The 72,089-nt window shown below is 37.4% G+C and overlaps 2 protein-coding genes across 2 annotated transcripts; both read left to right on the top strand.

Annotated features, from left to right (window-relative positions):
• The first annotated feature begins 43,884 nt into the window (after positions 1-43,884).
• On the top strand, positions 43,885-44,391 carry LOC150078606 (uncharacterized). The gene has a single exon (XM_090384031.1). The coding sequence runs from the start codon at positions 43,885-43,887 to the stop codon at positions 44,389-44,391; it is 507 nt and encodes a 168-aa protein (XP_090240157.1).
• Positions 44,392-59,228: 14,837 nt separating this feature from the next.
• Positions 59,229-60,119, top strand: LOC150078605 (uncharacterized). The gene has a single exon (XM_090384021.1). It carries the CDS (start codon positions 59,229-59,231, stop codon positions 60,117-60,119), a length of 891 nt encoding a protein of 296 aa, XP_090240147.1.
• Positions 60,120-72,089: the final 11,970 nt, after the last annotated feature.

Raw genomic sequence — 72,089 nt, 5'->3', positions numbered from 1 at the left:
CTCTAATAGTAAACACTCAGAGCGGCTCTTGAATATTGATCTCTTTGCTGGAATACCGGTTACTGTGACACCCCATAGATCACTGAACACCTCTAAAGGAGTGATCTCTGACTGGGATTTAATAGATGTGTCCGAAGAGGAGATGCTTGAAGAACTTAAAGAAGAAGGCGTCATACAGGTCAAGAGAATTTCCACCAGAAAAGGAAGGAGTTCTGACTCCTACACGCAATCTCATTCTGACCTTTAATACACCACATCGCCCAGCATCCATTAAGGCTGGATATCTGGTCTGCAATGTTAGACCTTATATTCCAAACCCACTGCGGTGTTTCCGATGTCAGAAGTATGGACATTCCCAGACAGCTTGCCGGGGAACTCCTGCTTGTGCAAAGTGCGGGTCAGTTGAGCACAACTGCGAAGCCTGTACTGCACCCCAACCGATATGCCCAAACTGCAAAAAAGATCATCCCGCTTACGCTAGAACATGCGATCGCTGGAAAACTGAGAAACTTATTCAGATTTATAAAACCAATCATAATGTGTCCTATCAAGAAGCAAAGTGAAACATCTCACAACCAACTCTCGCAAACAGATCTACGTATGCTCAAATCACCAAAAAATTCCAATCAACCGCATCGCAAACTGAACTAACAGTACCCCCAAAAGAGTCTTTCTCGAACTACGTAAAAACACTGTACAATGCAACTCAATCTCAGGCAGTCATTACGCCAGTTTCTATACCAATCAAAGAAAAACAAATCATAACTTCTGGTCACCAACAGGAAATGGATACTAAGGAAACACCCCCAAATGACCCGGTCCTACACATTTTTGTAGAAGAAGATATGGAAACAGAAAGGCCCTACTTTCGAAAGAAAGATAAAAACAAGAGTGAAAAACAGAGAACCTCAGCACCAAGAAAACGCTCGGAAAGTCTTACTAGAGATAAACAATGAACACAATAATTCAATGGAATTGTCGTGGTTTCCGTGCCAATATTAATGACCTGTACGACCTTATCTCTAAATACACACCAATATGTCTCTGCCTCCAAGAGACGTATTTCAAACCTCAAGACACACCAAAACTGTCTTATTACAATATCTTTAGAAAAGATAGAACTGATCAAAATACTGCACATGGTGGTGTAGCTGTTATAACAAACCGATATGTTCCTGTCAAACAGGTCTTACTGAACTCTCCCCTCGAGGCAATAGCGGTCCGTGTAGCTGCTGACATCCATATTACAATCTGCTCCTTATATATTCCACCAAGCTTTCCCATCCAACAAAGTGATCTAAACAACCTCATAGCTCAACTCCCCACACCTTTCCTCATTCTGGGCGACTTAAATGGTCATCACACACTATGGGGTAACAACAATATCGACCAAAGAGGAAAACTAATTGAAAAATGTTTAGATGATAACAACCTCCTCCTTCTAAATGACGGGTCACCTACTTATGTTCACCTTCCTCCCGGAACATATACTGCAATAGACTTGTCTATCTGTTCAGCAACTTTGTATCCTACTCTAAAATGGACGGCAAACAATGATCCACTGCATAGTGATCATTTTCCCATTACAATTGAATTACTGAATAAGCCCTCTTATCATCTTACTAGAATTCCTCGGTGGCTAATTGATAAAGCAGATTGGGTGATGTATAAAAAATTAGCTAAACTGGACCCTGAAATTATACAAAAATCCCCAACCAAGGAAGTAGTTGAGTATGTCACAAAAACTATATTACATGCAGCAGGACAAGCTATACCAAAATTCTCCCCAAACTTACCTGAACACCCAAAAATCTGGTGGAGTGAAGAATGCCGTGCAGCAAAAAGAGACCAAAATAAAGCTTGGAATACTTTTAGGCGCTATCCAACCACAGCTAATCTCATTCAGTTTAAACACGTTAGAGCAAGAGCCAGGTATGTTAGACGCAGTAAAAAAAAGGTCGCTTGGATTCGCTTCACTTCAACCATCAATCAAGCAACTCCCACACATAAAATTTGGAAAACAATCAGGAAAATGAGTCGTAAATATCAAACGACACCTCAGCCTATCATGGAATGGAGAGGGCAGAACATTTCTGACCCCACCCAAATTGCCAATATACTAGGAGAAACTTTTGCAAAAACATCAGCAACAGAAAGTTACATACCAGCCTTCAGAAGATTCAAAGCAAATTCAGAAAAAGAAAAGTTAAACTTTTCTTCAAAAGCAGAAGAAGAATATAACTTGCCATTCACTATCCACGAACTACATAGAGCCTTGTCAACATCTAGGCGTAGCGCTGTAGGACCAAATAATATCCATTATTCGATGATACAGGAACTAAGTGCTGAATCACTGCAGTCACTTCTTGATCTGTTCAATAGGCTCTTCCGGGAAGACACATTCCCTAAACAATGGCACCACGCTACGGTCCTTGCCTTTCTTAAACCAGGAAAAGACCCGACAAACACTACTAGCTATAGACCCATTGCCTTGACCAGTTACCTTTGCAAAATTCTGGAAAAGATGGTGAACCGTCGACTGATATGGTACCTGGAAAATTTCAATCTCTTACATTCTGCACAATTCGGCATTCGACAAAACAGATCAACACTAGATATACTAGTAAGACTAGAGAATTCCATTCGGAATGCATTCCTTAGATCGGAACACCATGTAATGGTTTGCTTTGACATCAGCAAGGCCTATGATTCCACGTGGAAGTATGGAATACTCCGCGAATTACATCGCCATGGACTTCGGGGCCATCTCCCGATTTTCATACGCAACTTCCTAGTCAAGATAACTTTCCAGGTTCGATTTAAAACTTCACTGTCTGAACTATTTTTTCAAGAAGAAGGAGTTCCCCAGAGCTCTGTACTCAGTGCTACACTCTTTATAATTGCGATAAACACCATCGCTGAACAACTTCCAAACACTATCGATAAGGCACTGTTCGTAGATGACCTTAGTATTTCTTGCCATGCGAAAAACATGAATACCATCGAGAGACATTACAAGGGGCAATAAATAAGATCAGTACATGGGCACAAACCAATGGTTTTCAGCTTTGTTCTCAAAAAACGTTGTGCATCCATTTTTGCCGACAACGTAGATTGCACCCACACCCGGAACTACAACTGAACGGACAACCAATAGCAGTTCAACCCAGCATAAGACCCACTAACGCTTAGTTCACTCTTGGGCAATAAAACAGATGTCTCAAAGATTTTTACCTTTCTCAAAGCGATCAATGTATATCACCTCCTTTAGTTGGTCAACAATCAGTTTCCTGACTCTCGATCCATAAAGAAATAGCATAAATACTAACCTATGTATGGCGCATTATGGCCATAGACGCCCATGCTCCAAAAAAATCCCCAAACAAATAAACCCGACAACAGCGAGAAACCCATTCATTTGTGTGGTCATCACCATTGCGCAGAACTGGATAAAGAAGTCTGTAGATAATGTAAAAATGAACAAAGATTGTTCTTTGTTTTTTTTTTTCAGAATTAAAAAAACATTTGACAATTTAGTCAGATACTAATTTATTTAAGATATCATAGTAAAGTGTTACATTTCAAAGAATAATCTATTTGACAGACTCAATTTTTACGTTTAAAATTATTCATTTCTAGATCTTTGCTCTTCATTTCTAGATCTTTGCTCCAGAGAAATACATCTTTCATCTTAAAATCAATTTATTCAGATTGGTTTTTTGAAACTTCATCTATAAAAAAAAATTTACAATATTAGGTTTTAATAATACTTGTATTTTAAAAAATACATATTCACTTGAAATTTGTTCTTCGTTCATTACAAACTGAATGACATTTGAATGAAAAAAATCATTAAACAGTGGGTCTTCAAGATTTAATTTCATGTATTTTTGCGAAATATCCATATTTTACCTAATATTTGTTTTTCGTTGGGTTTTGAAGGTCTGTCTATGACACTATGTTGTCAATCGATGTGGAATTAATCAACTTCGAGAATTCAAAATAAGGAATAAAAAAGTAGTAATGTATTTTTATGTAATATCCATATTTTACCTGAAATTTGTTCTTTGTTCATTATAAACTGTTTTTCATTCTGGTAAACATCACCCGAAGTACCTGGTATTGATATGTGCGACATATCAAATGGGTTGCAGTTATCTAAAATAAAAAACGTTAAAATAAAAAAAACGTTTAGATTAATGAACAAAATTTCTCTTTGAAGTAATGGTTTTTCTTTTAAAGTAATGCATTTGAGAATAAATGTATTTTTTACGAACTATCCATATTTTACCTGAAATTTGTTTTTCGTTCATCATGTGCAGCAACTCATCCAACAGGTAAATCTGGTTTAGAGAATTACAATAATTTGGATCTGGGTAGCAAATATCTAAAATAAAAACGTTTAGCTTAATGAGCAAACTTTTTTCGAAGTAATGAATTTGAGAAAAATTTGAAATAATGAACAATATTAAAATGATGATTTTTCTTGTAATTTTTTCAAGATTTCATTTCATGTATTTTTGTGAAATATTCATATTTTACCTGAAATTTGTTTTTCGTTCATTACAAACTTTTCTTCATTCTGATAAATACCATAAGATGAAGTATATGATATAAACTGTTCTGGTAAACACCACCCGAAGTACATGGTATTGATATGTCGCACATATCGAACGGGTTAGAGTTTGGATTTTTTCGATTGCAGTTATCTAAAGTAAAAAACGTTAGGAATAATTAAAAATAAAGAATAAAAAAATTATAAACATTTTTACCTGGAATTCTAATCTGGTTATTATATTGTGAAAAACTGTCCATTTTGGCAATATCTAACAGAGAAGCATTAGAATTAAATAAAAATAAAAACGTTTTTGAAGTAATAAGCAAAGTTTTTCTTTTTAAGTAATGAATTTGAGAATTCAAAATAAGGAACAGTAATGTATTTTTACGTAATATCCATATTTTACCTGAAATTTGTTCTTCGTTCATTATAAACTGTTTTTCATTCTGGTAAACATCACCCGAAGTACCTGGTATTGATATATCGCACATATCAGACGGGTTGCAGTTATCTAAAATTTTTAAAAAAATGTTAAAATAAAAAAACGTTTAGATTAATGAACAAAATTTCTCTTTGAAGTAATGATTTTTGAGAATAATATGTAATGTAATTTTACGAACTATCCATATTTTACCTGAAATTTGTTCTTCGTTCATCATGTGCAGCAACTCATCCAACAGTGGGTAGATCTGGTTTAGAGGATTACAATAATTTGGATCTGGGTAGCAAATATCTAAAATAAAAAACGTTTAGCTTAATGAGCAAAATTTTTTTTCAAAGTAATGAATTTGAGAACAATTTGAAAAAAAAATGATTTTTCTTGTAATTTTTTCGATTTAATTTCATGTATTTTTGTGAATTTCCATATTTTACATGAAATTTGTTTTTCGTTCATTACAAACTTTTCTTCATTCTGATAAATACCGTAAGATGAAGTACATGATAATAACATGTGCGACTTTTTAAACTGTGATTCTGGATTGTTATCATCTAAAATAAAAATAAAGAATTTGAATATAATTCAAAATAAGGAATAAAAAAAGTATATGTAATATCCGTATTTTACCCATATTTTACCTGAAATTTGTTCTTCGTTCATTATAAACTGTTTTTCATTCTGGTAAACACCACCCGAAGTACATGGTATTGATATGTCGCACATATCGAACGGGTTAGAGTTTCGATTTCGATTGCAGTTATCTACAATAAAAAACGTTAGGAATAATTAAAAATAAAGAATGAAAAATTTATAAACATTTTTACCTGAAATTCTAATCTGGTTATTATATTGTGAAAAACTGTCCATTTCGGCAATATCTAACAGAGAAGCATTAGAATTAAATAAAAATAAAAACGTTTTTGAAGTAATAAGCAAAGTTTTTCTTTTTAAGTAATGAATTTGAGAATTCAAAATAAGGAACAGTAATGTATTTTTACGTAATATCCATATTTTACCTGAAATTTGTTCTTTGTTCATTATAAACTGTTTTTCGTTCTGGTAAACACCACCCGAAGTACATGGTATTGATATGTCGCACATATCGAACGGGTTAGAGTTTGGATTTCGATTGCAGTTATCTAAAATAAAAATAAAGAATAAAAAAATTTATAAACATTTTTACCTGGAATTCTGATCTGGTTATTATATTGTGAAAAACTGTCATTTCGACAATATCTAATAGAGAAGCATTAGAATTAAGAGGTAATAAGCAAAGTTTTTCTTTTTAAGTAATGAATTTGAGAATAATAAGGAATTGAGAATAATAAGGAACAGTAATGTATTTTTACGTAATATTCATATTTTACCTGAAATTTGTTCTTGGTTCATTATAAACTTTTTCATTCTGGTAAACACCACCACTATAAGACGCAGTATAAAATGATAAGGGGGAGAAATCGAACGGGTTAGAGTTTGGATCTCGATTGCAGTTATCTAAAATAAAAAACGTTAAAATAAAAAAAAACGTTTAGATTATGAACAAAATTTCTCTTTGAAGTAACGAATTTGGGAATAATTCAAAATGAAGAATAAAAAAATTACCTGGAATTCTGATGTGGTTATTATATTGTAAAAAATTGTCCATATGATTTTTCTGATAATAGTCTATGAGATATTTGCTATTATCTAAAATAAAAAAAATAGATTAGAATAATGAGCAAAAATTTTTTCCCTTAAATATAATGAAGTTTAAAAAAGTGTTTAAAAAATAAATTAAAAAAAATTTATTACCTGGAATTTGTATAAATTGATACTTTTTAATCTGAACGTTTAACGATGACAATTTTTTTAGATATATACATTGATTCAAAGATTTCATAAATCTCTCTTTTGTTTTGGTGAAATAATATGGTCGTTCGGGTTCATAACGGTTCTTTATTAGATCCCATTCCCAATACAGCAAAAATGAAAATAAAATATATCATATAAGTAGTTGAATGGTTGATCTCAATTCAAATTTAATTGAAAAAAAATGATGAGAATCTTAATAACTTACTATGAATACATCACAATAACTTTCATTCCAAGTGACATCTTTTTGGTGACAGCATTGAAGGGTAAAAATCAAATTTTTCCAATCTTCCATTATTAACATTTTAGGATAGGTTCTGCGAACGAGAGCGGCAATAAGGAAGTGGACAAAGATTGGTATCTTCATATCTATAATAATAAAAAAATAAATAATAAAAACAGATTTAAGTCGTTCGAAGCAATTCCACTCTTTGTCTGTATAAATGTTAAACACTCATTGTCTGTATAAATGTTAAACACTCATTGTCTGTATAAATGTTAAATATGGATGTTAAACGTGTAATCGCAAAAATTTTTCCTTTAAAAATATAATGTAAAAATATAATGAATTTTAGAATAATTCAAAATAATGAATAAAAAAATTTTACCTGGAATTTCGATCTGGTAATTAGAAGAAAAAGAGATGGTTTTGACAATATTTGGAGAAACGTTCGTATTTTTCCGATTCATGAGATACTTGCAATTGTCTAAAATAAAAAAATATAGAATTCTATAATTAGATGGGCAAAATTACCTTAACAAATAATGATTTTTTAAAAAAATATTTGGAAATAATTGTTCTTAATACCCAAATATATAAAAAAAAACAGTTACCTGGAATTCGTATTAATTGAAACATTTTAATGTGAGTTTCGTCTGATGGTAATCTTTTCACATAAATAGAGTTGTACAAAGTTTTTATAAATCTTCGTTTTGATTTGCGGAAATAGTCTGGTTCTTCGGGTCGATAATAATTATTTTTTATTAGATCCCATCCCTAATACAGCAAAAATAAAAACAAAAATATAACTTAAATTAAATTAGATTATAAATTAGATTAACAATCGGTCGGTTATAATTTCATGATGAGAATGTTAACTTACTATGAATACGTCATAATAGCGGTTATCCCAATTTTTGATCTTTTTTTTGTGGTCATAAAGGCTGAAAATCAAATTGGGCCAATCATCCATTTTTAATGTAGAATAAGTTCTCTGACAGAGAGATGCCAATAGAAACTGGACAAATATCTGTAACGGCATATCTATAATATAAGAAAAAACAATTTTTATATATAATTTTCAGAATTATGAATCAAAACGTCTTGTCCGAAATTATAAAAAGAAATATTTAAGAAATATTAATTTTATTTAAAGAAATTCGTATTGTAGGTGGAGCACTTTCTGATGGTATCATAAGGACCACAAGACGTTTGAGAATCTGTAATTTTTGGGATTGTTTGCCGAATAGATTATTCTTTGAAATTATTTGTTGAATTCTTTGAAATGTTATATTTGATTTGAACAAAAGAAAAAATGATTTGAATAAATTTTTTATTATATCATAGATATTACAATTAAGAGGTCAATAGTACATTTCCATAGAAGTCACCTTTAATTAAACAAATAACAGAGAAAAACACGACGACTCTAACCACAAATCAAACCTGAGTCTGTCACATGTACGTGAAAGTCGAAATATCTTGTGAGATGCTTCCTTTTCACTGCACATCAAGCATCATCTTGATGTGCAGTAAAAAAAATGATGCATGCCACGAAAGAATTATCGGGACAAATTTCAAGTTGGATGTCACAGCTCTCAGATTTGGTTCCCAGTTCGAATCGCCGTGTTTCTTCCAGTTTTTATGTTTTTCAGATGCACTCATTCATATTTTCATCATAGTTCTTGCAAATTTCACATTTCCATCGTACACGATGTCGAGAACCTAATCGTTAAAAGTTTCTGTTTTTCCAAAAAAGATATCCACGCTGTAAAGTTTTTTCTTTGGATGAAATAAGAATCTGAAAGAAGAAAAAGGCAAAATTAATTTGCAAAATATAAATGGAAGAGAAAAATATAGGTAAAGAAAAAATATTTTGTATTAATAGATAATTCAAACTTGATAAAATACGATGTTTTGATTGACTAAGTAGGCTTCCAGGATGAACCTGACAATTCAGGTTATACGGCCGAAATATGCATGACACTTCATGTCTTAATTTCAAGAATTGAATCAAAGTTTCTGTTGATTACCTTTAATTAATAAACAAATAAAACATAAAAACACATGACTCTGAGCCTGTCACATGTATGTGAAAGTCGAATTATCTTGTGAGATTCTTCATTTTCACTGCATATCAAGTATGATCTGATGCATGCCACAAAAGAATATCGGTACAAATTTCAAGTCAGATGTCATAGCTCTCAGATTTGATTTCCAGTTTGAATCACCATGTTTCTTCCTGTTTATGTTTTTAGATGCATTCATTTATATTTCATCTTTTACTAATATCAAAAACAAAGTCCTTGCAAAGTTCACATTTCATTATACACGAGAAGTCAAGAACCGAATCGTCAAAGTTTCTGTTCTTCCAAAAAAAGATATCCATGCTGAAGTTTTTTCCTTCAGATGAAATAAGAATCTGAAAGAAGAAAAAGGCAAAATTAATTTGCAAAATATAAATGAAAAGAAAAATCAAAATATTAGAAAGAAAAATAAGTTTCAAAATGTACAATATCTAAAGGTAAAGAAAAAATATTTTGTATTAATAGATAATTCAAACTTACTTGATATTTTTTGAAAGAGGAAATTTGGTCCTATTGACTAAATAGGCTTCCGAACGAACCTGATGATTCGGGTCATATAGTCGAAATTAAAATGCATGGCACGAAATTCATATTTTCTTAATATCAAGAATTGAATCATCAAAGTTGCAGAATATCGGTCAAAAAATTTACACATTTCGTTGTTTACAACGTCGAGAATCGAATTGTCAAAGTTCCTGTTCTTCCAAAAAAGATCCAAAATTACTTTGCTGTGAAGTTTTTTCCTTCGGATGAAATAAACGATCTGAAAGAAAAGAAAGGAAAAATTAATTTGCAAAATAAATATGGAAAAGAAAAATCAAAATGTAAAGTGTCTAAAGGTAAAGAAAAAATATTTTGTATTAGTAGATAATATTCAAACTTACTTGATAAAATTCGACGACATTTTGAAGAGGAAATTTAGTCCTATTGGCTAAGTAGGCTTCCAGAATGTACCTGACGATTTGTGGTCATACGGCCAAAATAAAAATGTATGGCACAAATCATTCGGAAGTATTCCTCTTTAAACATTCCATGATAGAATAACAAGAAAATACATAGAGGTAGTTAAATGTAGTAAGCCATTTGAGGAAAGAGAATTTAGAAAAATAGAATGAAGTATAGAGCTGTGCAAAATCAGATTTAACTAAGCAAAAAAAAAATGTGCAAACAAAATATTCAGAGTGTGAAATATAGGTGATGAATAAGTAAAGTTACAAAAGCAAAGAAAAGATCATGATTATGGGCTGAAGGAAACCCTGAAAAAAAAAGAGGATTAGAAATATAAATTTCTAAAATTCTTCTCTAAAATACTTCTAAAATATAAATTTTCTAAAATAAATACTTTTAAAATATAAATTTCTAAAATAAAATGTTATATTTATTTGAATTTTTTTATATTCTCTTTGAAAATCTTGTTGTTTTACATGGAATTTTGTGACCAAAAGGAGCAATATTACAAAATTTTTTACCTTGGCACAAAATCATTCGGAGGTATTCCTCTTTAAACATTCTTATTGACTAAGTAGGCTTCCAGAATGTACCTGACATACGGCCAAAAATAAACATGCATGGCACAAAATCATTTTTAAACACTCCATGATAAGAGCGACGATCTTTTACATTTTCAAAATAAGAATCTAAAAAAAGTAAAAAAAAAAGAATCTAAAGGTAAAGAAAAATATTGTGTATAACAAACTTACTAGGTAAAGAAAAAATATTGTGTATAATCTAAAAAAGAATATAAGAAATCTAAAGGTAAAGTGTTACAAACTCTGATTCTGTTACAAATTCTGATTCTGTTACAAATTCTGATTCTTGAAACTTACTATAATAGAATAAAAAAAATATAGAAGTAGGGAAAAGTTATGGAAGAATAAGAATGAAAAAGGATGGATTAAAAAAATTTAGAAATTAAAAAAAATTAAGAAAGAAAAAAAAAATTGTCAAACTTACTTTTTCTATTAACAAGCCATTTGTTTAACTTTTTTATCATCACCTAGAAGATAGGAAAATTCGAATATAACTGAAACGTTCAAAAAATTTCTAAAATCCATATCATCAATCTAAATTAATTCTATTCAGAGTTATTCAAACTTACTTGATGAAATTTCGACGACATTTTGAAAGAGGAAATTTGGTCCTATTGGCTAAGTAGGCTTCCGGAATGTACCTGATGATTCGGGTCATACGCCGAAATAAAAATGCACGGCACGAAATGATTCGGAGGTATTCCTCTTTAAACATTCCATGATAGAATAAAAAGAAAATATAGAGGTACGGAAATGTTTATAAGCCATTTGAAGAAAAAGAATTAGATAAGGAGAGATAGTTTGAATTATATATTTCCAGGAATGCGATTATTCCCCTTTAATTTATTCTTCAAGTCAAAATTGTTCTTTGGTTACGTTTGGAAGTAGATCAAAGAAAATCAAAAGATGGAAATTAAGTGAAACATAAAGGAAAGGAAAGGAATGTAACCGGAAGAGAAATCCAAGAAGTGGAAACGTTCTACGATGGATTTTCAGAAAATGACTTGGATAAAATGCATGTTTATGGATAAAATTGTTGTTCGAGCCGGATCGGCAATTCTAATTGATGTAATTCAAACTGGATAAAATGCATGAGAAAAGGAAACGTTTCTGCGCAATGCCATGAAAAGAAAAAAAAGGAAAAGTTTCTGCGCAATGCCATGAAAAGAAAAAAAAGGAAAAGTTTCTGCGCAATGCCATGAAAAGAAAAAAACACAAACAAAGCTAAAAATGAAAAGAAAGGAAAAGGGGGCTGATGAATACAATCAGAAAAAAAGGGAAAGTGGGCTAAAGACCAGAAACAAAGGAAAGGAATGTAAGCGGAAGAGAAATCCAAGAAGTGGAAGTATTCTACTGGAGTTTCAGCAAATGACTGGATAATGGATTTTCAGGAAATGAGTGGATAAAATTGTTGACCAGGCAGATAATTATAAAAAAATTTATGACGATAAGGAAAAGTGATTGATGAATCAGACAAATGCTGAAACCCAAACTAAAGAGTAGAGAGTTATTGGCAAACATTAGATAAATTAAAAGAAAAAAAGGAAAGAACTGAAAGAAAAAAACAAAGGAAATTGGGCTAAACATAAAAGGAAAGGAATGTTCATTTGGGCTGAAAGAAAAAAACAAAAAAAAAGAAAGAATTAGGATTAAAAAATAAGGAAAAGAAAAATATTTATACAAAAGAAAAAAAATAAAAACCGACTTACTTTGAGTGGTCGTGAATTTCTCTTTTTTAACATGGATTTTCTCTTTTTTTAATACCATTTTTAATGTCACCTAGGAGATAGGAAGAGATAGGAGGAGAGAGTAAAAAATACATATTCGAAATACATTCAAAAAATATACCATTCATTCAAAAAAACAGTGGAAAGTTGCACTCTCATTATTAAGAAAATAAGACGAAACAAACACATTTCTTTGATCCTCCTTGATCACAAGCTTGACTAGGAAATGATTCTCGACGCTTGACCCACAGTACACACTCGAATTTGTTGACAGCATGTCAACAATCGCCTTCGTATTGTTTCGCCTATTATGTTATTCGTATTGTTATTCCTATTGTTTCGCCTATTATGTTATTCATATTGTTTCGCCTATTATGTTATTCATATTGTTTCGCCTATTATGTTATTCATATTGTTTAAGGTGTTTTTTTTTGGAACAAGGAAAAAGGTTAATTCGAATAGATTTTTTATTATATCGTAGAAAGAAATACAATAAATCAAAATCTTCAAAGTGACTCGAACCATAAATCAAAACCGAGCCTGTCGTATGTATGAGTTGTATGTAAAAGTTGAAATCTTTTCTGAGATGCTTTGTTTTCACTGCATATCAAGCATTCTCTTCGTGCATACAAAAATGATACAAGCAAGTTTTTTTTCTTCAGATGAAATAAAGAATCTGAAAGGAAAAAATGCAAAATTAATATACAAAATAAAAATGGAAAAGAAAAGAATCTAAAGAGTAAAAAAAAAAAATAGTAGATAACTTACTTGATAAAATTCGACGACAACAACATTTTGAAAGAGGAAATTTGGTCCTATTGGCTAAGTAGGCTTCCGGAATGTACCTGATGATTTGGGGTCATACGCCGAAATAAAAATGCACGGCACGAAATCATTCGGAGGTATTCCTCTTTAAACATTCCATGATAGAATAAAAGAAAATATAGAGGTAGGAAAATGTCGTAAACCATTTGAAGAAAGAGAATTAGATAAGGAGAGATAGTTTGCCAGGAATGTGATTATAGCTTAATCACAAAAAGAAAAAAAGGAATAAGTGGGCGGAAGAGAAATCCAAGAAGTGGAAGTATTCTACGGATGGAGTTTCAGGAAATGACTGGATAAAATGCATGTTTATTCCGCATTAAAGCACAAGTTGTTTGAGCAGGATCGGCAATTCTAATTGATGTATAATTCAAGGAAATTAAGCGCAGAAGCACAAAAGTACTGAGCGGAAGAGAAAAGGAAGTGATTTCTGCGCAATGGTGATGACCACAAAAATCTTTTTTAGATGTGGCACCGCTGAAATTTTTCACTGAACACTAATGCATCACATAATTAAGATGATGACATTTGAATTAGAGATTTTAAAATTTAGAGGCTTTGATCTTAGTAAGAAGATTTTAATGACCTCGTTGATTACTGCAATGCTTCTGGTGATGACCACAAAAATTTCCTTTGGTTTCTTGCCGGGAAGAGGCTTTGTTAATGATTTTTTGGATTGGTTTCTTGCAAATTTGATCTCAATTTTGATGAAACTAAAACTGAATAAGGGGGAAAAGAAAGAAAAGAAAGGAAAAGAAAGAAACATATAGGTAAAGAAACCAAAGAAACTAAAGAGTAGAGAGTTATTGGCAAACATTAGATAAATTAAAAGAAAAAAAAGGAAAGTGGGCTAAAGACCAGAAACACTGAAAGAAAAAAAAGGAAAAGTGGACTAAAGAACAGAAACATAAAGGAAAGGAATGTTCAGTTGTTGGGCTGAAAGAAAACAAAAAAAGAAAGAATTAGGATTAAAAAATTAGAAAAAGAAAAATATTTATACAAGAAAAAACAATAAAAACCAACTTACTTTGAGTCGTCGCGAATTTCTCTTTTTTAACATGGATTTCTTTTTTTTAAATACCATTTTCACCTAGGAGATAGGAAGAGGAGAATAAAAAAATTTATAAATCTATTCCAAAAAATTTATTCCATCAAAAAAATTAGAACGTTAAAATTTCAAAACAGTGAAAAGTTACTTTGAGCTTGATTGTTGTTTTTGATGGAATTTTTTTGTGATATGTATAATCACACAAGCTGACAGATATACATCATGATTTCCAAAATTCATAGTGCAGCTAAAAGAAAATTATATAGCTAATCTATGAATTATGCAAAATCATAAAGCATTTTCTCTTCTTTCCTTCTGTTTTTTTTTCAGACTTTTTTCACACTTTTAACTAATCGCCGCCATTAGTTATAGGTTAGTGTACATTAGTTAACGATGATCCTGCCATTTTTAATAAAGTTAGCATAACAACAATTTTTATTTTAATATCGATTTTGATTGTTTTGATATTAATATTTTTTTTATCTAAAAAAAATTGAACAAAAGAAAAAAATAAAATAGAAACAATTGTCGACTGGGGTTTATTAGCACCGTCATCAGAATTCGCTCGTCAAAAAGATAAAACATCTTACCGCATAAATGGCAAAACTGAAATTATAGAAGATGGATATATTATAGAAAATGGTATGAAGGTCTATGGATGTAATGTTGACAAATCAAAACGTATAATTCATAATAAATGGGAATATTATTATGACTGTAATATTAAAGCGTTATTTGATTGTCCTCCATATTTTTATTTTAACTTTATACAGCAAACATGTTTACCGAAATTAAAAATTGGTTTTAAAAGAAAAAAATTTATTTTATATAATTTGGCAATATCCGAATATCAAGAAAAACAAATTAAGTGTGAAAATTCAAAAATTCTATTAAACGAATATAATGTTTGTTCGGATCCTTCGTGCAAACGTTTTGGATTTTTAAAACAAATAGATTTTGCTAAAATTTACATTAACAGTAACGAGTATTGCAAATTAAATCAAGAAACTAATGAAATTCGAGTTCATTTAGAAAATAATAATGTCAATTTTTGGACTCAAAATAATATTAAAAACCAATGTGTCGAAAATTTTTTTTCTAATAATATCGTTTTAAATACTAGCATTAAAGTTAATTGTGGCAACGATGAAGTTCCCTTTGTATTTTGTCCGTTTACTAGCAGTACAGTTCAAAAAATAAATGATAATTACGTATGGGCGTCTCAAGATTATAATACCATAATTCTAAAATTTATTCCTAAAACAACAAAGATTAATATAAATAGTTCTTGTACTGTAATTATATATTATTCTGGAAGATTTAGATTGTCGGATTATCAGTTTCCTATTAATGTAAATCACAATTTTACATTCTATTACGATGAAGAAACAGAAAAATGCTTATTATCTTTAGACAATGGAAAATTAATTATAAATACAAATATCGACAAAGGTGTATTGATAGATATGACTTTTGACACACCGATTGAAATCGTTTACTTAGATTGTGATGTTATGCCAACTAATCTTAAATCATATTACTCTACGTGGGATTTTAATCTAGACAATAAAGATTATTACAAAATATTATCATGTTCCAAAAATGAAACTTTTTCAATTCTATTTTCTGAGTGTAAAAACGATATTTATTATACTAAATATTCTATTTATGAATACATAGAAGACTTTACAAAAGACAGTTCGTGAAATAAAAAGATTCGTAAAAGGCTATATTTAACATTTGGTTATGTATAATTATGTGATGTAAACGTAAAAGGCTATATTACATTTGGTTATACATTTGGTTATGCATAATTGTCTGTGATGTAAAATAAACAGACTGATTATAATTTACACAAGTTTATTGATTGTTACAATGGTACCATTATTACAAAATCGTAACATCTCACATTAACACCTTACATTTTAATAAAGTACATTAAAGCACATGGTAAGGGTTACTACAATAAAACAATAACATAAAACGATATTTATTAAATATAATATACAAAATATTGATTTACATTTTACTAAAGCACTCATATTATAACGCCTCACATTTTACTAAAGCACATTGCACATGGTAAGGGTTACTACCATAAAACAGTAAAAACAAACGATATTTATTAAATATAATATTCAATATTTACAATAATTACAAAATATCATACTAAATATTCTACTGATATTAGGTGTATATGGATTTTATTTGGATGCGCCCAAAAAACCCATTTACTTTTTGCCTGGTCTTTTGTTGGTCTATTCTATGTTCATCGTGTTCATATGATGCATGTAGCTATTGAATAAACAACGCAAGACAGAGATACACCTATAATATGTCACATGTAACATCTCACATTTTACTAAAGCACATCTCATTGTTACCTCACATTTTATTAACTGAAATATTCATAAACTATACAAATATTTAACTAAAATATTTACAAACTATACAAATATTTAACTGAAATATTTAAAACTACAAATATTTAACTGAAATATTTAAAAAACTATACAAATATTTTAAAAATTTACGAAATACTAATACGAAGTACATGGTAGGGTTTACTACCATAAAACAATAAAAACATGTAAAAAAACGATTATACATAAAACTACAAAATAAAAACATATATTTGAATAAAAAGTACATGGTAGGGTTTATAAAGGACGAGATTTTAAAGTGGAGACTGCAAGTGGTGAAATGAATTAGGGAGGTTTAGATTTTTGGAGGTTTAGATTTTTTCGCAGATAAACTTGCTCTATTAGTTTACAATTCATGGTGTATTCAATAGTAAGAGTCCCCTCGACATGGGCACCTGTACGTGGTGAGGGGACCTCCCAGTGATACTGCTGGGTTTCCAGATTAGCATCACTGGGATCCAACGCCCATACCTTGGTTCCAGGGTTACACCATTGGAATCCGGCGTGTGCAGCCGTGCGCCGCGACCCGTGGAAGTGGAAAGGGGGATCCTGGTGGTTGAGGGGGCCCAGCTTCAATACACCACTTTGGCCCCTGCTTCGACAAGACGGGCGGTCCCGGACCGGCTCGACTGGGATCAATCGGCGGGTGGTTTTATACTGCTAGGGTCAAATGCGTTCCAATAAGTCTCCCTCCCTATGGTCCTGGGACGGGATAAAGACTTATTGGTAACATAGGTATGGTGTTCTAAGCGAACTCATCGTCCCACTCGTGTACGCAGTACCTGCTAGTTCACGAGTGGGCGCCCCCTCGTAGGGCTCCGTGGTGGGTGAGGTACTTAGGCATCAGACACTTTTTCTTTACTCCTATGAGTAATTTAAATCCTTCTTCTGGGGCCCCAACAAGGCCCCTACCTAACCGATCAGATGAGAATGACACCAATTCTGCCAAAAGAGCCAGAACTGAGGATAAACCACCATCTATAACACCGCTTTTCCTCATACTCCATTCTACTGGAGAGCAGTCAATTGGGAAGATGTCACCCTTCTTCATCCAGAAAGGATTAGAAGGGCTGGCAGGATCACCAAAATCAGTAAAACGGCTGCGTTTTGGCGATCTTTTACTCGAAGCTTTAAATACAAAGCAAACAGAAAGAATTTTAAACGCGACATCCATAGGGGGAATACCAATCAATGTAACACCCCACAAAACTTTGAACTCTTCATGTGGTGTCATTTCAGAGTGGGATCTTCACGTTTCTGAAGAAGAGATCTGCTCTGAATTAAAAGATCAAGGAGTGACAGCTGTCAAGAGAATATCAATGCGGAAGGAAGGGAATCTCATCCCTACCCGAGTTCTCATCCTAACATTTCACACCCCACGGCCTCCTAGTTCCATCAAGGCAGGGTATTTAAACTGCCCAGTGAGGATCTACATTCCAAACCCACTGAGGTGTTTTAAATGCCAAAAATACGGCCACTCACAAACGGCTTGTCGTGGTAACCCTGCCTGTGCTCGATGTGGTGCGAAAGACCACGAGAGCAAAGTATGTTCAGCGTCTAAACCGATCTGTGAAAATTGCGAACAAGATCATCCTGCCTATTCCAGAGCATGCCAGCGGTGGAAGGATGAAAAAGTGATCCAGAAATTGAAAACGGAGCTGAATATCTCCTACCCAGAGGCTAGAAAACGCATTCAACCAATAAATAGCGGGAAACCTTCATATGCCCAGAAGGTTTCTGCGAAGTGTACTATCGGTACGCAGACTGAGATGACTGTACCACCAAGAGAGTTATTCACACCGATTGCCCGCTATTTATTGAGTTCACAAAAGCCCACCAAAAAACGCAATCAGCTGCCACTCCTATATCCGTACCTCCTAATGCTCCACCACTACCAAAACCAAGTGGTAAAGAGCCAACAGTAATAACAGAAACAATGGATGTCGAGCACAAGGAGGTACCTGATGAATCAGTCTTTGAAATCTTTGCGGAGGAAGAAATGGACACGGGACAGCGTCCATTCTTCCCCAAAAAAGATAAAGCCAAGAGTGATAAAAGTAAGCCCTCGGCACTTCGGAAGCTGCCTGATGGACCCACCAAGCCAAAATAATGGCTAAATTCCTACAATGGAATTGTCGTGGATTCCGGCGAAATACTGATGACATCAAGGCCCTCCTGCAAAAGCACTAGCCAGTGTGCTTTTGCTTGCAGGAGACTTATCTAAAAGCAAATGATGATCCCACCATGTATAACATCACAATTTTTCGTAAGGATAGAATTGCGGATGCTCCTGCTCATGGAGGAGTGGCTATCCTGGTGAGTAATCAGACCCCAGTTCAGCCCTTGCTAATTACAACCAGCATAGAGGTTGTTGCAATGCGCCTTACAGTGGGATTTTTATTGACGGTCTGCTCTATCTATTTGCCACATGGGACTGACATCTCCCAGGAAGACCTTGATGATCTTCTAACGCAGTTGCCTCCCCCTTTTTTTACTTCTCGGGGATTTTAATGGACATAACACCCTGTGGGGTAGTGCTAACATCAATGGAAGGGGACGAGTCATAGAGCATATGCTAAATGACAAAGACCTTTCCCTTCTAAATACTGGAACAAATACCTTCTCCCATATGCCTACCCGTACTTTTTCTCCCATTGATCTCTCTATCTGCTCCCCTTCTCTACTCCCTTCCAGTGCGGATTCCGAAGGAACCGGTCCACTTTGGACCATCTCATTGGATTGGAAACATCCATCCGGGATGCTTTCCTTAAACGCAAACACTTGGTGTCAGTGTTCTTTGACATGGAGAAAGCGTATGACACAACTTGGAGATTTGGCATCTTAAAAGATCTGCATAGCCTTGGTCTTAGGGGACGACTCCCCATTTTTATTAAAAACTTTTTAGCCAATCGATCTTTCCAAGTTCGTGTGGGATCCTCACTCTCTCGTTCCTTTAGCCAACAGGAGGGAGTTCCACAGGGATCAGTTTTAAGTGTCACGCGTTTCGCCATCAAAGTAAATCTCATCACAGAACAACTTCCTCCAACCGTAAACAGTGCCCTCTATGTTGATGACTTTAGCATATTTTGTCAGTCATGCAACATGAGGGTTATTGAAAGACAACTGCAAAAATCCATTGATCACCTTAATTCCTTGGCACTTGCTAATGGCTTCAGGTTCTCGCCGGAGAAGACCGTTTGCGACCACTTTTGTCGTAAGCGTAATCTTCATCCTGAACCTGAATTAAGGCTTGGACAAAATGCTATTCCAGTAGTGGCGGATACAAAATTTTTGGGACTCGTATTTGATAAAAAGTTGACCTTTCTGGATCACATTCGTCAACTCCGCACAAAGTGCACAAGAGGGCTAAATATTCTCTGCTCTCTCTCCTCTACATCTTGGGGAGCAGACCGATGTACCCTTCTTCGGCTTTACTGTGCACTTGTGCGATCCAAACTTGATTATGGGTCCCAGGTATATTCTTCAGCCAGAGACAGTGCCCTTCGATGGCTGGACCCTGTTCATCACCAGGCTCTTCGTATCGCTACTGGAGCATATAGAACATCTCCTGTCCAGAGTTTATACGTCGAAGCAAACGAACCACCGTTATCGCTTCGACGTAAGCAGTTGTCTCTAAAGTATGCTTTTAAACTGAAATCCCCGCCAGACCATCCTACGTGGCTATACGTTTTTGAGCCACAATGGTAAAATTTGTACAATACCCGTAAGACTGCTAATCGTCCTTTTGGTATTCGTCTCCAAGAGGTACCCATAGAACTTGATATCAAGGTAGACAAGGTTGCCCAAACACCGAAGCAACCCCTTCCACCCTGGCATGCTCAATTCCCGGCATGTGACTTGTCCCTTAGAAATTGGGGAAAGTCGGACACTCCATCATCAGTCTACCTGCAGCTTTATTCAGCACACCGAGCTGAACATTCTGACTTCGCGCCAGTTTACACAGACGGTTCGAAGTCAGAATCATATGTGGGATCTGCTGCTGTCTTTAGAGACACTACTAAATCGGAGCAGATTCCCTTTGAATGCAGCATATTTACTGCAGAGCTGCACGCTATACAGTTAGCCTTGGATCACATTAGTAAATGCTAATCCCAACGGTTCATTTTATATTCTGATTCTCTCAGCGTGTTACAGGCTTTAATAACCGTGAGATGTAATTCTCATCCAGTTCTGTCTAGCATTCAGCAGAAGATTCACTTTCTCCGTGAACGTGAATATGATATCCGCTTCTGCTGGATTCCCAGCCACATTGGGATTAAGGGAAATGATTTCGCTGACACCGCAGCCAAATCAGCAATTCCCAATAATAATCGCTGCCTGTCAGTCCCTTATACAGACTACAGGCGAATAATACACAAAAAGATACACTCCCAATGGCAGGATTTGTGGAATAGACAAACTGCGAATAAATTATATCTTATAAAGCCTTTAATTGAACCGTGGCAGTCTAGTCTGCGCAGGAATCATAAAGAGGAAGTTGTTCTCGCCTGGACCCGCATAGGACATAGTCATTTGACTCATTCGTTTTTGCTGAGGGCTGATGACCCTCTTATGTTTGAGTCCTGTGGCACAATTTTATCTATTAGACACATTTTAGTTGACTGTCCAGATTTTAGCAATATCCGTTTTAACGCTTTTAACCATCTGACTGAGCCGTATACACTCAGTCAGATTTTATCCGACAATGACAATGTGTCTGCTATTTTTAGGTTTTTTAATGCAATGAATGATTATAATCGTATTTAAAATTTATATGTTATTGTTATTTCCTTTATTGATTTATCTTTGTTATTAGATCTGGACATGGTGGCCTAATTAATTAGGTCACTGAGATGTTAAATTTTTATATATTACCTGGTCTTGGCGCATTATAGCCTTAGATGCTAATGCGACAATAAAACCAAACCAAACCAAAAGCTCCCCTTCTCTACTCCCTTCCAGTGCAGCTTCCGAAGGAACCGATCCACTTTGGACCATCTTATTAGATTGGAAACATCCATCCGGGATGCTTTCCTTAAACGCGAACACTTGGTGTCAGTGTTCTTTGACATGGAGAAAGCGTAGGACACAACTTGGAGATTTGGCATCTTAAAAGATCTACATAGCCTTGGTCTTAGGGGACGACTCCCCATTTTTATTAAAAACTTTTTAGCCAATCGATCTTTCCAAGTTCGTGTGGGATCCTCACTCTCTCGTTCCTTTAGCCAAGAGGAGGGAGTACCAGAAGGATCAGTTTTAAGTGTCACGCTTTTCGCCATCAAAGTAAATTCCATCACAGAACAACTTCCTCCAACCATAAACAGTGCCCTCTATGTTGATGACTAGCATATTTTGTCAGTCCTGCAACATGAGGGTTATTGAAAGACAACTGCAAAAATCCATTGATCGCCTTAATTCCTGGGCACTTGCTAATGGCTTCAGGTTCCCGCCGGAGAAGACTGTTTGCGTACACTTTTGTCATAAGCGTAATCTTCATCCTAAACCTGAATTAAAGCTTGGACAAAATGCTATTCCAGTAGCGGCGGATACAAAATTTTTGGGACTCATATTTGATAAAAAGTTGACCTTTCTGGATCACATTCGTCAACTCCACACAAAGTGCACAAGAGGGCTAAATATTCTCCGCTCTCTCTCCTCTACATCTTGGGGAGCAGGCCGATGTACCCTTCTTCGGCTTTACCGTGCACTTGTGCGATCCAGACTAGATTACGGGTCCGTGGTATACAATTCAGCCAGAGACAGTGTACTTCGTTGGCTGGATCCTGTCCATCATCTGGCTCTCTGTACCGCTATTGGAGCATATCGAACATCTCCAGTCCAGAGCTTATATGTCGAATCAAACGAACCGCCGTTATTGCTTCGACGTAAGCAGTTGTCTCTAAAGTACGCTTTAAAACTGAAATCCCTGCCAGACCATCCTACGTGGCTATCCGTTTTTGAGCCACGAAGGGAAAATTTGTACAACACCCGTAAGACTGCCAACCGACCTTTTGGTATTCGTCTCCAAGAGCTACTCATAGAACTTGATATCAAGGTAGACAAGGTTGCCCAAACACCGAAGCAACCCCTTCCACCCTGGCATGCCCATTTCCCGGCATGTGACTTGTCCCTTAGAAATTGGGGAAAGTCGGACACTCCATCGTCTGTCTACAGGCAGCTTTATTCAGCCCACCGGGCTGAACATTCTGACTTCGCACCAGTTTACACAGATGGCTCGAAGTCGGAATCATATGTGGGATCTGCAGCTGTCTTTACAGACAGCACTACATCAGAGCTGATTCCCTCTGAATGCAGTATATTTACTGCAGAGCTGCACGCCGTAGAGTTAGCCTTGGATCACATTAGTAAATGCCAATACCAACGGTTCATTTTATATTCCGACTCTCTTAGCATGTTACAGGCTTTAATATCTCTGAGATGTAATCCTCATCCAGTTCTGTCTAGTATTCAGCAGAAGATTCACTTCCTCCGTGGACGTGAATATGATATCCGCTTCTGCTGGATTCCCAGCCACATTGGGATTTCGTGAAATGATTTGGCTGACGCCGCAGCCAAATCAGCAAATCCCAATAATCACTGCTGCCTGTCAGTCCCCTATACAGACTACAGGCAAACAATACACGAGAAGATACACTCCCAATGGCAGGATTCGTGGAATAGACAGACTGCGAATAAATTATATCATGTAAAGCCTGTAATTGAAACATGGCAGTCTAGTCTGCTCAGGAAACGTAAGGAGGAAGTTGTTCTTGCCCGGAACCGCATAGGACACAGTCATTTAACACATTCGTTTCTGCTGATGGCTGATGACCCTCCTATGTGTGTGTCCTGTGGCACAATTTTAATGATTAGACACCTTTTAATTGACTGTCCAGATTTTAGCAGCACCTGTTTTACCGCTTTTAATCATCTGACTGAGCCCTATACACTCCGTCAGATTTTATCCGACAATGACAACGTGTCTGCTGTTTTTAGCTATTTTAAATCAATAAAAGTTTTTAATTGTGTTTAAAATTTATGTTATTGATATCTGTTTATTGATTTATTTTTTATATATCTGGACATGGTGGCAAAACTACTTAGGTGGCATAACTGAATATTTTAACTTTTTACATATGACCGGTATTTGGCGCATTATAGCCTCAGTTGCTGATGCACCAATAAAACCGAAACCAAACCAATCTCTACTCCCTTCACTCACATGGGAAGTGGAGGAGAATCCAAACGGCAGTGATCACTTCCCTGTGATAACCTCGTTACACAGTGGGAGACCCTGTCTTCCCTTCAGGTTTGACCTTTCTGGATCACAACCGTCAACTCCGCACAAAGTGCACACGCGGTCTTAATATTCTCCGCTCGCTCTCCTCTACATCTTGCGGAGCAGACCGATGCACCCTTCTACGGCTTTACTGTGCACTTGTGCGATCCAAATTAGATTATGGGTCCCAGGTATATTCCTCGGCCAGAGACAGTGTCCTTCGATGGCTGGACCCTATCCATCATCAGGTCCTACGTATTGCTACTGGAAAATATCGCACATCTCCTGTCCAGAGCTTATACGTCGAGGCAAACGAACCATCGTTATTGCTTCGACGGAAGCAGTTGTCTTTAAAGTACGCTTTAAAACTGAAATCCCTGCCATACCATCCTTCGTGGCCATTCGTTTTTGAGCCACGATGGGAAAATTTATACAATACCCGTAAGACTGCCAATCGTCCTTTTGGTATTCGTCTCCAAGAGCTACTCAAAGAAGTTAATATCAAGGTAGACAAGGTTGCTCAAACACCGAAGCAACCCCTTCCACCCTGGCATGCTTATGTTCCGGCATGTGACTTGTCCCTTAGAAAGTGGGGAAAGTCGGACACTCCATCGTCTGTCTACCTGCAGCTTTATTCAGCACACCAAGCTGAACATTCTGACTTCGCGCCAGTTTACACAGACGGCTCGAAGTCGGAATCATATGTGGGATCTGCTGCTGTCTTTACAGACAGCACTACATCGAAGCAGATTCCCTCTGAATGCAGCATATTTACTGCAGAGCTTCAAGCGATTGACTTAGCCTTGGATCACATTAGTGAATGCCAATACCAATGGTTCATTTTATATTCTGACTCTCTCAGCGTGTTACAGGCTTTAATAACCGTGAAATGTAATTCTCATCCAGTTCTGTCTAGTATTCGGGAGAAGATTCACTTCCTCCGTGAACGTGAATATGACATCTGCTTCTGCTGGATTCCTAGCCACATCGGGATTAAGGGAAATGATTTGGCTGACACCGCAGCCAAATCAGCAGTTCCCAATACTAATAGCTGCCTGTCAGTCCCTTATACAGACTACAGGCGAATAATACACGAAAAGATACACTCCCAATGGCATGATTGGTGGAATAGACAGAATGCGAATAAATTTTATCATATAAAGCCTGTAATTGAACCGTGGCAGTCTAGTCTGCGCAGTAATCGTAAGGAGGAAATTGTTCTTGCCCGGACCCGCATAGGACATAGTCATTTGACACATTCGTTTCTGCTGAGGGCCGATGACCCTCCTATGTATGAGTCCTGTGGCACCATTTTATCAATTAGACACATTTTAATTGATTGTCCAGATTTTAGCAATATCCGTTTTACCGCTTTTAACCATCTGACTGAGCTGTATACACTCAGTGAGATTTTATCTGACAATGACAATGTGTCTGCTCTTTTTAGCTTTTTAAAATCAATAAATATTTTTACTCGTATATAAAATTTTACATTTTTCTTTGATATACCTTTTAACATAGTGACCTAACTAATTAGTTCACTGAAAGTTTAATTTTTTTTTATAAATGACCTTGTCTTTTATAGGGCATTATAGCCTTAGTAGCTAATGCGCCAATAAAATCAAAATCAACCAACCAGCCAACCATCCCTTCAGGTTATCATGGTGGATGATTGATCAGGCTGACTGGACTGCCTTCCAACTTCAGGCAAATTTTGACCTCAGTACAGTCAGTCAGGAGCCGATCAACGATGCACTAATGTACATCACAGAAATTATCGTCCAAGCAGCTGCGAATGCCGTTCCAAAAACATCTGCCCAGTTTCCACCATTTCCCAAACCTTGGTGGAATTCACAATGCACAGCAGCAAAAAAAGGCCCAAAACAAAGCGTGGGGGATATTCCGCCGATATCCTATCACGACTAACCTTATAGCATTTAAACGCACACTAGCCAAAGCACGCTATATCCGCCATCAGAGTCAAAAGGAATCATGGATCCGTTTTACATAATCTATTAACCAGGCTACCAATCCTAAGGAAGTCTGGGATAAAATCCGAAAAATGAAGGGAAAATATACATCCCACCCTTCTTCAATTCTAGATTATAATGGATGCTCTATTGCAGATCCAACTGCAATAGGCGATGCTCTTGGGGAAACATTCTCTAACATCTCCGCAACATCGCCGTATTCCCCAGAGTTCCTGGTCCTGAAATATAAAATCGAAAAACAGGCACTTAACTTTAAATGTACGAGCATTTATCCCTACAACGGGGATTTCACTATTCAGGAACTGAAAAGAGCTCTCGCTCTTTCCAAAGCAAGTGCCGTTGGACCAGATGGCATCCATTATGAAATGATTAAACATCTTTCACCAAAATCTGTGGATTGTCTGCTCCTTCTGTATAACAGAATCTTTACTGAAGGGCAGTTTCTGGACTCCTGGCAAAAGGCAATCCTTCTTGCCTTTGGTAAGCCAGGAAAGGATCCAAAAGTCACCACCAATTATCGCCCTATTGCTCTGATTAGCTGTGTGCAAAATTCTGGAGAGAATGGGTAATTCTCGTTTAATATGGTATCTAGAATCAAATGACCTTGTCTCCAACATCCAGTGCGGCTTCCGAAGGAACCGGTCCACTTTGGACCATCTTATTAGATTGGAAGCATCCATCCGGGATGCTTTCCTAAAACGCGAACACTTGGTGTCGGTGTTCTTTGACATGGAAAAAGTGTATGACACAACTTGGAGATTTGGCATTTTAAAAGATTTACATAGCCTAGGCCTTAGAGGGCAACTCCCCTTTTTTATTCAAAACTTTGTAGCCAATCGATCGTTCCAAGTTCGTGTGGGATCCTCACTCTCTTGCTCCTTTAGCCAAGAGGAGGGAGTACCACAAGGATCAGTATTGTCACGCTTTTTGCCATCAAAATAAATTCCATCACAGAACAACTTCCTCCAACCGTAAACTGTGCCCTCTATGTTGATGACTTTAGCATATTTTGTCAGTCATGCAACATGAGGGTTATTGAAAGACAACTGCAGAAAGCCATTGATCGCCTTAATTCCTGGGCACTTGCTAATGGCTTCAGGTTCTCGCCGGAGAAGACCGTTTGCGTACACTTTTGTCGCAAGCGTAATCTTCATCCTGAACCTGAATTAAGGCTCGGACAAAATGCTATTCCAGTAGCAGCGAACACAAAATTCTTGGGACTCATATTCGATAAAAAACTGACCTTTTTGGATCATATTTGTCAACTCCGCACAAAGTGCACAAGAGGTCTTAATATGCTCCGCTCGCTTTCCTCTTTATGTTGGGGTGTAGATCGATGCACCCTTCTACAGCTTTACCGTGAACTTGTGCAATCCAAATTAGATTACGGGTCCCAAGTATATTCTTCAGCCAGAGACAGTGCCCTTCGATGGCTGGACCCTGTCCATCATCAGGCTCTACGTATCGCTACTGGAGCATTTCGAACATCTCCTGTCCAGAGTTTATACTTCGAAGCAAACGAACCACCATTATCGCTTCGACGTAAGCAGTTGTCTTTAAAGTACGCCTTAAAACTGAAATCCCTGCCAGACCATCCTACGTGGCTATCCGTCTTTGAGCCACGATGGGAAAATTTGTACAATACCCGTAAGACTGCTAATCGTCCTTTTGGTATTCGTCTCCAAGAGCTACTCATAGAACTTGATATCAAGGTAGACAAGGTTGCCCAAACTCCGAAGCAACCCTTTCCACCCTGGCATGCTCATATTCCAATATGTGACTTGTCCCATAAAAATTGGGGAAAGTCGGACACTCCATCATCGGTCTACGTGCAGCTTTATTCAGCACACCGAGGTGAACATTCTGACTTCGCGCCAGTTTACACAGACGGTTCAAAGTTAGAATCATATGTGGGATCTGCTGCTGTCTTTAGAGACCACTACATCGGAGCAGATTCCCTCTGAATGCAGCATATTTACTGCAGAGCTGCAAGCTACAGAGTTAGCCTTGGATCACATTAGTAAATGCCAATTCCAACGGTTCATTTTATATTCTGACTCTCTTAGTGTGTTACAGGCTTTAATAACCGTGAGATATAATTCTCATCCAGTTCTGTCTAGTATTCAGCAGAAGATTCACTTCCTCCGTGGACGTGAATATGATATCCGCTTCTGCTGGATTCCTAGCCACATTGGGTTTAAGGGAAATGATTTGGCTGACACCGCAGCTAAATCAGCAATTCCCAAAAATAATAGCTGCCTGTCAGTCCCCTATACAGACTACAGGCAAATAATACACAAAAAGTTACATTCCCAGTGGCAAGATTCGTGGAATAGACAGACTGTGAATAAATTATATTGTATAAAGCCTGTAAATGAACCGTGGCAGTCTACTCTGCGCAGGAACCGCAAAGAGGAAGTTGTTCTAGCTCGTCTCCGCTAGGACACAGCCATCTTACACATGGTTTTCTGCTGAGGGCAGATTACTGTCCTATATGTGAGAACTGTGACACCATTTTAACTATTAATCATATTTTAACCGTGTGTCCACGTTTTAGACCTGAACGTGATTTTTATTTTACCGCTTTTAGTCATCTGGTTGAGCCTTATACACTCAGCCAGATTTTATCCGACAATGACCACGTGTCTGCTGTTTTTAGCTTTTTAAAATCAATAAACGTTTTTGCTTATATATAAAATTTACATTTTATTGTGATTTTCTGTTGATTTACCTTTTATACATTTGTAATATTTTTTGACATAGTGACCTAACTAATTGGCCCCGAGTGCCAAGCGAGTGATCTAGCGATTTCCAAAGCGATTTTCAAAGCGTATTTTCTTTAAAGAAGTGGTTAAAATTTCTAAATTCTTTTACTTTCAAAGTTATTTATTTTCTGGCTCTTTATAAATAAAGAAGGAAGCCTCCTACAAGAAAGGAAAAACACCTTTCTTTTGTATATATATAACTAACTCTTGTAACACACTAATCACTAACTTTTATTGCTTGGTCACTGGTGGCACAGCTGCTGCCTCCACGTGGCGGGGCCGGTAACCTGGGAGAAGGAAGCTCCTCTCCCGGGGCGAAAAGGAGCAACAATGGATTGCGACGAATTCCCACCAATAGAGCCAACAGTCTCTCAACATATTGACACCCGTAGAAGGGAACATGATCCTAGTCTCTCGAAAAGAATGAGAACAGATTCTAGCAAACCAGAACCACCAGCTTTTCTGATAATGCATTCACTATCGAATCAACCAGTAAGCAATTTATCTCCCTTTGTCATTCAAAGATGCCTTGAAAATTCAGCAGGAACACCAAAAATGGTAAAACGGCTCCAGTCAGGAGATCTATTAATTGAAACCACACAGGCAAGACACTCTGAACTGTTATTGAAACTGTCAACTATAAGCGGAATCCCAATCAAAGTCACGCCGCATAATACACTGAATTCCCCTAAAGGAGTAATAAGTGAGTGGGATCTACTAAACGTCACCGAAGAGGAAATAGTTACGGAATTACAAGAACAAAAGTAACACAAGCAAGGCGAATCATGATCCGGAAGGACGATAAACTAGTTCCAACACGAAACATCATATTGACCTTCAGTACACCAAATTTACCAAACTCAGTGAAAGCAGGCTACCTCCACTGCCGAGTCCGGGCATACATTCCAAATCCCTTAAGGTGTTTCAAATGCCAAAAATTCGGTCATTCTCAAACAACATGCAGAGGAGAAATTATATGTCCTAATTGTGGTTCGAAAAATCATTCTCAAACAGATTGTAATGCAAAATTTCCAGAGTACCCAAATTGTAAGAATGATCACCCAGCTTATTCAAAATCGTGATCTGTGGAAAATGGAAAAAAAGATACAGAAGTTTAAGATTGAAAACAAAGTATCATATCAAGAAGCAAGAAGACAAGTCAAGGTAACTATGCCAAAACGCAGCTATGCTACTGCTACCGAAAACTGTCAAGCTGCTGCTACCCAAACAGAAGTGTCAGTCCCACCTAACACATCCATTGCAGAATGGGCACGATCTGTACTTTTGACAGATCAGCCCGCTAACAAAGCTGTTTCAATCGACGAAATAAACAATACCCCACTCTCTGTTCCATCTAAAATTACATCAATCGAGAAATTACAAAGGAAACCACAAAGGCATCGTGCCTCTGAATTGAAGCAACCAAATTCAAGCAGCATGGACAGCGAAGCTGTAAATGCACAAGAAGAAACGGTCCTTGATCTTCATGCTCCTTGATCTTGATGACATGGAGACTGGATGTTCATCTACTGGTACTGATGATGTAGAAGGGAGTACAGAATATCGACGCCTTTATTTTCCAAGAAAGGATAAGATAAAACATGATCGTCAAAAGCAAACTGCTCCCTCTTACAAGAAACAGACAGAATCATCTTCCCTCTCTAAAACCAAATAATGATGCACATCATACAATGGAATTGCAGAGGTTTCCGCAGTAATACCGATGATATATCGACGATGATCTCACAATATAATCCGGTAGCCATTTGCTTGCAAGAGACTTACTTAAATCCACAGGTAACTTTTTCAATTAAACATTTTACAGCCTATAGAAAAGATAGAATTAGTTCAAGCCATGCACATGGTGGAGTTGCAATTCTAGTGAATTGTAAATTTCCAGCAAGAAACATTCCTCTTCAGACCCACTTAGAAGCCGTTGCAGTTCGTGTAGCAATGTGAAAAACAATAACTCTCGTCTCATTGTATCTTCCACCTAACAATATCTACACGTTGAAAGAATTAGAAGATCTTATAAAACAGATACCATCTCCTTTTTGTCTTCTTGGTGACCTAAATGCACATCATCCACTATGTGGATTTGCTCACATGGATAATAGAGGGCACTTGCTAGAAAAGCTCATAGACCAACTGAACCGAACTTTGCTGAACACTGGTCATAACATCTACACTCATCTCTCCACGGGATGTATGTCTGCAATTGACTTATCTATATGTTCCCCTGAGTTACTTCCTACTATAGATTGGACGGTTTTAAATGATCTGCACAACAGTGATCATTTCCCAATAATATGCAGAATTCAAACAATGCAGACACCTTGCCCTGATCATCGGGTGTTATGGAAATTTTCTAAAGCAGATTGGGAAAAGTTCTCTGTCTCCATCTCCTTTGATAGCCAATTGATACAACTAGGGTCTATTGATGATGTCACCGAGCACATTACCAAACAAATACTAGCAGCAGCTTCCAAAGCAATACCAATGTTTTCTGCTTTCAAACACAGAAACCTTAAACACTGGTGGAATGACACTTGTACCATAGCGAAAAAAGAAAAAAACAATGCCTGGAATCTGTTCCGTAAGTTTCCAACCACCGACAACCTAATTCAGTTTAAAAGGCTTAAGGCAAAATCACGACAAATAAGAAGTCAAGCCAAAAAGGATTCATGGATACAGTTTGCCTCTTCCATCACAAAAGACACTAGCAGTAAAATTATTTGGAAAAAAATTCGACAACTAAATGGAAAATTTTTACCGGTTCCTGCTCCAATTTTAACCAAGAACGGACAAGAAATATCTTCACCACAAGAAATAGCCAACGAGCTTGCAGAGACTTTCTCCAAAACTTCCGCCACTACAGCTTATGATACTTCCTTTCTACAAACTAAAGCCATAGCAGAAAAATATAAGATAAATTTCCAAACTAACCAGTCTCTAGCCTACAATCAACCTTTTCGTCTTTTTGAACTCCAAACAGCACTAAACAGATCACCAAATAGCGCTGCCGGAGCTGACGGAATCTATTATGTAATGATGAAACACCTAAACAATATAGCTCTGAAATTGCTAATAACATTCTTTAATCGGATCTTCCTTGAAGGTACCTATCCCTCTCCCTGGCATCACTCTGTTATTTTAGCCTTTCCCAAACCAGGAAAGGATCAATCACTCGCACAAAATTATCGACCAATCTCCCTCACCAGTTGTCTAGGTAAAACTCTAGAAAAGATGATACACAGACGACTTACCTGGGTTCTTGAAACTCAAAACTTGCTAAACAACAATCAATATGGATTCCGACAAAACAGATCCACTGTAGACCTCATGGTGAAAGCAGAGACTAAGATCCGTAATGCTTATGGGAAAAATGAACACCTTGTAATGATAAGTTTGGACATTGAAAAGGCTTTTGACACAACCTGGAGGTATGGCATATTACGAGAACTTTATTCCCTAGGATTGCAGGGACATTACCCAAAATTTATTCAAAACTTCCTCCAAAACAGAACTTTTCAGGTTCGTTATCAAACAGTACTTTCTCGTATTTATACCCAAGAAGAAGGTGTCCCACAAGGATCAATACTTAGCGCTACTCTTTTTTCACTTAGGCTGAATACTATAACCCACAACATTCCCAATACTGTCGAATTATACATGTACGCTGATGATCTCACTCTATCTTGCAGTTCAGAAAATATTCATACTATTGAAAAACAGCTGCAACTCTCCATAAATAAGCTAGAAATATGGACACAGCAGAGTAGATATCGTATGTCAGAACAAAAAACTGTTGCAATTCACTTCTGCAAAAAACGCAAGCTGCATCCGGAACCGGAACTTCAGCTAAAGAACCACCTGATACCACTCACCAGTAATCGTCGTTTCCTAGGTTTAATGTTGGACACCAAACTTAACTTTGTTTCTCACATAACATATCTCCGAACTATATGCTTAAAGAAACTATATATTCTTCGGTCCATTTCTGCCATGAAATGGGGTGCCGATAGATACTCTCTCCTAGATCTGTATCGTGCCCTTATCAGGTCCCGATTAGATTATGGAGCTGTTGTCTATGACTCTGCTAGGAAAAGTACACTAACCAGACTGAACACCATCCAACACAGTGCCCTTCGTACTTCGCTAGGAGCCTTTAGAACATCCCCTGTCCAGAGTCTGTATGTAGAGGCGTATGAACCTCCACTTCACCTTAGAAGGAAAATGCTGCTCCTTAATTATGCAGCCAAAATTCAAAGCCTTCCAGCCCATCCTATTCGACCATTGCTTCTCAACCCTGATTGGATCACCTTCTACAACAGCAAAGTTACAGAAAATAGACCCACTGGTATTCGATTAAAAGAATTGATGCATGCCTGGGACATATACTTTGACAATATGCTTCAAGAGAATGATGTACCTGATCCACCCTGGTCTGTAACTCTCCCTCACTGTGATAACTATTTTCAGCAATGGGAAAAAAATCCCTGCCATATGAAAGTATTAAACAGCTATATAAAGGCCATGCCCTCAACAATGCTCAACGCTGTATAATATATACAGATGGTTCGAAAACAGATTCTTCTGTTGGTGCTGCAGCTGTCTTTTCCTCTTTTACACTTTCTATACCATTACCAGTTGAGTGTAGCAGTTACACTGCAGAATTATACGCAATTCAAGCATATACTCTTAGATTGTAAGCAGTATTCCTATTTCCGAAAAAATAGTTTCCCTTCACTGAAACATCTGAAAGAGCCTCTATCACTTGCTCATATTATTGGAAACAATGCGAATTTAAAAGAACTATTTATATTTCTTAAGCAGATACAAATATATGATTTCCTATAATTACAAACTGGAACCAAATGTTATATAAAAACATGTCATACGAATAGGCACATTTTGGCCCTAGTTGCCCTTGTGCCCAAAAATACCAATACCATACCATACCTAACTAATTAGGTCACTGAAAGTTTAATCTTTTATACATGACCTGGTCTTGGCGCAATATAGCCTAAGTTGCTTATGCGCCAATAAAACCCAAATCAATCAATCAATCAATCATCATTTTCCTATCGAATAGTAAACACTGAAATTTTTCCTATCGAATAGGAAATACTGAAATTTTCAAAACAAAAGTAATTTGTTATTGCCAATAGGAAAACGACATCTATATTCTTGTGGTAATGGATCAAAGAGGTCCCTTGCACCAGAAAATGCCCCAATTTTAGTTTTGTTTTGATAAAAAGTTTTGTTAAGATTCCATCCACAAAAAGCATTTAATTTGAATACCTTTCCTCGGCAACATGAATGAAACCTTCCCACTTTCCATTTTTATTTATCCACACTAAAAGATTGGAAGTTATATAGGATATAGTTACATCTGCAAGTTTATTTATAATGTTTCTTTCGTCTTTAAACCGAATTGCCAGTTGACTTACGACAATGAAAAAGGTTAATATCGTGACCAGTTAATTTCATTGAAAAGCACATTTGTCAGCTCCATTATGGCTACATTTATTGAAGCAAAAGAGAAAAAAGGACATATGTCATCGCAGAAATCAATCAAACGTTCTCCGTAGAGTTCTCTTAAAGATTTTAAAATATTTATAACTGTATTATTGATTGGTTTTAATGGTTTTGTATATTGCCATTCGACACCATTTTTGTTGAGTTCATATGACATAAAATCATTTATAACGAATGCAACTTCAGGATCTTTCATTTGATCTTCCATTGATAATTCAGAATCTTTTGATAATTGATGATCTGAAACTTTCATTGATAATTTAGAAACTTTCATTGATAAGTCAACTTCAGGATTTTCCATCTTGAATTAGAGGAATGTAGACTTAGTAAAGAAAATGCAGAACTTTCTCTACAGATCTTGTCTAATCTATAAAGCATATTAAAATAAATTTCCGAATTTCTATGATATATTTATAGATTTTTTATTACTAATAGTAATAATATTTAATTTCAATTTCTAATTTCAAAGGAATCATAAAAAAACTCAGTAAAAATATAAAAGGGCAACCTAGTAGCTGAGATGGGAGATAAATATTCGAAACTATGTCAACTGATAGCGGCGAGAAACAGGTTGAACGAGTAAATAGAACAGTTATCCATTACTTAGATTTACGTATATAATAGTAACGAATGGGCCTGGAGTATTGGGGTCCATAGTTCCTGATATATATATAGTTATTACCCAGTTATTTATTAACAAAAATAAAGTACAAATAAAATAAAATAAAAACCAGTAGCTTTCGGGACACGTATCCCTTTATCAACTGACATAAAATTTGAACACATACAAGCAAAGTGTGGCACGTTAATCATGCGTCATTGTTGTTGCACGGACATGTGCTGCTTACGCCACTGATCATCCAGCAATAAAACGGTTGTTTCCAGGATGGGATGTAGACGCATGCCTTTCTGGCGATTTAATGCCTTCGGATTGTTTATTATGTTCAGTGATTCTAGCCATAGGCGGTGGCGAAAGTGTCGTGAGTGGTCCACTATCTCAAAGTCGCGTTTGGGGTCAAGATCGTGGTTGGTGGCCCAAAAATGTTCTGCGACCGCGGACTGGTCAGTTTCGGCAAGCCGGATTGCTCTGTCGTGTTCCGTGAGGCCATCCTGGAGACGTCTTGATGTTTCACCTATGTAGCAGCTGTTACAGTCTCTACAGGTGATACGGTACACTACATTGCTGCGTAAGACAGGTGTGACAGGGGTCTTCACGCTGGAGACAAGTAAACGTAGGTTCCTGCAGGGTAATTGCACACATTTGATGTTGTAACTTCTGAGGACCTTCGAGATACGTCCTGACACTCCTGGATAATACGGAATGTAGGCGGACGATATGCTGACTTGCTTCGGAGGTCTTGGGTTGGATGTGAGTTCTTCTGCCTATAACAAGCATCTGTTTAGTACATGGGATGGATAACTACATCTGGTTAGGTCCGCCCTCACACGGGAGATCTCGTTACGCCTAATTGTGTCGGTGCTGGAATGGCTCCAAGCCCGGGAGAATAGGGTGCGGGCAGTGCTATTGAGATGGCTTGGTGTGTGGCCGGACCCGAAGTTGGTGAATTGACCGCAACACATGGGTTTGCGGTATACTGAGGTCTCTAGATGTGGGCCTACGCGATGCACTAGGACGTCCAGGAACGGGAGCGAACCGTTCACCTCTGATTCTACGGTAAACTTGATGAAATTGGACAGGGAGTTGAGGTATTCCAGTAGTGCAGTTTCAGAACCACGTGGTATTACGGTAAAAATATTGTCAATGTATCTACACCACGTCCTTCCTTTCAATAGCCCACAACAGGCAACATCTACGCTTTGTACACAGATGCAAAAGCAATCGAATCATACCTAAAGGGTTCCGCTACAAAGCCCCGTTCCACAACTCTCACATGGATCGTGCCTGCTTTAACTTCAGTCTACGCACATTAAATTTGTGGATAACCCATCTCCACCATGAAATCAAGAACGCTGACTACAACAAGTCCAGACTGTTACAACATCTACAAGGTAAGGTCTCACCTATCGTATTTACAAACCTTATACATACCATCTGCCATCGGGCTAATCAGACCTCTGATACCTACCGTTTACGCCAACAGCGCAAATTCATAAACTTAAGCATAGAAGCTAACTCCTTAAAGGCGAACACTCGTTCAAACGACACGACTTCTTTCGTCTGGAATCTAAGTAGCAAACAACTGTCCAGCGAGCAGCTGAATGTTTTATCAAACGGTATGAAATTCGCCGTTATATCATCCGAACCTCCTATCACGCAGCTCGCTATGGGTATAGAAGCCAGTATTACCAACCTTCCCGAAGAAACTGCCAACGAGATCCGTTTCAACACTGCCACAATCCTCCGCAGCACTCGAAAAAGGTACTCAAACCTTAACCATCGTCAGCGTGCTGCCCTATCATCTATAAGAAAAGATAATTCCATCGTTGTACTTCCTGCGGATAAAGGGTGCCGGACCATTGTGTTGGACCGATCAGCCTACCGAGAGAAAGCCTTAACCCTATTACTAGATCCAAATGTATATGAACATCTACCTGATCCACCCATTAAAGTCTTGAAACGTCTGGAGGCAAATGTCAATAAACTCATCCACGCATGGCTTAAAGATACGAAGATCTCGACCACAATTCAGCATCTTCTACGTGCTACTGGCTGCCAACTACCGCAATTCTATGGATTACCAAAGATCCACAAACCGGGTATTCCTCTCAGACCTATAGTGTCTTGCTGCAGTGCCCCAACGTATGAGCTGTCCAAACCTATCGCGCGACTCCTCTCGCCTCTTATAGGTAATACGTCTCACACCGTTAAAAACAGCAGTGAATTCATCAAATTCATTAAGGACCTTTCAATCCCTGACAACTCTGTCATGGCATCATTTGACGTGGTTTCTTTATTCACCTCAATTCCCGTGCAACAGGCCATGCACTGCGCCAGAAGGCTCCTCGAGAACGACTTAAGCCTCCAATCCAGGAAATCACTATCCACTGATGACATCTGTACCGCCCTCAACCTATGCTTATCACGCAGCATCTTCACCTTTGAAGACTCACTCTACAAACAAGTGCATGGCACTGCTATGGGTGCTCCTGTCAGTTCCGTAGTAGCTAACATCGCCATGGAAGATCTGGAGGAGCAGATACACCAGAACCCACCTACGCCTATTACAACGTGGTGTAGATACGTTGACGATATTTTTACCGTAATACCACATGGTTCTGAAACTGCACTACTGGAATACCTCAACTCCCTGTCCAATTTCATCAAGTTTACCGTAGAATCAGAGGTGAACGGTTCGCTCCCGTTCCTGGACGTCCTAGTGCATCGCGTAGGCCTACATCTAGAGACCTCAGTATACCGCAAACCCATGTGTTGCGGTCAATTCACCAACTACAGGTCCTGCCACGCACCAAGCCATCTCAATAGCACTGCCCGCACCGTATTCTCCCGGGCTTGGAGCTATTCCAGCACCGACACAATTAGGCGTAACGAGATCTCCCGTGTGAGGGCGGACCTAACCAGATGCGGTTATCCATCCCATGTACTAAACAGATGCTTGTTACAGGTAGAAGAACTCACATCCAACCCAAGACCTCCGAAGCAAGTCGGCATATCGTCCACCTACATTCCTTATTATCCAGGAGTGTCAGGACGTATCTCGAAGGTCCTCAGAAGTTACAACATCAAATGTGTGCAATTACCCTGCAGGAACCTACATTCACTTGTCTCCGGCGTGAAGACCCCTGTCACACCTGTCTTACACAGCAATGTAGTGTACCGTATCACCTGTAGAGATTGTAACAGCTGCTACGTAGGTGAAACATCAAGACATCTCCAGGATGGCCTCACGGAACACGACAGAGCAATCCGGCTTGCCGAAACTGACCAGTCCGCGGTCAGTTTCGGTGGCCCAAACTGACCAGTCCACGGTCAGTTTGATGGTCCAAAAATTTTCTGCGGTCGCAGAACATTTTTGGGCCACCAACCACGATCTTGACCCCAAACGCGACTTTGAGATAGTGGACCACTCACGACACTTTGGCCACTGCCTATGCCTAGAATCACTGAACATAATAAACAATCCGAAGGCATTAAATCGCCAGAAAGGCATGCGTCTACATCCCATCCTGGAAACAACCGTTTTATTGCTGGATGAAAAGTGGCGTAAGCAGCACACGTCCGTGCAACAACAATGACGCATGATTAGTAACGAATGGGCCTGGAGTTCTGGGGTCCATAGTTTCAAATAGAGATAAATACAGTAATTACCCAGTTTAATAACAAATAAAGTACACAATAAAGTAAAATAAAATAAAATAAACCAGTAGCTTTCGGAACGCGTGTCCCTTTATCAACTGACAGTTGGTAAAATTTTTCAAATACATTACAAGCAAATTGTGGCACGTTAATCATGTGCCATTGCTGTTGCACGGGCGTGTGCTGCTTTACGCCAGTGATCATCCAGCAATAAAACGGTTGTCTCCAGGATGGGATGTAGGCGCATGCCTTTCTGGCGATTTAATGCCTTAGGATGGTTTATTATGTTCAATGATTCTAGCCATAGGCGGTGGCGAAAGTGTCGTGAGTGGTCCACTATCTCAAAGTCGCGTTTGGGGTGAAGATCGTGGTTGGTGGTCCAAAAATATTCTGCGACCGTGGACTGGTTAGTTTCGGCAAGCCGGATTGCTCTGTCGTGTTCCGTGAGGCGATCTTGGAGACGTCTTGAAGTCTCACCTACGTAGCAACTGTTACAGGTTCTACAGGTGATACGGTACACCACATTGCTGTGTACGACAGGTGTGACAGAGGTCTTCACGCTGGAGACAAGTGAACATAGGTTCCTGCAGGGTAATTGTACACATTTGATGTTGTAACTTCTAAGGACCCTCGAGATACGTCCTGACACTCCTGGATAATACGAAATGTAGGCGGACGATATGCCGACTTGCTTCGGAGGTCTTGGGTTGGATGTGAGTTCTTCTGCTTGTAACAAGCATCTGTTTAGTACATGGGATGGATAACCGCATCTGGTTAGGTCCGCCTTCAAACGGGAGATCTTGTTACGCCTAACTGTGTCAGTGTACATTCCGTATTATCGAGGAGTGTCAGGAAGTATCTCGAGGGTCCTTAGAAGTTACAACATCAAATGTGTACAATTACCCTGCAGGAACCTACGTCACACCTGTCTTATCGATATCTTATATAACACGATATCTTATATAACACGATATCTTATATAACACGAACCGAATTCGCTTATACACGATTCGCCTTTGTGTTTACAAGAAATGACAGTCGAACGCGAAATCACCCCAACTGAACGCAACACGATAGGAATGAAGAGAAGATTCTGAAAATGTATTTATGTGTTTGATATCAGTTAAGGGGAAACACATTTCACCATAATAACGTAAAAACCACACAATTCCAGCTATCGGTATAATCGCAAATGCAATTAGATCGAGTTTACTACCAGTTTATAACAGATTCCACTAGCAGAAACACAACTGGAAATTGTTTTTATTGTTTTATAGTAGTAACCACTAGAAATGTGCTTTAGTAAAATGTGAGGTGTTAATAGTGTATCTCTGCCTTTACGGTGTTGTTTATTCCGTTGATACAGGCATCAGCTTTGTTTATGTGTGTGTGTCGAGCGTGCCTACTCGTTTTGTAATTGTGCTTTATTCCCTAAAAATGAGCAAAATACTTAACAGGTGTGAAAAGGAAGTGTCCTCGTGAAGACACTGCAAATTCAGAGAGAAAAAGAAAAGCTATATCGATAAACAGAGGCGGACAGGGTCAAAAATTCTTACCCGGGAAAATTTGTAGTGGCCTCATACTAGCGTTTATGGCCAAAATCACATCGGCCTCCGGGGTTTCCCCGGTAAGTCTTATGGCCAGGCTGCCTCTGTCAATAGACAAAAAATATGAAATTGTGAAACGCTTTGAGCGAAATGAAAGACCATGCGATATTACACATGCTACAGACCTAAATGAGGCAACGCCGAGAATTAGAAAGAATTCAGAGAAAATAAAAACAACTTTGATAGCAGGAACAACTCAAAGTGTAATTAAAATCCATTAGATTAAGACACAAAGAATTGGAAGAGATGGAACGGCTGTCATCTGTTTGGATAGAAAATCAAACAAAAAACAAGTTTGCTTATGATAGAAGCAAAAGCATTAGCAAGAATAAAATTTTATTACGTAATACTCGGAATAAAATACGTAAGTATTCTTTTACGATTATTTATTATGTTTGGTAATGTTTTGGTTAAAAATGTGTGTTCAATCTTGGGTGGCCGGCACCTAACCCTATTTTTCCCATAGGGCCTGTTGTTTATATTGCATGATTTTACATTGCACGAGGGTTTCTAGGAATACAACTATCTTGCTATACGAGGACTGACTGTATATAAAAGGGAAACCGAGTAAGCTGAGTAGATCAGAGTCCAGTGTTCTTCTCAAGTGTTGTGTCCTGCTTAGTGGTCTTCTCAAGTGTTAAGTTCTTGCTTAGCTTCAAAGTTTTGTCAAGTAAAGTAAGTAAATCCATATGTAATTCTGGCCCTGAGTGCCAAGCGATAGTGTCCAAGCGATTTTCCAAAGCGATATATAGTGCTCTTCCAGTGATTTTGTTATTTTTTCTTCCCAGTGCTTTTCTCATACTCATTTCTGTTTAAGTGGTTCTGTACTTAACAGATCCTAAGTAAGAACCCAGAAAGGAAAATTACCTTTCTTTTCCTAGTATATTTATTAATTTTTTGCACTAACCAACTAACCTCTCCAACCGCTTGGCCACTAGGTGGCACTGCTCCTGCCTCCACGTGGCGGGGCTGGAAATCTGGGAGGAAAAGCGCTCACACCCAGGGCTAAAAGGAGCAACAATGGACTGTGATACATGTCCACCACTAGAGCCGACAGGCTCTCAACATACTGAGACTCGAAGAATGGAAGACGATCCCAATCTGGCAAAAAGAATGAAAAAAGACTGTAGCAAATCAGAACCACCAGCTTTTCTGATTGTACATTCTTTATCGACTCAGCCGCTAAGTAGACTCTCTCCCTTTGTCATCCAGAGATGTCTAGAGAATACAGCAGGTACACCGAAAATGGTGAAAAGGCTCCAATCAGGAGATCTCTTAATTGAGACCACTCAAGCAAGGCATTCAGAAATTTTATTAAAAATGACATCTATAAGCGGAATCCCAATCAAAGTCTCACCACATAACACCTTGAACTCCTCAAAAGAAGTAATAAGTGAGTGGGATTTGTTGAACGTAACTGAAGAGGAGATAGTCGTGGAATTAGCAAAACAGAAAGTAACTCAAGCAAGAAGAATTATGATAAAGAAGGATGACAAACTTGTTCCCACACGTAATATTATACTGACCTTTAGTACACCAAATTTGCTGACCTCAGTTAAAGCAGGCTACCTAAACTGCCGTATCTGCCCATACATTCCAAACCCTTTAAGATGTTTCAAGTGCCAAAAGTTTGGTCACTCCCAAACAACATATAGAGGCGAAAATACTTGTCCTAACTGCTGGTCAAAAAACCATACACAAACAGAGTGCACTGCAAAGGCTCCGGAATGTCCAAATTGCAAGAATGACCATCCAGCATACTCAAAATCATGCGAACTCTGGAAAATTGAAAAAAGAATACAAAAGTACAAGACTGAGAATAAGGTCACATATCAAGAAGCAAGAAAGCAAATAAAGTCAACTCTCCCAAAAAACACGTATGCTGCCATTACACTAAAATGCCATGCTGTTTCAACCCAAACTGATGTATCAATTCCGCCCAATACATCCATTGTAGAATGGGCACGATCTGTGCTGTCAACATCTCAACCTACCAGCAAACCCGTCGTAGTTGATGAAATAAGCAATACCCCTATCACAGTTCCACCTAAAATAAAATCATGTGATAAAATGTCAAATAAATCACGAAGGCAACAAGCCACTGAATCACAAAAGGCAAACTCAAATAAAATGGACTCTGAAAATATAGCTACACACAATGAAACAGTACTTGATCTTCATGCAGAAGACGATATGGAGACTGGATTTTCATCAGGTCAAACTGATGACGTAGAAGAGGGTACAGATTCCAGACGTCCCAATTTTCCTAGAAAAGATAAAATGAAATACGACCGTCAAAAGCAACCCACTCACAACAAACAGACAGATTCGCCTTCCCTCCTCAAACCCCTATAATGCAGAACATTGTTCAATGGAATTGTAGAGGTTTACGCAGCAATACCGATGACATCTATGATTTAATCTCCCGATATGGTCATATAGCCGTTTGCATACAAGAGACTAATCTAACTCCACAAGTCACTCCATCAATCAGAAATTTTACGTTTTACAGAAAAGATAGAAACTCCTCATTATCCGCACGTGGAGGTGTCGCGATTCTAGTTGACTGTAAAATACCATCTAGAAACATTCCGCTTCAAACCCACTTAGAAGCCATTGCTGTACGTGTATCAGTTGGGCAAATTCTAACTCTAGTATCTCTGTACCTTCCACCTAACAAGATGTGCACATTTAAAGAACTAGAAGACCTTATAAGACAGATACCACCACCTTTTTGTATCCTTGGTGATTTCAACGCGCATCATCCGTTGTGGGGATCAGACCACATGGACAGTAGAGGACACTTGATCGAGACGATACTAGACCAACTGAATCTAACATTACTGAACACTGGTGAAAATACTTATACTCACCTTCCCACTGGATCTATGTCAGCAATTGATTTAACACTCTGTTACCCCATATTATACACCAGTATAGAATGGACAGTATTATATGACCCACACAACAGTGATCACTTTCCAATCATATGCAGAATCCAAACGCTTCAAACATCATATCCTGATAATCGCTCAAAATGGAAATTCTCCAGAGCAGACAGGAAAAAGTTTTCAACCCGTCTTTCTTTTGATAGCCAATTGATCAAACTACAATCCATTGATGATGCCACAGAGCATATTACCAGACAAATATTGACCACTGCCTTCGAAGCAATACTTCAAGCCTCCACATATAAACACAAAAACCTTAAACACTGGTGGAATGAAGCTTGTACCAATGCCAAAAAGGAAAAAAATAAAGCTTGGAACCTGTTCCGGAAGTTCCCAACTACCAACAACCTAATTCAGTATAAAAGGCTAAAGTCAAAAGCTAGGCAAGTTAGAAGAAAAGCCAAAAAGGAATCATGGATACAGTTTGCCTCCACTATTACAAAGGATACTAGCAGTCGTCTCACATGGAAAAAGATTCGGCAATTAAATGGGAAATATCCACCTCTTCCTGCTCCCATATCAATAATTACAGTATACATAGACGAGACCGAATAAATAATTCTATAGCCCATGGAGGAGTAGCAATCCTTGTCAATTCTCACATACCAGTCCAAGCAGTCCACCTACAAACCGCTCTTGAGGCAGTAGCAATACGTATAGCAACAAGTCGTTTAATAACAATAGTATCAATATATTTACCCCCGAACCAGGAAATAAATTACAAAGACTTAGAAGAACTAATAGATCAACTACCCCCTCCCTACTGTATAATGGGGGATCTAAATGGACATCACCATTTATGGGGAAATACTGATTTTAATAAAAGAGGACATCAAATAGAAAAAGTAATAGATGCCAAAAATCTAATCCTCCTGAACAGTGGAAAACACACGTATTTCCACCTTCCAACAGGAACAAGCTCAGCGATAGACCTTACTTTATGCTCCCCAGCATTATATCCTATTTTAGAATGGACAGTTCATGATGAACCATTACACAGTGACCACTACCCCATTATTGTCACTTTAACAAAAGACACCATATGTCAATCCAGAAGAAAACCCAAATGGAAATTTCACAAAGCAGACTGGGAAAAATTCAAACATTTAGCAGTAATCGAACAACAGAGAGTCCGACAACTAACCATTGACCAAGCAGTGCAATATGTAACGAATCAAATTAGCCAAGCAGCAGAACAATCAACACCAAAAACGTCTATCCAACTTCCCCTATTCCCAAAACCTTGGTGGAATGAGGAATGTACCCAAGCAAAATGAGATAGAAACAGAGCATGGAATATTTTTCGCAAAAATCCTACCACAGACAATCTAATACAGTTTAACAAAATTAAAACAAGAGCAAGATATGTCAGACGAGCATGCAAGAAAGCCTCCTGGATACGTTTCGCCTCAACTATAAATAGAACTGCAAATACTAAAACAGTTTGGGATAAAATAAGAAAAATGAACAATAGATACCAAAATTTAGTACATCCAATTATCAATTGGCAAGGACAAGACATCGCTGATCCAAAAGAAATAGCAATGCTTTAGGTGAAACATTCGCCAAAATATCTGCCACCACATCCTATTCACCGGAATTCCAGAAATATAAAAATCATCAAGAAAAATACAACTTAAAATTCTCCACAAAATATATAGGACAATATAACCATCCACTAACCATAGCAGAACTCCATAAGGTACTGTCACAAACAAAACAAAGTGCAGAAGGTCCAGGTGGCATTAATTATATAATGATAAAGAAACTAAGAGAAAAATCTTTACAATCTATACTTCTTTTATACAACAGAATTTATATGGAACGAGTTTCCTAGCAAGTGGCATCATGCAATTGTCCTCGCTTTCCCAAAACCCAGCAAAGATCCTACTAATCTAAACAGCTACCGTCCAATTGCACTTACCAGCTGCCTAGGAAAGTTAATTTAAAAGATTATAAATTCAAGACTCGTGTTACCTAGAAAACCATAACCTTTTGTGCCCAGTGCAGTGTGGCTTCAGGAAACATAGATCAACCTTGGACCTATTGATTAAAATAGAAAACAACATACGAAATGCTTTCATTAGAAAACAACATTTAGTCATGATATGCTTCGATATCGAAAAGGCATACGATACAGCCTGGCGCTATGGCATTCTGCGAGACATATATAATTTAAGAGGACATCTCCCTTATAAAGCTAAGAGGACATCTCCCTGTTTTCATCCAGAACTTTCTACAGCATCGAACTTTCCAAGTACGAATACAAACTGCACACTGAAAAGACTTCCTACAAGAAGGAGTACCCCAGGGATTAGTCCTCAGTGCCACCTTGTTTGCAATAAAAATAAACTCTATAACCCAACATATACCATCCTCTATAAATACAGCTCTTTACGTAGATGATTTCAGTATTCCTTTCCAATCCCAAAACATGAGAATAGAACGCCAGTTACAAGGTGCAATAAACAAGCTCAGCAACTGGGCTCAGGAAAATGGGTTCACGATCTCAACACAAAAAACTGTAGGCGTACACTTCTGTAGGAAAAGAAACCTTCATTTAGATCCAGAATTAAAACTTAATGGACAGTTAATTCCAATCAAGCCAACCATAAAATTTCTTGGACTTTTTCTTGATAAAAAACTAACTTTTTTAGAACATATAAAACAACTAAGAACAAACTGCCTCAAGAAACTAAACCTTTTGAGAGTCTTGTCCGCAACGACCTGGGGTGCAGATAGAGTTACTCTGTTGCGATTATACAGAGCCCTCATAAGACCTCGACTAGACTATGGGGCCCCAGTGTATAACTCAGACAAACCGAGTGCCCTGAGGTGGCTTGATCCAGTGCACCACAGCGCTTTACGAACAGCTTTAGGAGCATATCGCACCTCACCTGTCCACAGCCTATATGCAGAGGCTCATGAACCACCACTACAACTCCAGAGACAAAACTTGCTGTTATACTACGCTGCAAAGATAAAATCAATACCTGACCACCCGACATGGACAATCCTACGCGAACCAAGTTTGGAAAACTTATATAGAGCACATCCAAATGCTAACAAACCAGCAGGCATATATTTAAGAGACCTAATCCAGCAACGTAATTTAGATCTCAGTCAGTTAGCAGTTTCTCCTAAAATTCCATATCCACCTTGGGGTACCATTCAAACGATATGCGATCTCCATATGCATAAATGGAACAAGGATTCCCTACCTACACAAAATTTCAAACAATTACATGCAGCCTACAGAGACCAACATTGTAATCCTACCTTGATATACACAGATGGCTCCAAAACAGAAACCAAAGTAGGAATAGCAGCCAAATTCCCCAACACCATAATTTCCAAACTACTTCCAACTGAGTGCAGCATTTATACGGCAGAACTGGAGGCTATACAACGAGCCATGAACCATATATGGCTAACCAACATCGCCGACAGTATAATATTTACAGATTCGTTCAATGCTCTGCAAGCCTTAAAGGATAACACCACAAATACCCATCCGACCGTATATAAAATACATAACACGCTATCAAAAATAGCAAAGCGAAAGCAAAACATAAGTTTCTGCTGGGTTCCCGGACATGTAGGAATAGATGGCAATGAACAGGCAGACCAAGCAGCAAAACAAACAGAAGGCCCAATCATCAATAGCATAAAAATACCATACCTGGACTATAAAATTACAATTCGAAATAGTGGCGAAAAACAGTGGCAACAAAAATGGCAGGAACAGACTGGTAACAAATTATTACAGATGAAACCGCTGTTACAACAATGGAAAACCAGTACAAGAACCAACAGACAAGAAGAAGTTATACTTAGCAGATTAAGAATAGGACACACCTATGTTACCCACTCCTATCTACTCCGAGCTGAATCCCCGCCTCAGGGCTCTGACTGTCACACAGTGCAAACGATCCAACATATTCTACTTGACTGCCCTAACTTTACACGACAGCATCAGATTACCTTTAAATCCTTAAAAGGAATGGACACATTTTCATTACGAACAATATTGTCAGATAAATCTAATATATCCGAAGTCTTCCAGTTTCTCAAACGGATTAACTACTATAATTTGATATAAAAATCATAACAAAAGACATCATTGAATAAGCCATAAATCATAAGTTTGGCGCATTATAGCCATAGAAGCTGATGCGCCAGTAAAATATCCAATCCAACCAACCAACCTTCTCCCATATTAATCAAAAATGGACAGGAAATTTCATCTTGTCAAGAAATAGCTAACGTCCTTGCAGAGAACTTTTACCAAACATCTGCCACGTCAGCATATAGCAACTCTTTTCTTAAAATCAAAACTTCAGCAGAAAGGTACAAAATAAAATTCCACACTTCCCATTATATTGGCTATAATCAACCATTTAACCTATTTGAACTGCAAACAGCATTAAAGATATCACCTAACAGTGCAGCTGGACCTGATGGTATATATTATGTAATGCTGAAACATATAAACAGTACAGCCTTGAATTTACTATTAATGTTCTATAATCGGATGTTTCTTGAAGGTACATATCCATATTCCTGGCATCATTCCATCATTTTGGCCTTTCCTAAACCAGGAAAAGATCACACATTTCCAGAAAATTACCGACCTATTTCTCTAACTAGCTGCCTAAGTAAAATCCTAGAAAGAATGATACACTGACGGCTTACCTGGGTTCTTGAAACTAAAGAACTGATGAACAACAATCAGTTTGGTTTCCGACAAAACAGATCCACTTTAGATCTAATGGTGAAAGCCGAGACTAACATCCGCAATGCTTACGTCAAAAATGAACATCTTGTAATGGTAAGTCTCGATATAGAAAAGGCTTTCGACACTACCTGGAGATACGGCATATTGAGAGAGCTTCATTCCATAGGATTGCGAGGGCACTTACCAGAATTCGTTAGAAATTTTCTTGAACACAGAACCTTTCAGGTCCGCTATCAATCTGTACTTTCTCGGTCCTACACTCAAGAAGAAGGTATCCCGCAAGGATCAGTACTGAGCTCTACCCTTTTTTCACTTAGACTGAACACCATAACACACAACATCCCAAATACTGTAGAACTATACATGTATGCTGATGATCTAACTATATCTTGCCGTTCCCAAAATATACATACCATTGAAAGACAGCTGCAACTCTCTATAAATAAGTTGGAGGCATGGGCAATGCAGAATGGATATCGTTTATCAGATCAAAAAACAATTGCAGTTCACTTTAGCAAAAAACGTAAGCTACACCCAGAACCGGAACTCAGATTAAAAAACCATTTGATCCCTCTCACCAGTAATTTCCGTTTCTTAGGCCTAATATTGGACACCAAACTGAACTTTGTTTCACATAACACATACCTCCGAACTGTCTGTCTAAAGAAACTTAATATACTTAGGTCCATTTCTGCTATGACATGGGGAGCTGATAGATACACTCTATTACATTTGTATCGTGCAATTATCAGATCTCGTTTAGACTACGGTGCTATTGTATATGATTCAGCTAGGAAAAGCGCATTAATCAGACTTAATACTATCCAACACAGTGCCCTTCGAACTGCTCTGGGCGCATTTAGAACATCCCCTGTTCAGAGTCTGTATGTAGAGGCACACGAACCTCCACTTCACCTTCGAAGGAAAATGTTGCTTCTAAATTATGCAGCTAAAATTCAGAGCCTTCCAGACCATCCCATTCGATCATTGCTTTCCAACCCTGAGTGGACAACGTTCTATAACAGTAAACCGAATGAAAATAGACCAACTGGCATGAGACTAATAGATTTGCTTCACACCTGGAATATTGATTTTGATAACATACTTAAAGAGAGCGATATTCCTGATCCACCCTGGTCTGTAAATCTCCCTCACTGTGATACGCACTTTCAGAAATGGAGAAAGAACTCCCTGGCAGATGAAAATATCAAACAACTACATAAAGAACATGCCCTCAACAATATACAAAGCTACCAAATATATATACAGATGGCTCAAAAACAGATTCTACAGTTGGTGCCGCAGCTGTCTTTCCATCTTTTACAGTCTCCATATCACTACCAGTTGAATGTAGCAGTTATACTGCTGAGTTATATGCAATTAAACTAGCCTTACAGAATATTAACACTATCCACAAGACTAGCAGTATAATATACACTGACTCATTGAGTGTAGTGTCTGCTTTGGGCAATCAGTTTTCAATGTCACAACCAATCGAAAAACAAATCATTTGCTACCTAAACTACCTACGAAGTAGGAATCATAAAGTGAAATTCTGCTGGATCCCAGGGCATTCTGGTATCTTAGGCAATGAGAGAGCAGATCAGGCAGCCAAAAATCCAAACAGTACAACACCAGCAAATTACAAAGTACCATATAGAGATTACTTGAGGCATATAAAAAAGTCTATATGTTTCAGTGGTCAGAAATATGGAAGGCACAAAGTAATAACAAGTTACTCCAAATCAAAAAAGAACCTGCGTTATGGATTTCCAGCTTTAGACAAAATAGACAGGAAGAAGTTGTTCTAGCAAGATTAAGGATTGGACATACTCATCTAACCCATATGTTTCTACTCATGGGGGAACAGCCCTAGATCACATTCAAAATCGCGACTACCAGAGGTATATGATTTATTGCGATTCATTGAGCGTGTTACAGGCTCTCGCTTCGGTGAGTTTTAACCCTCATCCGGTCCTGTCCAGGATCCGGCAGATTCTTTTTCTCTCATAGAATTGGAATATGATATTCGCTTTTGCTGGATCCCAAGCCACATTGGGATCCGGGGAAATGAATCGGCCGATGCCGCTGCCAAATCAGCCATTTCCCTGAATAATCATTGTCTGTCAGTCCCCTATACAGACTACAGGCAAATAATACGTTCTAAACTACTTTCCCAATGGCAAGATTCTTGGCACGGACAGGCGACAAATAAATTACATCGCATTAAGCCTGTAATTATGCAATGGCAGTCCAGTCTATGCAGGGTCCGAAGAGAGGAAGTTGTTCTTGCTCGGCTCCGCATAGGTCATAGTCATCTAACACATTCTTATTTGCTGAGGGCGGATGACCCACCTATGTGCGAGATGTGTAATGTTATTTTAACCGTCAGTCATTGTTTTGTAGAATGTCCTGTTTTTATTGAAGCACGACGCTTGTGTTGTACTGATTTTAATAATTTGACTGAGCCATTTACACTCAGTCAGATAATAGGTGACAGAGACAATATGTCTGACCTTTTTAACTTTTTACAATATATTAATGTTTATACAAAGATCTAAGTTTTATGCTTTTACGTTTATACCTTTTAACATAATAATTAATTGTTTGACGTGGTAGCCTTTGCTACCAAAATGTTTAATAACATTTTACACTTGACTTGGCGCATTATGGCCTTAGCTGCCAATGCGCCATTAAAAACCAAACCAAACCAAACCAATCCTACAATGGAATTGTTGTGGATTCCGGCGAAATACTGATGACATCAAGGCCCTCCTGCAAAAGCACGAGTCCGCTTGCTTTTGCTTGCAGGAGACTTATCTAAAGGCAAGTGATGATCCCACAATGCATAACATCACAATCTTTCGTAAGGATAGAATTGCGGATGGTCCTGCTCATGGAGGAGTGGCTATCCTTGTGGGTAATCAGACACCAGTTCAGACCTTGCTAATTACAACCAGCATTGAGGCTGTTGCAATTCGCCTTACAGTGGGATTTTTATTAACTGTGTGCTCTATTTATTTGCCACCTGGGACTGACATCTCCCAGGAAGACCTTGATGATCTTGTATCGCAGTTGCCTCCCCCTTTCTTACTTCTCGGAGATTTTAACGGACATAACACCCTGTGGGGTAGTGCTAACATCAATGGAAGGGGACGGGTCATAGAGCGTATGCTCAATGACAATGACCTTTCCTTTCTAAATACTGGAACAAACACCTTCTTCCACATGCCTACCGGTACCTATTCTGCCATTGATCTCTCTATTTGCTCCCCTTCTCTACTCCCTTCACTCACTTGGGAAGTGGAGGAGAATCCATACGGAAGTGATCACTTCCCTGTGATAACCTTGTTACACAGTGGGAGACCATGTCTTCCTTTTAGGTTACCATGGTGGAAGTTTGATCAGGCTGACTGGAATGCCTTCCAACATCAGGCAAATTTTGAACTCAGTACAGTCAGTCAGGAGCCTATCAATGACGCAGTAACGTACATCACAGAAATCATTGTCCAAGCAGCTGCGAATGCTGTTCCAAAAACATCTGCCCGGTTTCCACCATTTCCCAAACCTTGGTGGAATTCACAATGCACAGCAGCAAAAAGGCTCAAAACAAAGTGTGGGGGATATTCCGCCGATATCCTACCACCTCCAAACTTATAGCCTTCAAGCGTGCATGAGCCAAAGCACGCTACATTCGCCGTCAGAGTCAAAAGGAATCATGGATCCGTTTTACATCATCTATTAACCAGGCTACCAATTCTAAGGTAGTCTGGGATAAAATCCGGAAAATGAAGGGAAAATATACATCCCACACTTCTTCAATCCTAGATTATAATGGATGCGCTATTGCAGATCCAACTGCAATAGCCAATGCTCTTGGGGAAACATTCTCTAACATCTCCGCAACATCTTCGTTTTTCCCAGAGTTCCTGGTCCTAAAACATAAAATCGAAAAGCAGGCACTTAATTTCAAGTCCAAGGGCCTCTATCCCTACAACGGGGCATTGACTATAGAGGAACTGAAAAGAGCCCTCACTCTTTCCAAAGCAAGTGCTGTTGGACCACATGGCATCCATTATGAAATGATTAAACATCTTTCACCAAAATCTATGGATTATCTGCTCCTTCAGTATAACAGAATCTTTACAGAATCTTTATTCTGTTATACAGAATAAAGATTCCTAGAATATAAATCCTGGAGAGAATGGTTAATTCTCGTTTAATATGGTATCTAGAATCAAATGACCTTCTCTCCAACATCCAGTGCGGCTTCCGAAGGAACCGGTCCACTTTGGACCATCTTGTTAGATTGGAAACATCCATCCGGGATGCTTTCCTTAAACGCGAACACTTGGTGTCAGTGTTCTTTGACATGGAGAAAGCGTATGACACAACTTGGAGATTTGTCCTCTTAAAAGATCTGCATAGCCTTGGTCTTAGGGGACGACTCCCCATTTTTATTAAAAACTTTTTAGCCAATCGATCTTTCCAAGTTCGTGTGGGATCCTCACTCTCTCGTTCCTTTAGCCAAGAGGAGGGAGTACCACAGGGATCAGTTTTAAGTGTCACGTTTTTCGCCATCAAAGTAAATTCCATCACAGAACAACTTCCTCCAACTGTAAACAGTGCCCTCTATGTTGATGACTTTAGCATATTTTGTCAGTCATGCAACATGAGGGTTATTGAAAGACAACTGCAAAAATCCATTGATCGCCTTAATTCCTGGGCACTTGCTAATGGCTTCAGGTTCTCGCCGGAGAAGACCGTTTGCGTACACTTTTGTCGTAAGTGTAATCTTCATCCTGAACCTGAATTAAGGCTCGGACCAAATGCTATTCCAGTAGCGGCGGATACAAAATTTTTGGGACTCGTATTCGATAAAAAGTTGACCTTTCTGGATCACATTCGTCAACTCCGCACAAAGTGCACAAGAGGGCTAAATATTCTCCGCTCTCTCTCTCCTCTACATCTTCGGGAGCAGACCGATGTACCCTTCTTCGGCTTTACCCTGCCCTTGTGCGATCCAGACTAGATTACGGGTCCCTGGTATACAATTCGGCCAGAGACAGTGTACTTCGTTGGCTAGATCCTGTCCATCATCTGGCTCTCCGTACCGCTATTGGAGCATATCGAACATCTCCAGTCCAGAGCTTATACGTCGAAGCAAACGAACCACCGTTATCGCTTCGATGTAAGCAGTTGTCTCTAAACTACGCTTTAAAACTGAAATCCCTGCCAGACCATCCTACATGGCTATCCGTTTTTGAGCCACGATGGGAAAATTTGTACAACACCCGTAAGACTGCCAACCGACCTTTTGGTATTCGTCTCCAAGAGCTACTCAAAGAATTTAATATCAAGGTAGACAAGGTTGCCCAAACACCTTAGCAACCCCTTCCAACCTGGCATGCTCATTTCCCGGCATGTGACTTGTCCCTTAGAAATTGGGGAAAGTTGGACACTCCATCGTCTGTCTACCGGCAGCTTTATTCAGCCCACCGAGCTGAACATTCTGACTTCGTGCCAGTTTACACAGACGGCTCGAAGTCGGAATCATATCTGGGATCTGCCGCTGTCTTTACAGACAGCACTACATCAGAGGAGATTCCCTCTGAATGCAGTATATTTACTGCAGAGCTGCACGCTGTAGAGTTAGCCTTGGATCACATTAGTAAATGCCAATACCAACGGTTCATTTTATATTCCGACTCTCTTAGCATGTTACAGGCTTTAATATCTCTGAGATATAATCCTCATCTAGTTCTGTCTAGTATTCAGCAGAAGATTCACTTCCTCCGTGGACGTGAATATGATATCCGCTTCTGCTGGATTCCCAGCCACATTGGGATTACGGGAAATGATTTGGCTGACGCCGCAGCCAAATCACCAATTCCCAATAATCACTGCTGCCTGTCAGTCCCCTATACAGACTACAGGCAAGCAATACACGAGAAGATACACTCCCAATGGCAGGATTCGTGGAATAGACAGACTGTGAATAAATTATATCATGTAAAGCCTGTAATTGAACCGTGGCAGTCTAGTCTGTGCAGGAAACGTAAGGAGGAAGTTATTCTTGCCTGGACCCGCATAGGACACAGTCATTTAACACATTCGTTTCTGCTGAGGGCTGATGACCCTCCTATGTGTGTGTCCTGTGGCACAATGTTAATGATTAGACACCTTTTAATCGACTGTCCAGATTTTAGCAGCACCCGTTTTACCGCTTTTAATCATCTGACTGAGCCCTATACACTCCGTCAGATTTTATCCGACAATGACAACGTGTCTGCTGTTTTTAGCTATTTTAAATCAATAAAAGTTTTTAATTGTCTTTAAAATTTGTTATTGATATCTGTTTATTGATTTATTTTTTATATATCTGGACATGGTGGCCTAACTACTTAGGTCACTGAATGTTTTAACTTTCTAGGTATGACCGGTATTTGGCGCATTATAGCCTCAGTTGCTGATGCGCCAATAAAACCGAAACCAAGCAAACAAACAAGAACATCTCCGGAGTACTTGTCAAAAAAAACTGAACATACTGAGAGTCTTCTCAGCCACAAAATGGGGAGCAGATCGTTACAGCCTGCTTCATTTATATAGAACCATAATCAGATCGCGACTGGATTACGGTGCACCTGTCTTCGACTCTGCTAGGGAGAGTTCTTTATCTCACCTCAACCCTATTCAACATTCAGCTCTCAGAACAGCACTAGGTGCGTTCAGAACATCTCCAGTGCAAAGTTTGTATGTTGAAGCTCATGAACCTCCCCTAAATATGAGGAGAAAGATGCTGCTGCTGAACTATGCAACCAAGATCCAAAGCCAGATGACCCATCCTAATTGGTCAATACTTTATAATCCACAGTTTACGACCTTCTATAGAAACAAACCACAGTCAGTTCGGCCTGCTGGTATTAGGCTAAAACAACTAGCAGAAGATTGGAATATAGACTTCAATAAAATCTTACAAGATCCTATAGATCCCGACCCTCCATGGTCTGTCATCATGCCATCTTGTGACAACTATTTCCAACAATGGGGTAAACACTCCCTATCGGATACTAACATCCAACGGCTACACATAGCGCATACTCAATGTTATCCTGACTTCATTAAAATTTATACAGATGGATCAAAGTCTGAGAGTGGAGTACTTCCTGATACTATCATTTCTCTATCTCTTTCAACAGAGTGCAGCAGTTACACCACTGAATTATATGCCCTAAAGCTTGCTATAGAACATATTTTCCATATGTCAATTCAAAATAGCTTAATATACACAGACTCGCAGAGTTCCTTATTAGCCTTGCAAAACAACACACCGTCTAATCACCCTCTAATAAAGCTCATTAGAACAGAGTTGATATGTCTGAGAGAGCATCAACAAAAGGTTATTTTCTGCTGGATACCTGGCCATACAGGAATACCAGGAAATGAAATTGCGGATGATGCTGCTAAACATCCATCGAGAGCAGCCCCAATGAACTCCTTAGTACCTTTCATAGATTATAAAATTAAGATCCGAAGTATATGTAAAGGTCGATGGACTCTTCAATGGCAAGCGCAAATTCATAATAAGCTTTTTCAAATTAAACCTGTACCAAAATTATGGGCTTCCAGTCCCATTGCAAACAGACAAGAAGAAGTAATTCTGGACAGAGCCAGAATCGGCCATACTCATTTAACTCATTTGTTCCTCCTGTCAGGGAGCGACCCTCCTCAGTGTAACCATTGCCATACACCACTCACAGTCAAACACATACTTCTGGAATGTAATCTGTATAATAATGCTCGACTAGTGTCATTCATTTCTCTGGCAAGTTTAAAGGAACCTTTGTCACTTAGCCATATCTTAGGCGAAAAATCAAATCTCGCAGAATTCTTCTCCTTCTTAAAACAAATAGGACTGTCAAATCCGACCCTACATACCAAATCCTATTAGATGATTTAAATGTCAAAAATACGGACATTCACAAACAATATGCAGAGGAACAGCAATATGTGCCAAATGTGGTTCCCGAGAACACACCAATCAAGAATGCACAACCGAGCAACCAAAATGCCCAAACTGTGGTGGAAGCCATACTGCCCACTCTCGAGAATGCGAAAGATGGAAACAGGAAAGGGAAATCCAAAAATACAAAGCAGAACAGAAAGTTACATACCAGGAAGCCAGAAAGACGATACAACCTGCCAACACAAGGAAACCTACTTACGCACAGATAGCTCAAGTAGTGCAAATAACCCAGAACCAACAAACAACAGGATCACAAACCGACGTTACAATAGCACCAAATGAATCGTTGTCAGACTGGGCACACAAATGGCTCATGCCCCCAAAACAGCAGAAACGAGAACAAGCGGCAAACACCCCTATCTCAGTTCCACCAACGGTATTTTGACCACCGCAGGGAAAAACCAAAGAAGGTACCTCCATAATAATGCACCATGCTGCTGAACAAATGGACACAGCAGGAAAAACACAACAAGAAGAACCCGTTCTAGAAATATTTGCTGAGGAAGATATGGACACTGGAAAGCCATATTTCCCTAAAAACGACAAACCACGGACAGAAAAATTTAAAACAGTAACGAGAAAACAACCAGAAAACTCATCTAAAACAAAACAATGAGTAGTACAGACAGGCCTCGCTTAACGCGAGTTCGATTAACACAGTTTTCAGTTACCGCGATTGGAAAAAATGATACCACTTTTTACTTTACGCGATGCAAATTTCCAGTTAACGCGATCTTTTATTTCTGATAGTTGAAAAAGATTCGAATCGCGCACAATGTCTGACTGCCAATAAACAAGCGTTTGTCCGCTTCCCGCCTCAGTGTGTTCCATCAACTAAGTAGACGTGTTAATTGTTTGTCTCCATCTAATAAAGTCACGTGCAGACGTATTTAAAAATTCTAATTTTCTACCCCTGTTAATTATGGATAAAAGAAAGAGTGAAAAACAACGTGATTGTAATAAAAAAAAAACGAAAAGTTATTACTTTAGCTGATAAACTTGAAGTTATTAAAAAACATGAACGTGGTGCAAACCATGCGAAAATCGTAAGAGATCTAGGATACAGTGAGTCTACCGTACGAACTATCTTGAGCCGTAAGAACGAATATAAATAGAAAGGTAAAGTTTCATCATCTTCTTTTGTCTTACAAAATACCAGAAACAGAACTCTAATAATGATTGAAATGGAAAGTCTTTTATCAATTTGGATAGAAAATTGCAATCAAAAAAGAATTCCATTATCTAAGGACAATATTCAGAGCAAAGCTATTAACCTTTTTACTAAGCTCAAAGAAACAAAATATCAAGGGGAGACTGAAATGTTTGTTGCTAGTTCAGGGTGGTTTGGTTGTTTCAAAAATCGAGCACGACTGCATAATGTTAAAGTAACAGGGGAAGCTGCTAGTGCTGATGAAGATGCTGCAGCCAAATTTCCTGCAGAATTGCAAAAAATCATTCAGGATGCTGAACATGACGATCGGCAAATATTTAATGTAGACGAAACGGATGCCAACTAAAACTTATTTGGCTGCAAATGAAGCATCACAACCTGGGTATAAAGTCTCCAAAGATCGACTAACACTTTTATTAGGAGGTAACGCTGAAGGTTATTTTAAATTGAAGCCCATGCTTGCGTACCGTGCACAAAATCCTAGGGCTTTAAAAGGATACAGCCATCGCACTCTTCCAGTCATTTTTCGTTCAAATAAAAAAGCATGGATGACCAAAGCCCTATTTGAAGACTGGTTTACGTCTTATTTCTCTCCAACAGTTGAAGCCTATTGCAAGAAAAATAATCTTACTTTTAAAGCTCTGTTGCTTTTAAATAATGCACCTGGACATTCTTCTGCACTTGGTGACTTAAATGAAAATGTGAAAGTTGTTTTTTTACCGGCGAATACGACTTCGTTATTGCAACCCATGGACCAGGGGACGATTGCAACTTTCAAGGCTTACTATCTCCGCAGAACCTTTGCACAGGCACTTGAAGCTATAACAGGAGATAATACAATTTCTGTACCAGAATTTTGGAAAAAATATAACATAAGATTGGCCATTGAAAACATTCATGCAGCATGGGAAGAAGTGACAGCCAGCAATATGAGAGCAGTTTGGAAGCATCTTTTACCCCGCACAAACGATTTTACTTGCTTCAAAGATGCAATTCAAAAAGTTATTGAAGACATAACTAATATTGGTAATGACCTTGGTTTCAAAGGTTTGGATGCGGCTAACGTTCGAGAATCACTGAATTCGCATTTAGAACAGCTAAGTGACAATGATCTCCTTCAAATAGAGCAACAGCATGCGCACGAAGAAGCTGAAGAAAAAGAGTGTGAGCCAGATGAAAATGTTACCTCAAAGGAGATAACGGTAAAAGAACTAGGCGAAATCTTTCGTATCGCAGAGAACCTTAAACAAAAGGTAATGGATGTTGATCCTAACATCGAAAGAAGCATGTTATTTCGCCAGGGCCTAGAGAAGCTTGTTGTCAGCTATCGGAAATTGTATGATGAAAAAACGAAAGCCAAAACTGTTCAAACGACTGTGTTCAAATATTTCTGTAGCAAATAGTTAGTTTCTCCATTATATATTTTGAGCAATAAACATTTAATTCTATAATTTTTATTATCTTTTACATGGCATGCTGTTAAAAAGTTATTTAAAAGGTATTTTTAAAATTCTTTATTCACATTCCAGAAGGTCAAGAACCAATTATAATTTTTCCTATTGGTTATGATATTCGATTAACGCGTTTCCGTTTTGCGCGATGCGCTCGCGGGACGAATTAATCGCGTTAATCGAGGCCCGCCTGTACTTTTATTCAATGGATTTGCCGAGGTTTCCGTAAGAATATTGACGATGTTCGTGATTTAATTTCTCAATATCACCCGATATGTTTCTGCTTACAAGAAACGTATCTAAAACCTGACGATGCAATCTTTATCAAGCATTACAGTATACATAGACGAGACCGAATAAATAATTCTATAGCCCATGGAGGAGTAGCAATCCTTGTTAACTCTCACATACCAGTCCAAGCAGTCCACCTACAAACCGCTCTTGAGGCAGTAGCAGTACGTATAGCAACAAGTCGTTTAATAACAATAGTACTCTTGATTTTTAAGGAGTCCTTATGTGCTGTAATGTAATAACTAAATCGTATGTATAGCTTAGCTTAATTTTCAGCACTCACCTCCACTAACAATAGTATCAATACGCACTAACAATAGTATCAATAGTTTCAGCACGCACTAACAATAGTATCAATATATTTACCCCCGAACCAGGAAATAAATTACGAAGACTTAGAAGAACTAATAGATCAACTACCCCCTCCCTACTGTATAATGGGGGATCTAAATGGACATCACCATTTATGGGGAAATACTGATTTTAATAAAAGAGGACATCAAATAGAAAAAGTAATAGATGCCAAAAATCTAATCCTCCTGAACAGTGGAAAACCCACGTATTTCCACCTTCCAACAGGAACAAGCTCAGCGATAGACCTTACTTTATGCTCCCCAGCATTATATCCTATTTTAGAATGGACAGTTCATGATGAACCATTACACAGTGACCACTACCCCATTATTGTCACTTTAACAAAAGACACCCTATGTCAATCCAGAAGAAAACCCAAATGGAAATTTCACAAAGCAGACTGGGAAAAATTCAAACATTTAGCAGTAATCGAACAACACAGAGTCCGACAACTAACCATTGACCAAGCAGTACAATATGTAACGAATCAAATTAGCCAAGCAGCAGAACAATCAATACCAAAAACGTCTACCAAACTTCCCCTATTCCCAAAGCCTTGGTGGAATGAGGAATGTACCCAAGCAAAACGAGATAGAAACAGAGCATGGAATATTTTTCGCAAAAATCCTACCACAGACAATCTAATACAGTTTAAAAAAATGAGAGCAAGAGCACGATATGTCAGACGAGCATGCAAGAAAGCCTCCTGGATACGTTTCGCCTCAACTATAAATAGAACTGCAAATACTAAAACAGTTTGGGATAAAATAAGAAAAATGAACAATAGATACCAAAATTTAGTACATCCAATTATCAACTGGCAAGGACAAGACAACCCTGATCCAAAAGAAATAGCAAATGCTTTAGGTGAAACATTCACCAAAATATCTGCCACCACATCCTATTCACCGGAATTCCAGAAATATAAAAATGATCAAGAAAATACAAGTTACAATTCTCCACAAAATATATAGAACAATATAACCATCCACTAACCATAGCAGAACTCCATAAGGTACTGTCACAAACAAAACAAAGTGCAGAAGGTCCAGATGGCATTAATTATATAATGATAAAGAAACTCAGCGAAGAATCTTTACAATCTATACTTCTTTTATACAACAGAATTTATATGCAACAAGAGTTTCCTAGCAAGTGGCATCATGCAATTGTCCTCGCTTTCCCAAAACCCAGAAAAGATCCTACTAATCTAAACAGCTACCATCCAATTGCACTTACCAGCTGCCTAGGAAAGTTAATGGAAAAGATTATAAATTCAAGACTCATGTGGTACCTAGAAAACCATAACCTTTTGTGCCCAGTGCAGTGTGGCTTTAGGAAACATAGATCAATCTTGGACCTATTGATTTAAATAGAAAACAACATACGAAATGCTTTCATTAGAAAACAACATTTAGTCATGATATGCTTCGATATCGAAAAGGCATACGATACAGCCTGGCGCTATGGCATTCTGCGAGACATGTATAACTTAAAGCTAAGAGGACATCTCCCTATTTTCATCCAGAACTTTCTACAGCATCGAACTTTCCAAGTATGAATACAAACTGCACACTCAAAAGTCTTCCTACAAGAAGAAGGAGTACCACAGGGATCAGTCCTCAGTGCCACCTTGTTTGCAATAAAAATAAACTCTATAACCCAACATATAACATCCTCCATAAATAGAGCTCTTTACGTAGATGATTTCAGTATTTCTTTCCAATCCAAAAACATGAGAACAATAGAACGCCAGTTACAAGGTGCAATAAACAAGGTCAGCAACTGGGCTGAGGAAAATGGGTTCACGATCTCAACACAAAAAACTGTAGGCATACACTTCTGTAGGAAAAGAAACCTTCATTTAGATCCGGAATTAAAACTTAATGGACAGTTAATTCCAATCAAGCCAACCATAAAATTTCTTGGACTTTTTCTTGATAAAATACTAACTTTTTTAGAACATATAAAACAACTAAGAACAAACTGCCTCAAGAAACTAAACCTTTTGAGAGTCTTGTCCGCAACGACCTGGGGTGCAGATAGAGTTACTCTGTTGCGATTATACAGAGCCCTCATAAGATCTCGACTAGACTATGGAGCCCCAGTGTATAACTCAGACAAACCGAGTGCCCTGAGGTGGCTTGATCCAGTGCACCACAGCGCTTTACGAACAGCTTTAGGAGCATATCGCATCTTACCAGTCCACAGCCTATATGCAGAGGCTCATGAACCACCACTACAACTCCGGAGACAAAACTTGCTGTTATACTACGCTGCAAAGATAAAATCAATACCTGACCACCCGACATGGACAATCCTACACGAACCAAGTTTGGAAAACTTATATAGAGCACATCCAAATGCTAACAAACCAGCAGGCATATATTTAAGAGACCTAATCCAGCAACGTAATTTAGATCTCAGTCAGATAGCAGTTTCTCCTAAAATTCCATATCCACCTTGGGGTACCATTCAAACGATATGCGATCTCCATATGCATAAATGGAACAAGGATTCCCTACCTACAAAAAATTTCAAACAATTACACGCAGCCTACAGAGACCAACATTGTAATTCTACCTTGATATACACAGATGGCTCCAAAACAGAAACCAAAATAGGAATAGCAGCCAAATTCCCCAACACCATAATTTCCAAACTACTTCCAACTGAGTGCAGCATTTATACGGCAGAACTGGAGGCTATACAACTAGCCATGAACCATATATGGCTAACCAACATCGCCGACAGTATAATATTTACAGATTCGTTCAATGCTCTGCAAGCCTTAAAGGATAACACCACAAATACCCATCCGACCGTATATAAAATACATAACACGCTATAAAAACTAGCAAAGCGAAAGCAAAACATAAGTTTCTGCTGGGTTCCCGGACATGTAGGAATAGATGGCAATGAACAGGCAGACCAAGCAGCAAAACAAACAGAAAGCCTAATCAACAATAGCATAAAAATACCATACCTGGGCTATAAAATTACAATTCGAAATAGTGGCGAAAAACAGTGGCAACAAAAATGGCAGGAACAGACTGGTAACAAATTATTGCAGATAAAACCGCTGTTACAACAATGGAAAACCAGTACAAGAACCAACAGACAAGAAGAAGTTATACTTAGCAGATTAAGAATAGGACACACCAATGTTACCCACTCCTATCTACTCCGAGCTGAATCCCCGCCGCAGTGCTCTGACTGTCACACAGTGCAAACGATCCAACATATTCTACTTGACTGCCCTAACTTTAAACGACAGCGTCAGATTACCTTTAAATCCTTAAAAGGAATGGACACGTTTTCATCACGAACAATATTGTCAGATAAATCTAATATTTCCGAAGTCTTCCAGTTTCTCAAACGGATTAACTACTATAATTTGATATAAAAATCATAACAAAAGACATCATTGAATAAGCCATAAATCATAGGTTTGGCGCATTATAGCCATAGAAGCTGATGCGCCAGTAAAATATCCAATCCAACCATTTCCCAAACCTTGGTGGAATTCACAATGCACAGCAGCAAAAAAGCTCAAAACAAAGCGTGGGGGATATTCCGCCGATATCCTACCACGACCAACCTTATAGCCTTTAAACGCGCACGAGCCAAAGCACGCTATATCCGCCGTCAGAATCAAGGAATCGTGGATCCGTTTTACATCATCTATTAACCAGTCTCCCAACTCTAAGGTAGTCTGGTATAAAATCCGGAAATGAAGGGAAAATACACATCCCACACTTCTTCAATCCTAGATTATAATGGATGCGCTATTGCAGATCCAACTGCAATAGCCAATGCTCTTGGCGAAACATTCTGTAACATCTCCACAACATCTTCGTATTCCCCAGAGTTCCTGGTCCTAAAACATAAAATCGAAAAGCAGGCACTTAATTTCAAGTCCAAGGGCCTCTATCCCTACAACGGGGCATTGACTATAGAGGAACTGAAAAGAGACCTCACTCTTTCCAAAGCAAGTGCTGTTGGACCAGGTGGCATCCATTATGAAATGGTTAAATATATTTCACCTAAATCTATGGATTATCTGCTCCTTCTGTATAACAGAATCTTTATTGAAGGGCAGTTTCCGGTCTCCTGGCGCAAGGCCATTGTTCGTGCCTTTCCTTAGCCAGGAAATGATCCAAAAATCACAACCAATTATCGTCCTATTGCTCTGACTAGCTGTCTGTGCAAAATCCTGGAGAGAATGGTCAATTCTCGTTTAATATGGTATTTAGAATCAAATGACCTTCTATCCAATATTCAGTGCGACTTCTGAAGGAACCGGTCCACTTTGGACCATCTTATTAGACTGGAAACATCCATCCGGGATGCTTTCCTAAAACGTGAACACTTGGTGTCGGTGTTCTTTGACATGGAGAAAATGTATGACACAACTTGGAGATTTGGCATCTTAAAAGATCTGCATAACTTGGGTCTTAGGGGACGACTCCCCATTTTTATTAAAAACTTTTTAGCGAATCGATCTTCCAAGTTCGTGTGGGATCCTCACTCTCTCGTTCCTTCAGCCAAGAGGAGGGAGTACCACAGGGATCAGTTTTAAGTGTCACGCTTTTCACCATCAAAATAAATTCCATCGCAGAACAACTTCCTCCTACCGTAAACAGTGCCCTCTATGTTGATGACTTTAGCATATTTTTTCAGTCATGCAACATGAGGGTTATTGAAAGACAACTGCAAAAATCCATTGATCGCCTCAACTCCTGGGCACTTTCAAATGGCTTCAGGTTCTCGCCGAAGAAGACCATTTGCATACACTTTTGTCGTAAGCGTAATCTTCATCCTGAACCTGAATTAAGGCTCGGACAAAATGCTATTCCAGTAGCAGCGGACACAAAATTCTTGGGACTCGTATTTGATAAAAAGTTGACCTTTCTGGAACATATCCGTCAACTCCGCACAAAGTGCACACGCGGGCTTAATATTCTCCGCTCGCTCTCCTCTACATCTTGGGGAGCAGACCGATGTACTCTTCTTCGGCTTTACCGTGCACTTGTGCGATCCAGACTAGATTACGGGTCCCAGGTATATTCTTCAGCCAGAGACAGTGCCCTTCGATGGCTGGACCCTGTCCATCACCAGGCTCTTCGTATCACTACTGGAGCATATAGAACATCTCCTGTCCAGAGTTTATACGTCGAAGCAAACGAACCACCGTTATCGCTTCGACGTAAGCAGTTGTCTCTAAAGTATGCTTTTAAACTGAAATCCCTGCCGGACCATCCTACGTGGCTATCCGTTTTTGAGCCACGATGGGAAAATTTGTACAATACCCGTAAGACTGCTAATCGTCCGTTTGGTATTCGTCTCCAAGAGCTACTCATAGAACTTGATATCAAGGTAGACAAGGTTGCCCAAACACCGAAGCAACCCCTTCCACCCTGGCATGCTCATATTCCAATATGTGACTTGTCCCTTAAAAATTGGGGAAAGTCGGACACTCCATCATCGGTCTACCTGCAGCTTTATTCAGCACACCGAGCTGAACATTCTGACTTTGCGTCAGTTTACACAGACGGTTCGAAGTCGGAATCATATGTGGGATCTGCTGCTGTCTTTACAGACAGTTCTACATCGGCGCAGATTCCCTCTGATTGCAGCATATTTACTGCAGATCTGCACGCAATAGAGTTAGCCTTGGATCACATTAGTGAATATCAATACCAACGATTCATTTTATATTCTGACTCTCTCAGCGTGTTACAGGCTTTAATAACCGTAAGATATAATTGTCATCCAGTTCTGTCTAGAATTCAGCAGAAGATTCACTTCCTCCATGGACGTGAATATGATGTCCGCTTCTGCTGGATTCCTAGCCACATTGGGATTAAGGGAAATGATTTGGCTGACACCACAGCCAAATCAGCAATTCCCAATAATAAACGCTGTCTGACAGTCCCTTATACAGACTACAGGCGAATAATACATGAAAAGATACACTCCCAATGGCAGGATTCGTGGAATAGACAGACTGCGTATAAATTATATCTTATAAAGCCTTTAATTGAACCGTGGCAGTCTAGTCTGCGCAGGAATCGCAAGGAGGAAGTTGTTCTTGCCCAGACCCGCATAGGACATAGTCATTTAACTCATTCGTTTTTGCTGAGGGCTGATGACCCTCCTATGTGTGAGTCCTGTGGCACAATTTTTAACAATAAGACACATTTTAGTTGACTGTCCAGATTTTAGCAATATCCGTTTTACCGCTTTTAATCATCTGACTGAGCCCTATACACTCAGTCAGATTTTATGCGACAATGACAATGTGTCTGCTGTTTTTATCTTTTTTAAATCAATAAAGGTTTTTACTCGTATTTAAAATTTATACGTTACTGTTATTTCTTTTATTGATATACCTTTTATTATATATCTGGACATGGTGGCCTAACTACTTAGGTCACTGAGACAATTAATTTTTATATATAACCTGGTCTTGGCGCATTATAGCCTTAGATGCTAATGCGCCAATAAAATCCAAATCAACAACAACAACTAATAAGCCATTATTGTTAAACTGGTTGTGTAGTTATTATCTTCAATTTAATAAAAATATCGCAATTAAAATGATTAAACTGTCTCCAATTCATTTAAAATCATTTCACACAATTTTTGTTAATTTATTGATCTCATTCTATAAGTAATCATTATAAACAAACGAAATCGAATTGAGACATGCTGACAAGATAAAAACATCTCCTAATTAAAGAATTTTATCTCGCTATGTAATTCCACAGTTTCCTAATGATTATTTTTGGAAATATATTATTTTTAAATTTTTGAAATAAAGAGAGAAACTAATTTTTGTGACAGTTATGTTGGACTATGATATTTGAATCTTTTACAGCCGTTACAACGATCATGAAAAGAATTGTCTATGTTATATAGGATTTTACTCTATAGTGGAGAATAAAGTATAAACTCTAAAGTAAAGAATAAAGTATAAACTCTATAGTAAAGAATAAAGTATAAACTCTATAGTTGAGAATAAAGTATAAACTCTATAGTGGAGAATAAAGTATAAACTGTAAAATATAGAATAAAGTATAAACTCTATAGTGGAGAATAAAGTATAAACTCTATAGTGGAGAATAAAGTATAAACTCTAAAATATAGAATAAAGTATAAGAAACACTTTTCTAAAATATTTTTTGTGGATGGAATTTTCTGATAAGAATCAAGAAATTCTATCAAAACAAAAATTGTGCAAGGGGGAAATAAGTGTTTATATATATATATAGAGACATTCAAAATTTTTGTTCAATCCCGACATAGCAGATTGATAAGTATTTTTTAAACAAGGATTACTTACGCATTGAAATGTATTAAAAAGAGGTTTCATGAGATTGTTCATATTATCTAATGATGAACATTTACATTGATACCTATAGTTTCCATTAGTTTCTTTCAAAGGATTTCGATATAGATCTTTTAGTTTTGCTTTTTGATTGTTTTTTAATGTATCGATTAAAAAATTTTGGTATTATCTGCGGCAAGATCGTTTTTACATGCATGATAAAGATTTCCATCCGTACCACCAAAAATAAATATGTATTTTAATATGCAATTCCATCCCGTGATTGAGTATACTGGTATCGTAGTTTTATTATTACATTTATTTATTCCTTTTGGTACACAATAAGTAGCAAATCGTTTTAATTTTCGATTGTTTACGTAGAATTCATTTATTTTGGTAACTGTAATTTTTTCGAAATCACCATTCTGACATTTTTGAACAGTCACAATTTTTATCTTCGCATTCGTAACCACCGACGTTACATATCATGTCCGTTATAGGTAGACGAATATTTTTTAGTTTAGGTAAATTGATAATTACGTGTTCGTAGTCGTCTTTGATCAGTAAGGGTAATATATTTTCGAATCCATTTTTATAATATAAAGTAAATACGATAATTAAAAAAATAAAATATATGATTATTAACAACATAATTTTTCTTATTTTTTGCGGTGTCTTCCTTTTTATGTTTAGTACGTCGCACGCGGGCAATGTGACTATTTGGAATTTGGAAAATGGTTGGAAATTAATAGAAATACAAAATACATTCGTATTAATGATTTCGTGGGGGAATTTTCTCTTTTACACGGAAGAAAAATGCAATAGTAATTATTTGGATGCGACAGAATTAAAGTACGGAAAGACAAAGAAACTGTGCATTGTCGTACGATATGTTATTTCAATGGGTTAGTGGAGTTACGAAATCTTTTGTAGATACGAAAAAGTCTTCTGGAAAATTTAAATTATTTAAAAAACATAAATAAAGTGTAACAATGACTGTCGATTCGACTTTAAAAATATCCGAAACAGAATCTCGGGAAGACGTTCCAAAAGTAAAAAAAGGAGAAGAAATTACTTCTTTAAAAACGGATCCTTCTCGTCAATCTGTGTTTGAAATGTCAATGGAAAAGGCGACTAAGGACCAATACTACGAAATAATTTTAAAACTATTTGAAAAAGGTTACTTTATGCATTATATAGATGATACCGTAAGTGCAATCATTGGTAATAACGAAATATTAAAAGCCGATCTCGCTGCTATAATTCTAACCGATCCTAAAATTAAATTTACTTTGACAGATATAGCAATGACGGATATAGCTTGTTTAAATTTTAATATTAATTTCAGTATTCGCAGAGAACAAATAATAAATAACTTTATTCGTGATCTTAATAATATTCTAATTGCTACCGACGAAACAAATCTCGAATTTAAACAGTGTATATGAATTATTTAAAGATTTAAATAAAATAAAGAGTAATGAATAATTACGTGCATACGCTTGATTTGTCTAAATTAGACGAATATATGTATTTTCGTTTTGTTAATAATATGGTTCCCAAAAAATTTCCGAAGCATCTTGTTGACGAAAAACAAATAATCAGTATTATACGACCTGACGATGAAGAATTAAACAGAATTATAAATAATCAATTGAAAGAAGATGCATCTTTAGTCTCGTGGAAGGAAGAACCGTATATAGCTTTAAAATATTTAGAATACAATATAAATTTTGCGTTTATTGAAAGATATATGTAAGCGCACTGGATATACCATAATCGATGTCGTTACCAAGATACAACGCAATTTAGAAGTTAATCCGTCTGATAAGAATATATCGGGAAAATTACAGGCATTATATGAATTGTGGAACGATTGGAATAAAGGAAAATGACGGAAATAAAAAAAATGGGAAGACAATTTGCAGGAAGTTCAAAATGCGGCAATGATGAATAATGCAAAGAGTAATCCGATCGAAGATCGGATAATACCGGCAACTTTATTTTCAACGGCCATTCCTATATGTTTGGCCTTAATCATTTTAACTATATTTCACGTAGGTATTTTCGTATTCGTAATATTTGTTATATTATTGTATGCATGTTTAATATTTATTTATAAAAAATATAAGGTGATGTATGTGAAGATATCAAATTTTTTATCGGTGATCGTAGAATTTTTAAAAGAGCCAATGACAAATATAACCTAACCTAATTAAGATGTTATGATGACGTTTTCGTTAATAATTTTAATTTCGTTTTTTCTTTATATTTACGTTATGATTATGCGGTTTAAGATTCCTTATTCTTTGTTAGATAAGGTGAATGTAACGCTAAAAAAATATGATTGCTACAAATCGTCGATACCTTGTACAGATAACTGTTCGACCTTGTGTAAAGACTATCGAGATATTAGTTGCATCAATAATATTTGTCAACCGGATGTCACTAAAAATTCTAAATTTTTTGAACAAAAATATGGAGGACTACTAATGTATACTAGTGTGGGAAATACTGGTATTACACAATGGGATTGTGTTTGTTTATTTAGTGAATATTTTACAAAAGATTGCAAAACAAAACATAAATATGTATGCGAAGAGGGCATTTTTAAAACTAACGATGGTACGTTACCTAGTTGCGAATGTCCCAAAGATAAAAAGTTATTTGTTTTAAGATCACCTTTTACTAGAAATTTGCCTTATTGTGTGTCTAAAGAAGAACTCAAAATATTGAGTGAAACACATGTTTATTAAATCACATGTGTATTAAATCACATATTTATTAAATCACATGTTTATTAAATCTTTAAAGCTAAAAAATGTTTTTTCGCTTTTAGATATCCCTCTCCTTCCGGTTGGTAGTGTTTTTTTAAAAAAATTATATAAAGTAATCTACATATTACGGCACATTTTACGACTTTCCATAACATTCTCTAATAACAAATAGCAGGTTTTTTGACGGTTTTATATTTTTTCAAAATTTTCAGAGGGATAAATTGATAACCGTAAGATGTGAAATTTTTACTTACTGCATAAATATCTCGATTTATGCATGCATTTACGACAAAATATCTTTCGTATACATTAAAATAATCATCATTATTCAAATGAATAAAATTGTTAATGGAATTATAACACATGTTTAACAATTAAATTTTTAGGACAGATATAATTTATATGTTTAACATTGTAACAAAATGTACATAGAAAAATTAATTCTTTTTGAAAATAACAGAAACAACTACCGTTAGAAATATGCAAATATACAATTTGACGAATGTTATTATATTCGGCGTTAAGGTAGGTAAAAATTAAAAAAGAATCTTTTGTTTTAAACACAATTTGCTCATTGATTTCGTCTATTATTACAAAATCTGGTTCGATTTCTTTTGAAATTTTATTACAAAAACAAACCAATTTAGTAAACAAACAAATGGTAGTTATTTCTATCTCTATGATATGTTTATGTAAAGGTTTGTTAAAAAATCCTGCATGGATTGTCAATCCATATAAATTAAATATTTTTATGTCCCTATTTAGGATTTTCAATAAGTTTTTAAAATATGTATCTATTAATTTAAAAATAGTATTTATGAAAAATATTGGAGTTGCTACGTAAAATAATGGAAAAATATCATATTTGTCATTTGAAGTTTTGTCCCATAATTGTTGAAGACCTTCGTTGATTGTTGGTTTGTCATAGTCGTCGTTGCTGTCGTCGTGTTCATTCCAGATTTCGTCCAAATCCATTTGTTGTTGTTGTTGTTTGGTTCTTCTTGGTACCTTTAATATAATGCATGTTTATTTTCCAAAATATTTTATATCTTTTGGAACTCATTTATGTAATTACAATAATTTGATATATTAATTTTCGATATAATTGAAACTGTCCTTTTTAAATAAAAATCTCGAAGTGATCTGTCCTATAAAGACAAATCCTCATTCTCGTTTGGAAAAAGAAAATTATTTGGAATTTTTGTTTGAAATAAAAAAAAAAGATACAATACGATGAGGTTTATTCCGAAATGGTGTGTATCGGAAAAGAGAAATGATAATGATAAATTAGGCGATCTGAAAAAGGTGGTCGAAGAAAATATGAGAGACAATATGATAAAAGGTATTTTGGATACACAGTTATATCCGTACGAAGTTGTCAAAAGAGTTGTGACTATTCAATTGCAAACAAAAGGAATGAAATTTAAAAATGTGGATGACGTTTGTGAAGCTATAGCATGCGATGGTAATTATCCTATAAAATTGTAGCAAAAAAGGATTTTTTTCCGATTTGACAATTTGTAATACTATAAAATGGGGTATAATAAAAAGGGGTAGTTTTTTCTAATACCGGATATAATTGCCATTCTAAATATTCGTTATATTTAACAAAAAAATCTTTTTTACAATCGTATTTGTATACGAAACGAGTTTCTACATAATATATATTGTCACAATTTGTCCTGTCTAGCACGTAATAGATAAAAAAAAATAATAAAAATAACTTTTAAAATTAAGAATGAAGACTGTTGTAATTATTTTAATAGTAATTATAATTATTGTACTAACAAGTATTGCTATTTATTTGTTTTATTCCTCATTACGATTTGGTGGTGTGGGTACACCACCACCACCACCACCACCAATTGCGTAAAACCAGATCCACCAACAATAACTGAATCGTTAATAATACTACCATCCTCAACTGATGCGGATGCGTCAGAAGCAAAAAATGATGCGTCAGAAGCAAAAAATGGTGCATCAGAAGCAAAAAATGATGCATCAGAAGCAAAAAATGATGCGTCAGAAGCAAAAAATGATGCGTCAAAAACTTAATCTAACCTAACTGTTGAACCCTTGTAATTCTTTTGATAAATTTGAAAATAGTCATTAGTTTTAGGAGAGTGCTAGACTGATTTTTTTTTTTTTGATTTGGTAGTTGTTGGCGCATCGGCTTCTGTGGCCATATTGCACCTCCCAAGGTTTTTTTGCAGTACTTTGATCCAAGCCAGAGGCGGGAATCCAACCCCCGACCTTTGGGTTGCCAGGCAGGTACTTTACCCACTCGGCTAGCCCGGTCGGCTGTGCTAGACTGACCTGTGCAGAATGTTATTTGGCAGTTCCACTATCAGACCTGTAAAGATACTTTGAATTAGATTCGAATTAGATTTTTTTGAATAGATTCTTTACTCGTAACCATCACAAAAATTAGTTTCTTACTTTAATTCCAAAAAATTTAAAAATGACATTTCTAAAAGTAGTCGTTAGAGAACCATTTCTTTATACAATTTCTTTATCTACGTTTTTTAGGTTTTTCTTTTTCTTCTTGACGACATTCGTTTATTTTATTCCACCCCCATTCATTTTTATTTTTCTTTATTGTAAAATAAGAATATATTCGATAAATAAAAGTAATGGTACTAATTATTAGAAGAAATATAATCCATGCCCATAAGCAGATGAAAAGTTTTTCGTAAATTAAATTTAATGATAAGATACAATTGATATTTCGTACTGTGCGATCACCACTATTTCTGTATTCGTAGACGATGCATTTCGTAATTGTTGGAAAGTATTCAGAAAATTTGTGAACGTATAAAAAATTGGCTTTTAAA

This window comes from Mastigoproctus giganteus, chromosome 10 (assembly GCF_048544385.1).
Source record: "Mastigoproctus giganteus isolate SK-2022 chromosome 10, ASM4854438v1, whole genome shotgun sequence".
Lineage (NCBI taxonomy): Eukaryota > Metazoa > Arthropoda > Arachnida > Uropygi > Thelyphonidae > Mastigoproctus > Mastigoproctus giganteus.
This window is presented reverse-complemented; position numbering and strand designations above follow the sequence as displayed.

What these genes read in the sequence shown, in the direction of transcription:
- LOC150078606 (XM_090384031.1), top strand. Translation starts at nt 43,885, where the DNA reads ATGGGGGATCTAAATGGACATCACCATTTATGGGGAAATACTGATTTT.
- LOC150078605 (XM_090384021.1), top strand. Translation starts at nt 59,229, where the DNA reads ATGGGGGATCTAAATGGACATCACCATTTATGGGGAAATACTGATTTT.